This window comes from Saccostrea echinata, unplaced genomic scaffold (assembly GCF_033153115.1).
Source record: "Saccostrea echinata isolate AGI-Se365-2 ecotype Australia unplaced genomic scaffold, CSIRO_AGI_Sech_v1 ptg000023l, whole genome shotgun sequence".
Taxonomy (NCBI): Eukaryota; Metazoa; Mollusca; class Bivalvia; order Ostreida; family Ostreidae; genus Saccostrea; species Saccostrea echinata.
In genome coordinates, this window is record NW_026889772.1 from 12879960 (window position 1) to 12952048 (window position 72089).

Sequence of the window (72089 nt, forward strand, 5' to 3'; positions counted from 1 at the left end):
GGGCCCGTTTCACAAAACTAACTTAGGACTAAGTTGTATCTTAGGAAAGAACTTTTTCCTAAGTTCATTACTTATCCGTTTCACTAACCTTGTCTTATCTTAGGATATTCCTAAGTTATGTCGTAACTTCAGGACAAGCAAATTAATGACTTAGGAAGAAACTAAGTATGACGGCTGTAGATACATGTACAATGATTCTTACAGAGAGATACTGTGTGTGTTCAGGGAGAGAAAAAATCCGAAGGACTACAAGTATATGAATGATTGTGATCCCTTCAGGTTATAACTGCTTTACTTTGTATGTAATAGCTAAGAAAGGGATTTTAAGAATTGTCAGAGATGTGTCTTTATCACTGTTCAAAATTAATCCAAGGTAAATAAAAAAAATGTCCATTGGTGAAGTTGGAACTACAAATACATTGTACTTAAAGAATGTTTGATTTCTCACGAATTCGTGGATTTCCCAATGTTACTACAAAATAGACGGTACATATGTTGGATTAATTACCCATCATTTAAAGAGCACGATTTTGTAAACAAAAAAAAAACAACAAAAATCCACGCTATATACACTATTGTCTGTGTTTAAAAACTTTGCATATAATTTGAACCATTATTATATATTTTTAAATCTAATAATATTACTATTATTTGAATCGATATTTAGTATTTGAAAGATTATATTTGATAAGGGAACAAATTTGTTCTCTTCAGCTCCTGATGTAGCTGTTTCTCCAAAAATTGCTTGTATCTTATCTCCCATTGGAGGAAGGAGGCGTTGAAGTGCAAGGCTTTGACCATTTTTTCTCTGTTTCCGCTTAATGACTCCACTTCTTTTCAACTCTTCCCCTGAACAAATGTATGTTGTGTTACAGAATATTTGGTCCCCCTCTCCATTTTGGGGCTGATTTGTCACGGTATAATTATGCATAAAGATTTTAATATATATACTTCCTTTTTTCAACATTTTTTCTGTTAGTGTTGTCATTTCCACAGTCGCCAATTTGGAATTTCTTATCTGTCGAAAAATTCTTATTTAAAATTACACAGTAACACGGACAACTAACGTGGAGCACTCATTCGCGAAGAAATAAAAACAAAATAAGGCCTCTGTTAGACTGCTTGCCCCTCGAAGCAATTATTGTTTTAAAATTATTCCATTTCCTAATTGAAACGATACTAGTAGAAAAATATATAGAAGGCGGAAAAAATAAACAATTACAAACCTCTGATAACTTATACAAAGCAAAATAAAAGGCAAACATATAATAGCACAAATATTAGTTTAAAAAAATATGCGTCATGTGGCGGGGGGGGATATATGTGTGTGAGGATGTGTGAGTGCTTAGTTTAAGTAGGAAACTTGTTAAGGTTATACCATACTTCTGTCCAAGTCCTTTGAAAGTGGAGGGTAACCCCTAACCTCCAGACCCTCCCCTTTTCAAGCTGTTTTTTTACTTGAAAAAAAAAACCGACTCAAACTAAAGATTTTTACTCATGCTGACATCCTCCTAACAGTAAGAATTGTAGATAGAGTGGAGAAGTTATTTCATTAGTCCGTAATACAACTTAAGAAATGTCTTAGGATAAAGTTAAGATAAGATTGTTTCGTGAAACAGATGTGACAAATCTTAGGAACTTCCTAAGTTATAACTTAGGCATATCTTAAGTTATGTCTTACGACATATCTTGGGAAACCTTTGTGAAACAGGCCCCAGAACCGTAGCAGTTTTTTTTAACTAAAGACAATTGCACCCGGATCTATCAGGGTTACCGCCGATTTGTTGTGAAAAGTAACTTTACTTATCCAGCCCTAGGTTTATGGTCCGCCATGCTACATTTTACAAAAACTTCTTGCTTTGGCCTCCCGTTGATACTAGCTATTGTTCTACCCTGTATTTCTCTTCAGCATCTCACCTCCGGTTGGATTTTTTTTTCCGGTGACTTTCAGCGCCTGTCTTTTAACATTGTTTACTATCCCTATCTGCTCTCTTTCTTTTTCCCTGTTCTTTTTCCAAAAGAGAGTCCATTCTTTGCTGACCATTCAATATTCAAAATGGCTTGACATGGAGTGCATTGCAAGCATTTAATCCCTGGATAGATTTTTTGATCTTTCTCTGTGTTTCAGATACATATTTAGGATTTTTCTTAACTTTATCCTTGCTAAGAGCTCCTTTTGAGTACAATTCTAGCTTCGAATATTCAGACTTCTTCACTTCTATTAGTGCAGTGACAGACCTAGAAAAAGACGCTTATTTTTCGAGTTTAATGCACCGACATACCCTACGGCTGAAAGTTATCTAATGTACGCTCGAACGAAAGCATTCAATTTCCGGAGAAAATATGCAAGTTTTGACAAAATTTCAAATGTTCTCCTTAAGACGCCAAATGAAGCCTGGATTTCAATCAAAAAGCATTTGAATATAATTATTCTGTTTTATTTTTCAATTAGATAAGACGTAAAGGTCAAGCATGTTACTTTCATTTCAATTCATGTTTCTATTTGAACAGTATCTTGCATGATTAGAGATTGCTATTCTACATCGTAAGCAATGCAAATGCGATGCTAAGTTGTGTGAAATACAAAGAGAAGAAAGATATAAAGTGTTATTGACACATTCACAAAAAATGTAGGAAATATTTGAGTATATCATTGGAAGGACTATATATCATAAAGATCATGCATCACTTACTTTACTTCCTCTTGAAAAGTGGTGGGAGAGTGGTGTACACATGTACATTAAAGAGATTAGGGTATCTGGTCATCAGTTTATCCGGCACACTCGGGATGGACATCCCTTATCCGCAATTCCTCTTGCAAATTTATGCTATTTAATATAGAATCTTTAATACAAACTGCTTTGTAATAGGCACCTGTTATTTTACGTTTCATCGGAATCGGGGGTTCCGAGTCTCCATCTTTTATTCTGAATCCTCCTATACAACTGAATAATATTTTGTTAAAACCCCAATCTCCATCTTTTATTCTGAATCCTCCTATACAACTGAATAATATTTTGTTAAAACCCCAGTATCCATCTTTTATTCTGAATCCGCCTATACAGCTAAATGATATTTTATTAGATTTTCACATATTTTTAAACCGTTGTGTTGTGCACTTTTAATTTTACGTCTTGATTAGAAAGATATTTGGGATTTCTTATATCAAAACATGGACTTTGCCATTATTCTTGTCAAAGGGGTATCCATTTTGTTAACGCATTTCCTTCTTAAACCCTGAATGATTGCCGATGGTATTTTTAAAGAATCACCTTCGACCGGACGAAAACTCCTATTGGAGCGGGAGTATCATTTTGTGAACTCAATCAAGTTTCTATTCTGCTTTTCAGATGAAACATATCCTTGTAAAGTGATGTAGTAGTGAACAAGACAGAGAAATTACAGCTCTAACAAATACATGTCGTCAATAATATAAAAATGCTTTCTTTGTCCCCTTTCATAGAATTGCTACTATATCACCGATACAAGTCCAATATCTTTCTGCTCTTAAATCCTCACAACCGAGTATATAACAGGCAGAATTTATGAGTTAACAATTATTCGAAATCTCATCAGATTATCATAACCTTTCGAGACATAGACAAGAATCAGTATGTTTTTTTCCTGCAAATTGTATGAGGGAAACGAAAAATATCAAAACTTTTAGCACTCGGTTGGCTCTTGTCTTGTGACAACAGGTGTGGCCCCTAAAAGAACCCTATATATCCAAAGGCCATATGCGCCGAGCATACATCTGTATATTTCGAAGCATAAGAACCCTTGATAAAACTGCTTTCATATTCATAAAGTTGTTTAACGAAATCTATAATTATAAACAAAACAAAAAAAGGTTAAACTATAATGCTTTAACGTGTATGACGTCATATAGATGATTGATATGCTTCAGGAGCAGAAAATGTTTTTTTAAGAGTTCAATATATTCAAAATTATTAATATTTAATGTTTAAATAAAAATATTACTTCAAAGCAACAAAACTAAAAATTGAGTCATATTTCGTATTTTGGGGTTGGGGTGAAAGGGGGGGGGTATAGTCCTTTTTTGATTTCCTAATTACTGTTTATTCATGCACCTGTCTTAATATTGCCTGTTTGTACTTTATGAACAAAAAACCTGTACATCAGGACTGAATTAAATCTACTCCAAGACAATTAATTTTACGGACAGACAGACGGACATTACATAGTTCAAAATTTCCTTCTTTTTCTACGAAATCGATATTTTCACTGTAAAAATAAATTTTTCATACAAATTTATTGCAAAATCCGAGAAAATTTATGAATTCTTTAAGCTTTTTTAATATGTTCATTTTTATGGTTAGATTTCAATCATTGATCTTTAACCTCCTATTGTTTTAAATTTTGACCATAGAATTTTCTACGACCGGACGAAAATAATTGCTGAATAATTTACCTTTCCAAAAAAGTACAAATTAGCTGTAGGGTAGGGTGGTGCATTAATTTCAAAATTTTGATGGTATTGTCACTCCACTATATATATCACATGCAGAGTTTCCACTTCACCCGAGTACCCACCCCTTGTAACAATGCGCTGATGGAAAAACTCCATTATTGCAATATTTAAACGTGAAGCATGGGTATGAAAAAAATGTAGATCGTGGTTCCTGCTGGACACGGAAAATTCGATACATTGATTGATTGTTGTTTTACGTCCCATTCGAAAATTTTTCACGCATATAGAGATTCACCATATACATGTACCTGTGAAGAGTTCAAATTCAGACCTATACTCGGCACTCAGGGCTATTGAGCAGTGAGGGTTATTTATGATGTAAACGCCTTCCGTGACACGAGACCTCAGGTTTTAATGTCTCATCCGAAAAACCCGTGACTTTCACTTCTAATATCGGGGGCGCCTGGCAAAGGAACAGTCACTACCTATGTTTACGTCTTAGATTTGACGCTGCGCGGCGAACGACCCAGCTTCCCCATCACGAAGCGAACACTCTACCACTAGGCCAACGTGACCGGTTTCGATGCATCGAAGGAAATATTTCAGAAAACTCGGAACTTCTAATTGATCGATCTTCCTACATAGCTGAATATGTAACTGTTTATAACCTTCATTTATCAGATGTACTCACTGAATTTATTGTCCTTTTCATTGTTTTCTTCGACCAGGGGAGAGGGATAAAAATGATTCTTATGCAAAGTTACTGCTGATTCTGATGATTGTATGGATTTTGTAAAGATGTTGACAAAGAAGAAGGAAGAATTGCTCAGATCCATCGAAGTAAGCTAGCAAAAATAAGGCATATATCCCTTGAATCAGCAAGGCAAACGTTAAAATACGAGACTTAAGGTGTAATATCCCTCTGATAAGAGAGATACCGGTAACTTTCCAAGGAAATTATTCCATGCATTCCTATGAATTGTCTTACCAGAGTTTGATAATGAGGACCAAATTATAGTGAACTCATTCAAATCTGAATCATGTTACAAATATTGATTTCTATTTTCTATGGCCAATATTTTATTAATTACTTATAATAGTTTACCTAAAACATTTATACTCAGTTCCTTTAAACTGTAAAAATTGAGATATTTTTATCTCTTGGCATATAATTCTTTTAATTGTTACATAAACTGCAGAATTTTTATAACCAAATAATTAATATTTTTTCACTAGAAAATGAAGAACGATAACTCCTGTAGATTTTTTAATTTACAAGCACAGACAACAATGTGATATTCTGATTTAAAGAGCAACTCCTCATTATGTTTTCTAATGTGAATTAGATAGGTAAGATAGTAAATATTATTTTCATATATACCTCATATTCTTAATTTTATGGTGAGATAAAATAAATATTGATCTTTCTATTCATCATATCAAATTTTCTTCATATCATGATTAGACATAATATTCATTTCTGAAAAAGTAGGCAATGCTTCATACTTCAAACTATTTTCCATTTGAATCTAATGCCATTGTTGTTGATGAAAATCAATGTTGGGAATGTAAAAAAAAATGGTGAAATTTGGAGCAGAGGGATATTTCACCTTAAGCTGTCTTACAAATGTATATATAACATAAAGTACTCCGTTTCTGATGACGGGATCTTCAGTGCATGCTGCATTGCTCTCCCTGACCAGCATACAGACACCAATCCCGAATCATAAAAGTTGGATTTAGGTTCTGGAAAAACGCAAAGGGAAAGAAAAGGATTCTATTTAATAGTCATATTTCTTCTAAGAGGCACAAATTTTCTTCAAAAAAAAAAAGCCTGAGATGTTTTTGTTGAAGATCGACGGAAAAAAAATCTATTTCGAAAAAAAAATGTTACTTTCCTTGGAAATTGGGACAAGGGTTATGGGAATAAGGACGGCTTGTTTGATATTTGTACACAGAAGAGAGCAATTTCTTGGGTTTGTGAAGCTTGAGATTACGAATGCAGAAACAATCAGCAGTGCTTTACTGAACAGACTGGCTCAAAAGTGAGGATTTGACCTTGGAAGTATGCAAGGCCAGACAGGCCCGTAGCAACGGTTTTAAAAGTGGGGGCCAACTTCCCAAAAAATCTGTTAAGCAAAAAAAAAAAAATAAATAAATAAAATAAAATAAAATAAAATAAAATAAAATAAAATAAAATAAAATAAAATAAAATAAAATAAAATAAAATAAAATAAAATAAATAAATAAATAAATAAATAATAAATAAAAAAAAGAACAACAACAAAAAAAACCTTATTAACTGTCCAAATCCTGGAATTTGCCAGTGCTCGACCTTAGAGCAACAAAAAGTGGGGGGGGGGGGGGGGGGACCAGCATCTGAAGGAAAATTTACTACAGCAAAATATACTGACGGAAATTAATAAGGGAACGCATAATTATTGTTACTAAGATATGGAAGCTGATACAGAGTGTTCCACGACGGTGTGAGGAAATGAGGGAGGACACACCAGATGCTAAAATTTCACTTGGGATGCACATATTTAATGAAATATACTTGATCAAAATCCACTGACAATAAAGCAAATTTCACCATTAATACATGCGTTCCCTTATTTATTTCCATCAGTATACTATACTCAGAAAAAGTGCCCCCCCCCCCCCGCGTTCTATGGGCCAGTTTATGTAAGGCAGGGTTCTCCTTATAATAAGGATAAAGTTGTCCATCAGTGTACGAAAGTCCTCTTTTCAACGAGTCAATTTCCTGTGCTGCAGCATTTCTACATTTCACGAACCACCTTTTTATCTCGAGATCCAAATAATCAGGAAATGATGTCGTGCGTACATTTGTTGAAGTTTTTTTTAAAAATTGCCGTTACACTTTTTTTTTTGTTTTGTTATGTTTTGGTTTTTTTGCTATTACACGACTGTAGACTTTCAAATAAAGTTTACGATTATTACTAATTTTGGCGGATCCAGAGGGGAGGGGGGTTGGGTTGGAAACCACTGGATTTTTTTCCAGATGAGGAATAAAAGAAAAAAGAACGGGTTAAATATGTTTTCTAGAATAGCTTTTTCTTAAGTCTAGTATATATAAATGAATATAAACATGTTTCAAAACAGCTCTCTGCTCATATTCCGCTTGCTATATATAGAGTCTCACATATAATTTCCTTTCCTCCATGAATTTTACCTTCACTATCCATCCCTTTCAGTGTTTTTATTTATAAGTGGATGGTAGAAAATATTCTACTTATTTCAATATATGATAAATAACATGCTAGGTTAAATTTGTTATTAGATTCCGGCGATCTTTGGCTATATACCATCTTTCGGATCAGCTTTTGAAGGAACTGACTTAAATAAGTCAGGGAGAATGCATATAGCCACAGTAAATTATTTCTTTGTTTTACGTCCCCTGTAGGTGGGAAAATGCAGTTAAAAACAAACACTAGTTTTTTTTTTTCCAAATTCTCATTATTTTTTTCTAAATCTTGCAAATCCATTCAATTTTAAGCTACAGCACTTTTTGGAATATGTTTGTTTTTTATTCGGACTGGAGGATACATTTACAAAGAATTAAGGGAGCCTTTTCAAAGAAGTAAGGGACGTAAAACAAAGATATTATTTAACACGGCCTAAGATGATTTTTCTGTCCCTGTGTTTGAGAGTGTACGTGTGTGTAGGAGGAGCAATACTCTGGAACCCCCCCCCTTTCAAAATTGCTGGATCCGCCCCTGAAATATAATTTAAAGACATCATCTCAAACTTAGGGTAATATCAGAGAAGTAAGTATGAGATGCAGGCGTTATGGACGTAATTCATTTGCAAAATTTATTTATTTATAAGTATAGATAGAATAGATAGATATACGAACAAAGTGAAAATATCTTTATAGATTCCCTTTTCCTCTATGAAAAAAAAGAAAGAAAGAAAAGAGAAAAGAAAAGAGATTCGACTAACACTGTATTAAAATAATGCAAATGCACCACGCAGCAGTTATTATATAAGAGACATATAACTCATGTTTCAGTACCGAAACTAAAAGAATGGAAATCCCCGACTCGTGTACAACCCTATGCTTTCTTATTCGGTAATTCGCTCTGGCTTTTGAATTAAAGATATGAAACTAACAGTAAGTAAACATCATCTAAGGTCTGATCACACGTTCCTCGAATATCCGTTTTATATCTTTTCATATTATATGAAAAATTATTAATAATATCACTATCTTGTGATTTCTAAACTGTTTTCAAAGTGTCTTAAAAAGGAAATACACAAAAATTGTGATATTGGCAATTCAAGTGATTTCCAACAGGATTAGATAGGAAACTCCAGTACTTTGCATAAATGCCTGGTAAGGTATGTCAATTTCTTTGTATGGAAACTTGTTCAAGTAGCAATACTTCAGACAAATTCTTAGGGAAAACAGTAATATTGGAGAACATGTCGACTGACCTCAATTCGAATAAGTGCACATCTAATATATATGAATGAATGAATTTAATCTTTTAAGTATCTTTTGGGTCTAAGAGATTTAAATTCTCTGACCTAAAATGAAATGTCTTCAGAATTTTTTGGTATAATCGATACGATGTTTGAGTAGGCAGATAGCAAAGATTTTCACCGGGGCATGAAAAAAAAAATAATAAAAAAGAACTTGTGACGGGGAGGGAGCAGAAAACTTTGACAGGCTCTGCAACAAAAAAGGGGCCGCCCTTTGAATGAAAATTCCCACATTAATTGACAGCAAAAGATCAAAAAGTGTGTGTGTAAGGGGGGAGGGGTGCTGTTTACTATGGACATGTTTATAAAGTACGTTTTTATGCGCGATGAATTACAAGCACCAAGGTTTTTGTGTATAACTCTCCGTGGTCTGTAAACATTTTCCCCCGGAGATCTATACAGTTTTATACATGTAGAGTAGTTGTGAACACGTTCATCTGAAGCTGTTGAATTCAATTGATTTTTTTTTTATTTCAAAGTACTATACATAAAAAAGTATCTTCTTTTTTTTTTTTATAACTAACTGCTGTTTTCAGCGATTTTCAATTTTAATTTTAATCCATGTGATACCGTTTGCTCATTTTGCACAACGAAGTCTTTCTGACTCAAAAATCTTTTTACTCTTTTATCTTTCGTTTGGCTGAAATATCCTCAAAATAGTTTTCAAACATATCGATTCTTACAAGAACAAGAAAGACATATAGAGAGGCCATATGCGTTTTCACAAACCATGAAACTGAAGGGAGCTCAAACCCAGGAAATATAAATACATCTAGAAGGGTTCAATGACGAGCAAATAATGACAGCAACCAAAAAAATTCTCATGAGAAATTTTGTATACTTTGATTATTGATACTATTTAAAATGTGTGGCAGGAGGAGGGGGGGGGGTGCCGCCTTTGACTCTGCTAGTGGAAGCTAATTATAAGGTTAACTCAATTTTACATCTAAATATATTTAAAATTCATGAGCTTCTTTGCCCTCTGCATCCCCACCAGGGCTTCGCCCTAGACCCACTTTTGGTCTCAAAGAGGTCCCAGACCCCCCTCCCCCAAGACAGAAATTCCTAGGTCCGTCCTTAGTTGTGTAAAAACTCCTGGCACTTACAAATTCATGAAATCCAGTGGCGGATCCAGGAATTTCATAACGGGGAGGGGGGGGCGCAGTAGAAGGCAGGGGGTCTGGGGGCTGGATTGAAGCCCCCCCCCCCCCAGTTGGTCTAGGGCAAAGCCCTGGTGGGGGTATGGGGGAAGCCCTCGGAAGCTGACGAATTCTTACAAATAAGAAATGTTTTTTCCTTGATTTTAGGATAATGGACATATAAGTTCTACATACAAAAAATTCAAACGGGGGGGGGGGGGGCTGCGCCCGGCGCGCCGGCCCTGGATCCGCCTTTGAAATCTTAATATTTTCAGACTCACTTAATGGTAACCTAACAACAAAACTTTATGATAAACGTGATGACTGCAAACTTTATTTCTATTGTCAACTTCCCTTATAAACGTATGTAGCAATATAGCATTATCACCTGCATATTGAGTTTATGTCTGTCTCCCAGGTGATTCCTTCCAGCATGCTCTACCTAGGCAGGGATAGACATTAACTTTCAGATTTACTTGCCCTTCGGGCAAGTGATCTCAAACTTTGACTTGTCCGAACGCAAAACTTGGTTGCCCAAAATAAGGAAAGAACTTCAGAAGAAATTTTTTTATTACTGTAAATATTATGACGAAAAAATGTGACCAAATACACTACCGTCAATTTCGTAAGGTGAGGTACCTGAAAAAATTTCGATGCTGCGTTTGTACATAAATGTATACCACTGTCCTTGTAAATTTAACCTGTTAGCACATACTGCCATATAGCAATAACCCTCCGTTTTAATAAAATTCATATTTGTAAAAATTATTTTCGGTAGGATTCTTTTGTGAATCGTGATTTTCTGAGATAACTGTGAAACAACGCTGAAGAAAGATAGTTGCTACGTAACACACATCGATCTTTACCTTGATCAGGATACATCGTGTTAAACTGTACTTATATTCTGTAAGTGAATAAATAATCTAATTTCCAAATAAGAAGTTAACAAAAATGTTAGACGAACAGCATATTTACCAGGGGAAAAGAACGGAATAACGAATCCGATTTTCAAATGAAAGGTATAATCCAGAAATGCTGACAAGGAATTCCGAATACAAAAACAATGTCAGTCAGGTACCTGGCGGAAATCAAGTCTTCAATTTATTGTCTTTTATATAAATTAATGTAAACTAAATAAATATGTACATTTCTATGAGGAAAAAATCACTTGCCCGATCGGACAAGTACGTCGCAAGATTCACTTGCCCGAACTGAGAATTTACTTGTCCCGGGCAATCGGACAACCGTTAATGTCGATCCCTGCTAGGAACAATTTGTAAAACAGGGCAAGCTATTGACAAATAGAAAGACATAATAAGAAACAGAAGAATATCAATAGGTCTTTCCACCTTTCTGTGGAAAGACCTGATAACTAGTAAACTAATTGATGAAACAAGAATATCAAAAGTCTCGATTAAAGTCAACATTTTTGCAAATTCTATGGTCGATACAATGACCTTGTCAGCAAATACAAATCTATCGCAAGTTGAATTTTGACTGACGATTTTTTATACAATTTTCTCACTGGATTCTTTAGGATTTTTCTGTTTTTCCTGATCATGACAAGGAGCACACAGCGCACAGGGAATGGTTACTTTTCCATGGCACCTGATCCCACCTCTGCTGTTTTTAGAGGCGCAATGTTGGGCTAATATATCGTAATATATATTTGTGTATTCGTAGGGCTAACTATCAATTCCCCAGACTCTCGTTCTCGAGACTTTGCACGTTTCTGGGGAAAGCGAGACTACATCAATTATATACTAGTTCAACATAATCAATCCCTGTATTTTTTACTATTTCCATGATTACAACACATTAAATTTAATCAATCTTGGTAAATCAACTTGTTCCTGGTAGAAATTCAATGTTTAATACTTTTCAGTTTACTTTCAATAAATTATCTTTTTTCACAATCGACAGAGGGAAAATGAAGATAGATCAGTGTTTTTTTCAAGTACATGTATATTCCACATCACTATAATCAAGCCCAAACTCCTCTAAAAATCCATCATATCACATTTGAATGATCACCCACTCCTTTTTCAATTCCTGCATGTCCGTGTGATTGCTGTCTCTCACACATGTAAATAATTAAGTCCCTTTACGGGACTCTTTTAAATGGTCTTATGGCATATAGGATTTTTTCCTCTCCATCAGTTCCTCTATTATGTTAAAAATACCATATCGCTATTTAAATCTCTTCAAAAATGAATTCCTTAATGATAACTTAAACAGACTTCTAGTACATGTAAAAATACATGCGGATTGGTTGAAATAATTTTTTTAATAACTTGTTAGATCTACACCTTTTCATTATAAGTAAGTTTATACATAGCATAAGATTCTATAAATCACGCATATACATTAAAAGCCTTAAACATTCCATTTTCTCTTTCTGGGTCAACGATGGCCCAATGAAATGCTCCGAACTTACATGCACATCGTTCTTCAGTTCTAGCATGACTGTTGCATGGGCCAACATTGGACAAAACAAAAACAAACAAAATAAATAAAAATGAATAACAAACAAACAAACAAACAAACAAGCAAACAAAGAAATACAAGTGCTAACACTGGACCAACGTTGGTTCAATGTACTGTTCGTTAACAGTGGTTAAGGGTCCACCACAAACAACGGTTGGTGTAACCTCCCCCCCCCCCCCCCCCCCCGTTCTGAGATTTTTTTTTGACACGGTAACTTAGCAAATATACATGAATTCCTAGCCTGTCATACCAATACTTCGTTATTTGACATCATTTTCCTTTTTTGTTAGCTTTAGAGATTGCCCCTATACGGTATATAAAAATTCCATCCACAGACACCGGTTTCTCAGAAAAGGGGGGGGGGGTACAGCAACCGTTCGTCAGGTGCTTTTGTTCTATCAGGGTGCTTGTATTTGTTCATTTGCATTCATAATGACCTGTTATTTAATTTAATAATAAAAAGAGTTTAATACCCAATTCTTCTTTTCTGAAATTCTTTGTTCAAAGAATAAACACGGCGGCTCTATGTTTAGTGTTTGCAATTAGTCACACCCGCTTCTTTCAAAATGAAAGTAACCAAGGTATTTTTTTTTTATATTTTAGTCACATTCCTATCGAATCCAGTTGTTTTTTTTAAGTGTTTTTATTTGTAGCATGTTTTCATGTATTTTATGTTAATTACCTGCATTTAATAGTTTGTTGAGTTTTGATGCTTGTTTTATTTTATTTACCATACATAATCGGCATAATTGGGTAAATTGCTGCACCATAGGGCATAGTTATTTCGTTCACAGACAATTTCACTCCGAATCAAACGGACAAAAAACGTGAATTTATCCAGAAGAAATCAGATAATATTTTCTGAACTTAATCTAAATTATCAGTAGCCTATTACTATTTATTTTTAGTGTTATTTGTGAATGTGTAAAGCTGAAATACAGTTTAGATACAAACAGAATTCTCTTGGAATAGTGCGTACAGAAATTTAGATCACTTTTACATGTGCCTTTTGGCTTCATTTTTATTGTACTTTCATAGAATTGAATGATAGATGAGTTTACTATAACATTGCGTATCATATATCCTCTTACACATGTTAAAATATTCTGTGTAAGTTCATGATGCTATAAAAGATCCGGGGCTGAATGTGTTAGTGTGCGAAACACTCCACCAGCATGGGTGCTCATTTCCAAGAAATGGATCGAGGCAGCTGATTCTTGGAAATTGAAAGGATTGTCGTTTTACAATTACAATCGTGGAAGTTTAATTGAAATAAGGTCAACATATTTCAACTTCATCCTAGGCATCTTCTGACCAGACGTCAACTGTTCTGCAATTGTTGTAAGTGGTAGTTCGTATGAAAGATAAAAATTGTAGAATCTAGGTCTACACGAATAAACAAACATAACAAACCTTGTATACATTGATGACATATTGATCCAGGGGGTTTTAGTTTTTCCGAGTAATTTTACAGGATGTGCGTTTGCAAAGTGGGTGGGAACTTGTTAAAATAACATATCATGTGCTCATCTGAGCAATGAGCCATAGGCAGATATTATAATATAGGAATCCCCCTATTATCTTGACATGGTTTAGATAGTTTAGTATTAAGGGACGACACCTTTAGTCTTTCTTCATTACAGTGATATGACGATAAAGCGTGCAGTTGACACTGTGGTCTGTGACGATCAAGGTCTATGAGGGTTTGAAGCCTCAATCAATCACTAGTATAGAAACACCTCCATAGGAAACTCTATTTTATGGAACGGAAGATCTAACAAGGCATTGTTTAGAAACTGGTTCAAGTGTTATATTGAAGCATCCCAGGAAACAAATGTTTCCTGTATTTTGATATTGCATAAACGTGGTATCGAGGAATTTCCAAGCAGTTGCAGTGTTTACTGCTGTTGCATTGTTTTCATATGATAAGGACATAATTTGTAGTGATTTAGTTTTGGTGTTATTGTTTGAACTATGGAGGGTAGTTTTACTACTCTTCAATCTCCTCCTTGCTCTACTAGCATGTACAGTAATGGACAGCCAGTGTGTGAAATGTTATATAGCCAGGTCAAGGTAGAACCGGACACTCACTATCCATCTAATGGCTACAGTAGGCAGGCCATGAGACCAGACCATTTCTCAGACAGTTGCAGACAGAATCGCTATAATGGGCATAATCTTCGTATGGATTGCATGAGGCAGGACAGTTCATCTAACTTTTACTCAGATACCCAGAGCTCATGCTCCAAAATGTCCCCCCACTGTGGTGGCAGCCCCCCTGGCTATTCCTCTTATCCTGTTTATAATAACAATTCTATGCAAAGTCCTCTGTCATGTGCACTTGGAATGCAAAGACCAAGAAAGGTAGGGTGACAGCATTTTCTTTGGTGAATATAATGATTTCATATTTAGTTAATATACTTTGTAATTTACGTACACTACAGTAGACTTAATGTAAGTTTGCACTTTGAAAAAAAAAATAATGTAAATTATTTTTGTTTTTTGTTCCAACTTTTAAAAAAAAATTTTCCTATAAAATGTTGTGGTGGGTGTCAATTCATCGTTTAAGTATTTTTTTTTATAGTTAAGTGTGAGGAGATAACTGGTAGAGCATCTCTGATCAAGCAGGTGTTATCTGTATCTCTTGGGAATTGGGCAAAGGAATCAGCCTCTTAATTGCTTGTGTTGGATTAAATAGTTCTAGCATGTCTATATTTTAGACTTCATGACATGTTTTGGTTTTATCATTATAATATCATTTGTTTGACTGGGAAGAAAACTTTGTCGATAATACTGGAAATAAACTTAATACTAAATTAGGCTGTAAGGACATCTGTGTACAAGTGACGTTGATTTATTAATAACATTTGGAAATGTCACGACTGAAGGTGACACAGCTATTGAGGAGTTTCCTGTCTTGTTCTCTTTCTTCAAAGTACGCTGTTATTGTTGTAAACTTTCTTGTTTACAATTTTCTGAAAACTGATCCTTCAAACATAAATTTAAGATTTCTACAGATCTGCTTTCAAAGTATGTTTAAAACAATTAAGTTACCAGTAAATTATTTTTTTTTTTGGAGTATGAAACTTTGAAGTTAAGTAACAAAAATCAAAGTTCAAGTACATTGTAATAAGAATTATTAGTCTGTGATGTTGGTAAATATCTTGAAAATGAATGAGTTGTTTTGCTTGTTTGTTTGTCAGTAATTAAGTACTAGGTGAAAAGGATATTCTGTTTCTGGTGCCTCTTAACCCCCAAAGTAAACCCAGAGGTGACCTTATTATCAAGGTCAAAGAAGATAGGTCAAGGCCAGAACAATATAGGGCTGTGTTCAAGATCCTAGCAGATAGCCTTTGCCATAGCTGATAGGCTAGATATCTAGGTCGTATTGAACATCTGTATGAATTAACACTTGTTATGGCTAGGCTAGCTTTTCATTCAAGATCATAGCAGCTATGTAGACTCTATGATCTTAAGCAGCCCAGCTATGTAGATGCTATGCCTATTAAGCAGTATTGTGAATAAATTTGACCAGAAATTTAACATTTAAAACCTAGTATGATAGGAAGTGATACAAACTTGAAGAAATATTATTCAGATAACATCTAAAAAGGATACATGCAGTACTCATGAACCACATGCTTTTGAATACAAAATGATTTTTTGAAAATTGATGATCTAATGGTGGTTGAGTAGAATCTCCTTGTAAATTATTCAGCTACAGTTCTTTTATAGCCCTATAATTGTTAACTTATTGATGTTTGGTCCTTAAATGTAAATGAAGATAAAATCTATAGTCATTTTTACTTCACTAACTTTTGTTCGATATTTTTTCAATAAAATCTGGTGAATTGAACATTTTAAATTGGTGTGACAAAAAAATGATACCGTCAGATGTTACCTGTGATGCATTGTTTGCTCATATTGTCATCTAAACAGTGATCAGGAAAGATTCTCTTGCATAAGAAATGTTAAGTTATTGTTTCACAAGTTCAAATGAATACATGTATTTAAAAGCAAATTTACTTCAGTCATCAGATTGTAAATTTGTGTTATGTTAATTAGAAGTGTTAATTTTTTTCATTCACTCGTATACACTGTAACAAGAGGGAAGAGTAATGGGGATATTGACATATTTGTCTGATTAAGTCTGTGACTGTATAAATTACAGAAATTTATGTACTATTTAATACGTGGCCTCATTGTGTTAATGCTGTGCTGGATGACAGCTTTTTTTTTTGGTTGGAGACATTTTTTGGAAAGAAATATATGTTCTATGATATTAATTTAGAATGAGTGTTACCTGAAGCAGACATAAAGGTATAAAGGTCATACTAGCAGCTGCTAATTTTTGGCATGAGCTATTCATAATAAGAGAAGGTTTTTAACATAAATTAATTTTTAAAGCGACTTGAGCGTAGATTACTAGTGTCTGAATGTGAATTTGACAAAGCTGAAAATCTTAAAGCTCTATATGGCATTTTTAAGCTTAAAAAAAATACGAAATTGAGTATAGATATACATGATATATGTTATATATGTTAAAATTAAAATTTTCACCAATTTTGAAATTTTCTCTTTGTTCTTCCATCATGTCCATATTTGCCTATCTCTTCCTTGCTCTTCTGTCTAAATCTGTTAAATTGCTTGTGTTCGCTGATCTACTTGTTCTCATTGTTGTATTATTGAATAATGTAAATTATACTGGTAGTGTCACACGATCAAATTAAGGTGAAGTTATTCAAATCTTTATTATTTTTGTGGAGTCAGTAAATAAATTGGTTAATGTGTTAAATTTTTTATGTCTTTTGAATGCGATTGATATAATTGTGAAATTTACAGAAAAGTCCTATCTTTATATAAAGTAATAAAACAAATAAAAAGATCTTATTACTTTTAGTTATCTGAACTTATCAAAAATATGCCATGTAGCTTTAAAATTTATTTAAAATTTTTTCAAATGCAAAGGAAACACATCACATCATATACACTTTATAATTCTGCAATTATATCCTGATAGTTAATTGATCTTTCGGGTCAAAGATGTTTAAGGAGGGCCTGGGAGTAATATGGTTGACAGGCAGATTCATTCGGCAGTGGACAGGTAGCTCACTGGGAGAGCACTTGTTTAGAGTTCAGTTGGCTTGGAATCAGATTTGAATCTTAGTCTGGTCAATTGCATTTCCTCCCTGTTATCTAAGAAAGGCTCTCAGGTCATATTTGTTCAAGGAACTAGCTGTGATATTTTCATATCTGTATTAATACATGTTGACATTGTAGTGATTTTACAAATTTTTGTGATGAAAAAAATTTGTAACATTACATGTTTTATTTTAATTTTGTCATGGGAATATATACATGTATGTCTATAAATGAAGTTATCTGAGTGATCAAACGGACATGGAGAATATTCACCATGTTTACTGTCATCTTCGGTAGCCAAGGGTAACATTATTTGCTCCTCCTCTCTCTTCAAAATTTTTTGTTCACATTCTTTTGCTACACGAGGTTAGACAAGTTTTAATTGGTGGTGCCAACTCTGGCTGGAACCTTTGAAATGCATAATTCTGCATTCAACAAAAGTTGACTCAATCTGCCAAGGGTGAAAAGAGAAGAAGAGCGGATTGCTACTCTTGGCTAGCAAAGATGGTTCACTGTGTGATGTTTAATTATCTGTTAATCTTCCAAGACCAGACCTGTTTAAGTAGGTTGGACATTATACTGGTAATAGCGTGAATGATGGATGTACAATCTGATCACGATATCAAGGGAAAATTAAATTCCCTACTCTTATCCACTCTTCAGTACCCTTTACCTGGCAGGTGATTTCAAAGCAATTAGGCTAATATTTTACGCAGTACAAAATATATCTAACCAAATAACTTTAAAAGGTGATATTTAAATTCTGTGCCACTTTCATTATATTAAAATAACCATCTAGTTTTGGGAGTTTTGGCAATATACATACATTGGCACTCTCTACCAGTGGCTCTTACATTCACCTCTGTCATTGGCTAATATCACTATGACTAGTGCAATATAATAAATTTATTATAAGTCATTATAATTTTAAAAATTGTTAACACACCTGAGCTGAAAGCTCAAGTGAGCTTTTCTGATCACCCATTGTCCGTTCTCCGTCCGTCTGTTAAATGTTCACATTTTCAACTTCTTCTCAAGAACCACTGGACCAACTTTAACCAAAGTTGGAACAAAGCATCCTTGGGTGAAGGGGAGTTTAAATTATTAAAACGAAGGGCCAAGCCTCCTTACAAGGGGAGATAATCAAGAAAAGAAAAAAATAAGGTGGGATCATTAAAAAATCTTCTTCTCAACAATGCTCAAAAAGCACGGGGCCAGAAAAGCTGAAACTTATGTGAAAGCTTCCTGGGGTGAAGTAGATTCTAAATTGTTCATATCAAAGTTTTATGTTTAGGAAAAATTCTTTAAAAATCTTCCTCTCAAGAACCACAGGGCCAGAAAAATGAAACTTATATGGAAGCTTCCTGAGGTAGTGTAGTGCACTAGATTCTAAATTGTTCAAATTATAGCCCCCTGGGGAAGAGTGGGTGGCACATTAGGGAATCAAATTTTTACATTGAAATATATAGGAAAAATCTTTAAAAATTTTCTTCTCAAGAACCATGAGGCCAGAAAAGCTGAAACTTATATGGAAGCTTCCTGAAGTAGTGTAGATTCTAAATTGTCCAAATCATGACCCCAAGGGGTAGGATGGGGCCACAATAAGTATTACAAGGGGGGGGAAATCTTGTGTAGAACAACAGGGCCAAAGTTACTCAGGTGAGTATTGTGGCCCATGGTCCTCTTGTTTTAATACTTGTCTTGTAAGGTAGCTAGAATATACTCAGCGTGTGTAGAGCTATTGCTTTAACTTGGAAGAATCCTTTGAATATCATTTTTTTAATCTTTCAAAAAATCTTGACATGAGACCACCATTTGCAGAGGTGTATGAGAGGGAAACAAAATTTCTGTGTAGGAGATAGATACATTGGAAGACACGGTAATTTGCAGAATAGGTTAATCAAAACTGTACCCAAAATAGTTGTGCAACTTCACATACATATAGTATGTATGAGCTGGTAAACACTTTCAGGTACATGCATACACAGATTTAGAGGGGGGGTCGGGGAGGGGGGTTCCGGAACCCCTGGAATTTGCAGGGTTATTAAAGGTACAGGTAACTCTTGATACCTCGAAGTCCGCGGGACCGAGGAAAAACTTCGAGAGATCAAGAGTTCGAGAGATCAAGAGTCCGGAATTTTCCCAGTTTGTTGACAAGTTTTAAAATTAGTCTTACCGGATGTAATGATTTTCACGCAGTGCTAACCTTTTACACGTGGTTTTTATAAAACAACGATATTTTTTCGTAATTTAGATGAATTTTTCATTAAACTGAGTAAAGCAACAATGTATATCGTCATTTCATGTATATTTATTTAATCTTTGTAATATGGACATCATACTACCACTGGCGGATTTAAGGGGGGGCGTGGGGGGCGCACGCCCCCCCCTAAAATTTTCAAAGTATGATATGACTAATATCAATAATGCCATACTTTGGTATATACATGTAACAAACCAATACCACTATTTTTGTGCCTGGTTTTACTCTTAAAATACACAAAAACCCAGGAGCTTCCGGGGGCTTCGCCCCCTGGGCCCCCTCTATTCAAAGTATGATATGACTAGTATTAATAATGCCAAACTTTGGTACATATAAACTAACCAATACCCCTATTATTGTTAACTTTGACACTGACTCGAAATGAAAATTAAATTAGTGTTTCGTCTTTTAATCAATTACTACTTTTCACTGACACTGCGTCTCTAAATTATCGTAAGACAGTCGATGATAATCATTTTAATAGCATATAGGCAAAATATGATTAATTATAAATCAGTTATCACCTTGCAGCATAAGTGTCACCTGAATAAACATCCCGTTTCTCGAGACCCGCGTCTTCTGCCTGGAGCCATTTAAATCTCCAGGTAAAGGTGCTAATTATATAACCTTGTATACACATAGCCACTTCGAGGTATCGAGGGTAAATTCTAATAGAATATGCATAGTGGGACTGCATTTTGACTTCGAGGGATCAAGGGTTTCGAGAGATTAAGAGTTCGAGAAATCAAGAGTAAATTTGCTTAGTTATATAGGGGAAAAATTCGGGACCGGAGACTCACTTCGAGCGATCAAGAACTTCGAGAGCTTGAAGTTCAAGCCATCAAGAGTTACCTGTACATACTGAAGCAAATGAAAAAGGACTTTTTTTTTGCTTGTCAAGAAATTTTTGGGTTGGAATTTTTTTTTGACTGGGGTGGAACCCCCCCCCCCCCCCCGGAAAAAATTCCTGGATCCGCACCTGACATGTATGGGGATTTCATATAATTATGTATATGTTATTATACCTATTGCTGAAAATCAGTGATTTAAATATAATTTCAATATATTCTTGTAATCACTGCTCCTTACTTATAACCTGTAGACTTCCTCTTTAATGTATGCCACTTTTTTCAGAAAATGAAAAATAATTACATGGCCTTGTCTGTTGCATGCAGTTAAGATGCAATCATAACATACCATAAACATGTCTGTGTCATTCTGTGGCATGTAGAGGATATTTTTAAAATTTGCAAATATAAACACGTAATCAATCTAAGTCAGCATGAAACATGTTAATATTTGTGCATTTTATTATTTCTTCCCACACACAAAGGCTCTGCAAGACTTTTATTCGAGATTGATATTAGTGAATTGATTTGTCTTCTTAAAATATTTTATGGCCTTTAAAGTACCCCCACCCCACCCCCTCTTCAGTTTTACAATGGGGATTCTTTGTTCAAAATTTAGTATGGGTCCTTGGCAAGGTAATATAAAAGGGATAACATTTTGATTATTATTGTACAGGAAAACCGTTGTGAAATGCTTGATCTCCTAAAGAAAAGTAAGCATAGTAATTGTTTACAGTTCTGTGATCAATGTGCAGACTGCTATAATTATATTCACAAGTGGGACATGCTGAAAAATATTATATATTTATCAAGTGGAAAAACCAGTAAATCTGCATAATTGTTTTAAATTTTTCTGGTATTTTAAAAACAATTTACCTGAATTCTTAACAAATTCAAGAAAGGTTTTCTACAATTTCTTTTGTTTCTCATTGTTTATTAAGGACAGATGATACAAACAAAAAAATTAATGTCTGGATTTATATATATTTTAATTGTGATCTATTTTGGTTGTAAATATCAAATTTCTAGAATATTGAGAAATTGTAAACTTTCTATGATGTTCAGAATTCTATCTTTCTGTGATCAACCAAAATCGTAAATCAATATGTAAAATTTTTTATGTCCCAGGGGATATTTCAAGTATCTGTAATATATAGCAGCACACAACATCATTTTTTTTTATTTATAAGTAAAATATGCCAACCATTTAAATAGCCTTAAAAAGTTCAGGTTTCTTTATAGTATGGAGGTAATTTTGATATGTAGCATCAGTATTCAGTAAGTCTATTTTGAAGCATCAATCACTTTCTTAAAAACAAGGCAGTCAACCATTTAATATAAAAAATGTAATTCACTGATTCAGAAAAATAAAGCATAAGTTGCAATCCAATTTATTTTTATGTCCATTTAAACATCTTTTAATTAACCCATTTAAGCAATAACTGAAGAAAAGTAAGAGTTTGTAGGTTAATATCAATAGAAATATTATATCTGTTTAGTTTAATTTATGTAGTGTAAGTAGCTAGGGGGATGCAAGTCAACATAGGACAATAACAGTCATCACAGCACTGGGTGCAGGTCACATGATCTTTACAAGTGCAAATTAGTTTTCTGAATTTTGCTGTATGGTATCATGTTGATTTATGCAGTTAAAACTTTGTAATTCAGGGATATTGCCATATTGGTATACATTGCTGATTGCAGATCATAATTAAGGAAGATCTCTGTTGTCTTTTGTTCTACATGTAAATTTACATTTATGTAGATAATACAATTACAATTTTTTGGACAATAGCACAATGCAATATTATACAATCATTGCTGTTTTTGAGGTTACTATGAATATTGTACTCCTAAGGTGGCTAAATCATCGGGCTTGGTGAATATTGTACTCCTCAAGTGGCTAAATCAACGTATTGACCCAAAAAACAGCAGTTATTGATTTATTATATGATTAAATGATACAAACTCATTAAGCAGTTCATGCCATCTACTTGTTTACATTTGCAGAAATCCTAGCCAAATGCAATGAGAATATGGAATTTTTAAATTCTACTTGGAGTTAGTTGAAATGATGTCAGGCTCTTTTATAGGATCGATTTTGAAAAGGGCTGGGGGAGGGGGGTGGCATTATCATGGAAAACTGACAGCTGAAAAAAGACTAACTCTAAATCGAATTCTCTTAACTTTAAATTTTGTTTGTCCTTGTGTATATATATATATATTTTTATTTTAGTCATTTATTTTGTGATCCTCTCATATTCCAATGACAGAAATAAAACTGAACGAGGGGATAATAAAATATAACATACAGTATTTTGCTTTTCCAAGTGTAAATATTGAGTTGAGACTTGTTGTCTTTGTTAATATTTCCTTTTTTTTAAAATTAAATTGTTCTTTTTTAATCTTTTTAAATTTACTAAATTGAAGTTAAGAAAAAGCAAGAGACGTAATAGATGACAAAAGTTTAATTTTACAAAGACTGTGAGATGTGTTGGATGAAAATTCAATGTGGAATTTGGCCTTTGTATAAATGTAGTGTCAACACCTCCATTGGCAGATATTTTTTTTCTGGTTGAAAATATACAATGTTTATAGTAAAAGTGAATTCACATTAATGTTCATACGTATTAAATATATTTCATATTGTCCCAACAACAGCAATGGTATGGGCTTGGATTTCTTACATAAAACAGCTGAATACTGAAAATATTAATTAATTGACCCACAGTCTTATAGTCTGATATAGATAGGTACTTTCAAACAAATTTTTTAAAGAAATCGGAAGTCATCTCATTTATTTCTTTTTAGTTTTACTTTTTACCTGGGGTATTACTGGTGAAGTTCTTGGTTTTTTAAACCAAACCTGACTTTATTTTACTGGCACAATGGAAAGAAAAAATTTTTAATTCATTGGTCCTCATGAATATTTGTTGGGTTTCAGGCCGATGGACAGGCGTTAAGGTCGAACACTGTGCATAATCCTAGAGGGAACAGGATACATGAGATGACTACTCTGTCACAGGAATAGAAAGTCACGCAGTATCAAAGAATAAACTATTGTGTTAGTTTTTACTACTTGAGGATATTGTAGCTTTTCCTAGAAAAAAAATGGACTCTTGAACTTTCTCTATTTCGTGTTTAAACATTTATAGTTTTTAACTAGCGGGTGGTTACATAGGAAATTGTTTTGAGTGCTACTTCCTGCAGCATATTATTGATAAACAGAGATCTTATTCAATTTTTTTCTTCTCCTCATAAACTATAGACATGCAAGCTGAGGCAACAGATGTCATTATACAGAGAAATACTGAAATGTCTTTTTTAAGTTTTGATGTAATTTAGGAGCAGTATTATTTAAAGTATTTAGCATAAAAGAATCATGCTACTAAGTACTTGATAAATTTGCCAGTTTTCATGGTATACTCTATTGAAAGCAAATGAAAGTTTAAAGTGAAATATGGAGATTAAAGGAATTCAATTATGAATTTCTCTAACTGGATGTCTTACACTTAATTTAGTTGTCCCCTGCTTTTGCTATAGTAAGGGACTTTAAATCTCATTGGCTTGGCATTCTATCTGTCTGTGTGTCTGTCAGTCTGTCTGTCACAAAAAACTTTTGGTCATAACTTTTGAATGAGAAAAGATAGGGCTTTCATATTTAAGATATGTATTACCTATGACAGAACCTTTTCAAATATACTATGATTTTTTTCACTTTGAAGTTTGACCAACTTTATAAAATATGTAACATTGGTGATAACTTTTGAATGAGAGAAGATAGGGCATTCATCTTTCACATTTGCATTACCTGTTACAAGACCTTTCTGAATGTACCAGGTACTATGGTTTTTGACCCCGAGACTTAACCTCAAAGTGCTAGAGACAAGTCAGTTACAATATGCCATAAATAACTGCATCCGAACGAATAAGACATCAAAAGTGAGGAACCAAAATTCTTTGAATTTACCGGTACTTGTTATACATTGAAACTGCTAAAAATATAACTATTAAAACTGTTAATATTCTGGTAATTTTGTTGCAGATACCATGTAGTTATGCTGTTCAAGTGGCACATCCCAACCAAATAAAACCTAAGTGCTTTTCCTCCTTTTAAAATTCCCTCAGTTTGATCCAATAAGAGCTTTAAGTCCCCCAAATCAAATGTGTCAATAGGTCTGTCGGATGAGAGTCCTGTTTATCATGTTTGCAATCAGATTTCAAATCTATACTTTTTTTCTGTGATGTGTAAGATGCTCATCAGTGATGTTTCCTGTTACAGTTTAACACATCATTTCTTAATTTCTCAACTTCCTCTTTTTTTTTTTTTTGTGTTTTGTTTTTAGCTCTTCTGGTCAGAGACCAAAAGAGCTGTGATAGTAAGGTGTAAGTCATCTGTCTGTCTGTCTTAGTCTGTCTGTATACAATTTTTCAAAATGCTATTCCTCCTACAGTTTTGGTCTGAATTCAATATAACTTGGGACACAAGTAGACTATACTAAGATACATAATTCTATTTATTGGGTTTTGATTTCCTTGAACAGTGTTGCCATGGTTACTAAAAATAGAAATTTAAGTGAAATACCTTCAAAAGCCTACTCCTCCTACAGTTTTGGCCTGATTTCAAAATAACTTAGCACACAAATAGGCTATACTAAGATAATAATTCTTTTATCAGTTTTGGGTTTCCATGAGTGGTGTTGACAATGGTTATTAAAAATAGAAAATTAAAGAAATACTTTCAAACACCTACTCCTCCTACAGTTTTGGTCTGATTTCAATATAACTTAGCACACAAGTAGGCTATACTAAGATACTTAATTCTTTTTATTGGTTTTTGATTTCCATGAACAATGTTGCCATGGTTACTAAAAATAGAAATTTATGTGAAATACTTTCAAAAGGCTACTCCTATATTTTTGGTTTGATTTCAATATAGCTTAGCACACAATTAGGCTATACTAAGATACTTAATTCTTTTTACTGGTTTTTGATTTCCATGAACGGTGTTGCCTTAATTACTAAAAATAGAAATTTATGTGAAATAATTTCAGAAGGTTAATCCTCCTAAAGGTTTGGTCTGATTTCATTATAACTTGGCCCACAAGTAGACTACACAAAGATACATTATTTTTTTTTAATCAGTTTTTGATTTCGATGAATGGTGTTGCCATGGTTACTAAAAATAGAAATTTTAGTGAAAAACTTTCAAAAGCCTACTCCTCCTACATTTTTGGTCTGATTTCAATAAAACTTGACACAAGAGGACTACACTAAGATACAAAATGCTATATATTAGATTTTGATTTCAATGAACAGTGTTGCCATGGTTACTAAATAGAAATTTTTGTGAAAACATTGAAAACGCTACTCCTCCTACAGTTCTGGTCTGATTTCTATATACTTAGCACACAAGTAGATTAAAGAGGCTGGGGGGTTGTGGCCATTTTTAGACTATATTGATCTCCTATAGAAGAAGAGCTCCATATGAAGATATAGAAAATGATCAAATTTTCAAACTAAAATTTTTGAAATTTTTCTTTGCCAAATGATAGCTGACAGCTTAAGATATCATATCTAAAAAATTAAGTTAAATCTGGTGGTTAATTTGTGGTTAATTTGTTGACCCCCCAGCCTCCTTAATTGTCTTTATCGTTTTTTGATTTTGATGAAAGATGTTGCCATAGTTTCTAAAAATAGAAATTTCTGTAAAATTCCTCTAACAGTTTTAGTCTGATTGCAATAATCTTTCCACAAAAAGACTACACCAAGGATCATTATTCTATATATTGCTCTTGCAAAGTTTCAAGTCAAAGTGCGATTTTTTTCTTCCTTTGTTATAAGTACAAACCAGTGGAGCTACAGTCTTGTCAGAGATCTATGGTTTGAAAAAAAGACATGTCTTTGATAAATGTAATATTTCTTACTGAATGAACCTGAAGGAGAGAAATTTGTTTTGTATTTTTAAATTGTTATGAGTTTTTGCCTGAATGCCTCCACAATAGGGACATCAGTGTTTTGTACTAGATGACAAGAATGCTCTGTTTGGAGAACATGTGACAATAGTTGAACTCTGTTCAGATCAGGAAGCACCTTTTTGTTGCACTTTGTTTTTGTTTTTGTTTTTTTTTTAATGTTACAAGTATTTGCAAACAATTTTCCTAGAGTTAGGATATTAATAAAAAATAAATACGTAATTTAACTCAGACTGAAGAATTTTTGAGATGTAATTCAGAAATATTACTTCACTGACATGATGTTTTTTTTTATAGTGTAATTGCTTACACATTTTGTCAAAAATAGTCCTGCTACATACTATATTGAGATTTATGCATCTATTAATTGAGATCACATGATGTCAACAGCATGACTCATACTTAAAAGGGAGGTCACAACAAGTGGGAACAGAACAAAGGAATGTTTTAAAATGTTAATACAGTCAAACTTTGTTATCTGAAACTCAGTGGGGCCAAGGAAAACATTGAGATATCTGAGGATATGAGATAGCGAGGTAAAAAATACCTTAAGAAAAATTCCAACTCACTTTGAAATAACCATGGAATTCAAGACATTGAGAAAATGAAGTTCAACCATAAGGAATAAGTATCTAACTTGTTTTGGTGTCTATGAAGAAATAACTTATCTTGGAGGATGTGATATTTCTTGCATGAGAGGCTCCAAGCTAAAGGCTTATGTAATTTATCATAGGCTCCAGAATAGATGAAACTTAAGTGAGTGCTTTCTGACTTAATGTAGATTCAAGGTTGTTCAAATCATGGCCCCCTGGGGTAAGGTGGGGCCACAAAAGGAGATCCAAGTTTACAAGGGAATATATAGGAAAAAAATTGTTAAAGTCTTTTCAGTAGCAGCAGGGCCATGATCAGTCATATTAATGTAAAACAGTGCTCAGGTAGTGCATTTTCATATTTTTAGCTCACCTGAGCCGAAGGCTCAAGTGAGCTTTTCTGATCAAAATTTGTCCGTTGTCTGTCGTCGGCGGCGGCGTCAGCGTCGTTGTTGTCGTAAACTTTTCACATTTTCATCTTCTTCTCCAGAACTACTGGGCCAATTTCAATCAAACTTGGCACAAAGTATCCTTGGGTGAAGGGGTTTCAAGTTTGTTCAAATGAAGGGCCACGCCCTCCTCCAAGGGGAGATAATTACGAAATAGCAAAAAATTAATGGCATTATTGAAAAATCTTCTTCTCAAGAACCAGTGGGCCAGGAAAGATGAAACTCATGTGGAATTATTGTCAGGTAGTGTAGATTCAAGTTTGTTCAAATCATGACCCCCGGGGATAGGGTGGGGCCACAATGGACGATCAAAGTTTTACATAGGAATATATAGGAAAAATCTTCAAAAATCTTCTTCTCAAGAACAGCAAAGCTATGATTGGTCATATTTATTTGGAAGCATCCACAGGTGGTGTAGATTCAAGTTTGTTCAAATCATGACCCCCGGGGGTAGGGTGGGGCCACATTGGACGATCAAAGTTTTACATAGGTCTGGAATATATAGGAAAAATCTTCAAAAATCTTCTTCTCAAGAACAGCAAAGCTATGATCGGTCATATTTATATGGAAGCATCCTCAGGTGGTGTAGATTCAAGTTTGTTCAAATCATGACCCCCGGGGGTAGGGTGGGGCCACAATGGACGATCAATGTTTAACATAGGTGTACATAGGAAAAATCTTCAAAAATCTTCTTCTCAAGAACAGCAAAGCTATGATTGGTCATATTTATATGGAAGCATCCTCAGGTGGTGTAGATTCAAATTTGTTCAAATCATGACCCCCGGGGGTAGGGCGGGGCCACAATGAATGATCAAAGTTTTACATAGGAATATATAGGAAAAATCTTTAAAAATCTCAAGAACAGCAGAGCCACGGTTTGTCATATTTATACGGAAGCATCCTCATATAGTGTAGATTCAAGTTTGTTAAAATCATGACCCCCCCCCTCCCTACTCCCTTTTTAGGGGTAGGTTGGGACCACTTATGCATTTAAGCTTTTCAATACTAAACTCAGGTGAGCGATGTGGCCCTTGGGCCTCTTGTTTTTCAAATTGTAACCCCTGGGAGTAGGGTGGTTCACAGTAGGGGATCAAAATTTTACATTGGAATATGTAGGGGGAAATATTTCAAAGTCTTCTTTTCAAGGACAGCTATGTCATGATTACTGAAAAATATATCCAAGCAGCCCCAGGTAGTGCAGATTTAAGTTTGTGCAAATCATGGCCCCTTAGGGTAGGGTGAGGTATGTATTCTATAAGAGTTTGTCAAATGAATCATGGGTAAATATTTAAAACTTTGTTGTCTTAGTTTAGTAAACTTAGGAACTTAATTTCCTAATCACAGTAAAGTATTTTTCCCATATTCAGTTTACTCAATTCCAATTCTCATTGTGACTCTCATTCTTTATTTTCAGAGTCAAGGAATGTCAATTTGGGCAAAGACCCAGTTGTTGCCCCAAGAACTCCTCAAACATGTATCAAGTTTGTATGAGAGTTCACAGATCCCAATTGAGGTTCGGCATTACTTTGCTGACTGGATAGAGGAACAGCCATGGTAATACAAACCTTTCCAGGACAGTCAAATCTGCTTATCATGCCCATTATTGTAAAAGATACAATCAAATCTGCTTATCATGTCCATTATTGTAAAAGATACAGTTAAATCTGCTTATCATGTCTAACATTCTGTTTTACAGATAGAGCTTTTTATCTAGTATACAGTCAACTCTTCTTTTCATGCCTATAATTGTAAAAGATACAGTCAAATCTGCTTATCATGTCTAACATTCTGTTCTACAGTTAAAGCTTTTTATCTAGTATACAGTCAAATCTGCTTATCATGTCTATTATTGTAAAGGATACAGTCAAACCTGCTTATCATGCCCCAACATTCTGTTCTACAGTTATAGCTTTTTATCTAGTATACAGTCAAATCTGCTTATCATGTCCCAACATTCTGTTCTACAGTTATAGCTTTTTATCTAGTATACAGTCAAATCTGCTTATCATGTCCATTATTGTTAAAGATACAGTCAAATCTGCTTATCATGCCCCAACATTCTGTTCTACAGTTAAAGCTTTTTATCTAGTATACAGTCAAATCTGCTTATCATGTCCCAACATTCTGTTCTACAGTTATAGCTTTTTATCTAGTATAAAGTCAAATCTGCTTATCATGTCTAACATTTTGTTCTACAGTCAAAGCTTTTTATCTAGTATACAGTCAAATCTACTTATCATGTCTAACATTCTGTTCTACAGTTAAAGCTTTTTATCTAGTATACAGTCAAATCTGCTTATCATGTCCATTATTGTAAAAGATACAGTCAAATCTGCTCATCATGTCCAACATTCTGTTTTACAGTCAAGTCTGCTTATCATGTCCCAACATTCTGTTATACAGTCCACAGGGTCCTTATTTTGACTTAACTGTGAAGACTGTCATCTCTGAGAATTTAAGTATTGATATCAATTGACAATAAATATTGTTTTATGATATGTCAGAAGATAGGAGTTTTAATTCATAAGTAAGCATAAATCAAATGAAAATCAGCCAAAGTGACTCCCATTTTTGATTTATCAACAATTCGTTAATTTGATCAACATTTTTCCAATTAAATGATATTTATGATCAGTGAAGGTTGATTTGTTTATTGTATTATTATGCATTAGCAATCATACTTTTACAACAGCTGTCATATACAAACTGCTTTGAAGAGAAAAGTCGTCATTAGATTTTATTTATTTACTGTGTGATTAAGAAAGATGAAATGGAAAAATTTGAAACAGTCATTCCCTAAGGTCATTTCCTCCTTTATGATTTGATAACATCTCATTTCAATCAGTTTTATTACTTATTTTTAGGGGACAGATTGATGAGAGCAATCCTACACAGCGAGACCAGCTGTTTGCAGAGCAGCTTCTGAACAAACTCATAGAAGAAATAGAAAACAAATCTGCAGAACTTCCACAGCAGAATGAGTACTTCTTACTCAAGCTCAAGTTTCAGGAAGTGGCAAATCAGTTTAGGGTAGGTTAGATATAAGGCAGAGCATAACATGCTTTTTGGCCCACCTAAGCCAAATGCCCAAGTGATCTTTTGTGATCAAAATTTGTCAATTGTCTGTCGTGGTAAACTTATTACATTTTCATCTTCTTCTCCAGAATCACTGGGCCAATTTCAACCAAACTAAAAACAAAGTATCCTTGGGAAAAGGGGTTTCTAATTTGTTCATATGAATGGTCATGTCCTCTTTCATTGGGAGATAATCAAGAAAAAAATGCTGTAGGATAAATCATTTAAAATCTTTTAAAGATCCAATGGGTCAGAAAAGATGAAACTTGCATGAAAGCTTTCTGAAATGGTGTAGATTCAAGCTCAAATCATAGTCTCCCTGGGTAGGGTGGAGCCACAATATGGGATCAAAGTTTTGCTCATACTTCCGGTAGTCCAGATTAATATACATGTATAACCAGTGTAAGCATAATTGCAACTGTTTATTCCCATATAAACAAACAAATAAAAATATTTCCTTGTTTATATTTAAGGAATAATGGTCTAGTTTTTTTTTTTTTGTTCTGTAAGTTGATCAAAGAGTTTGTTCAAAAGATAATTTGCATAAATGCTGAAGGGTTTATGCATTAAATTATCATGTGAGAAAACTGTTCAATAATTAATTAGAAATTGAACTCTGCAAGCTCCACCCAGTGTGTTACTTGCCACACACACAATGAGAATGTAGTGCTGTGTGATGAGCAAATGGCTTTATATTATGTATAGTTTTATCTCAAACAAAGACATTTGAAAATGTGAATATGAAATGATAAATTTAGTTTTGGATATGATTTAAGTGCTTTATGCTTTATGAAATGATAGTTAGTTTTACTAAGGTGTTGAAATTTTAATGTGAGGGCATGTTGCTTTGCACCTCAATATCATGAGAACCATTTGCTTGACAGACATCAAACTTGGTTCATTGACTCCCCTTAAAGATTAGATGACCCTTATTGAATTTGAGGTTACAAAGTCAAAAGGTCAAGGGTCAAACTGGACATAGGAATATATTGACCACTATTTATCTTGAGAACTTTGACAGACATAAAGCTTGGTACACTGTTTTCCATTGAGGAGTAGAGACCCCAGTAGATTTTAAGGTAAGGGGTCAAACTGGACTTAGGAATATATTGTCTGCTCAATATCTTGAGAACCCTTTGCTAGACAGAGATTAAGTTGGTGCTCTTATTTCGTTTAAGGAATAGATGACCCCTATAGATTTTCAGGTCACAAGATCAAAGGTCAAGGGTCAATCTGGACATAGGAAGATAGAAGGTACTGACTGCTCAGTATCTTGAGAACCTTTTGCTTGACACACATGGGCCTCGGTAAACTGGTTTCTCTTAAGGAGTAGATGACCCCTATTAATTTTGAGGTCAAAAGATCAAATGTTAAGGATCAAACTGGATGTAGGAAAATATTGGCCACTCAATATCTTGAGATCCCTGTCCTTGACAAACCTCAAACTTGGTTCACTGGTTTCCCTAAGGGAGTAGTTGACCACTGTAGATTTTGGAGGTCAAAAGGTCAAATACCAAGGTGCAAACTACTCTAAACAAAAGAAGATTTTGTCTGCTTTATATTTTGAAAGCACTTTGCATGGCAGACATCAAATTTGGTATGTTGTTCCCCCTAAAGAGTAGATGATCCCTAATGATTTTGAGGTCACAAGATCAAAAGTCAAGGTTTAAATTTGACATAGGAAAATAATGACTGCTTGACATCTTGAGAACTCTGTATGACAGGCATCAAACTTGGTAAACTGGTTACCCCAAGGGAGTAGATGCCCCCTACTGATTTTGCAGTCACAAGGTCAAAGAACAACAGTCACACGACAAAGACATAGACACTAGACATAAAAAAATATTGTCAGCTCAGTATTTTTAGTACCATTTGCTTTACAGACATTAATTTGTACACTGGTACCTTCTAAGAAGTAAATTAGTGGCACTCCTTATGATATGAAGGTGTGATAGAGATCAATCTTAGTATTATGTTTGTCCTTGCATGACTAGATGATTGTTTCCACTATCGTTACAGATATTCTAAATTCAAAATTGTTCCCTTTTTTAAAATTGCACTTTGGAGCATATATGTTTCTCAAACATTTCTTTTTAACTATTAGCAAAGTGATGTGTTCTTTATCAAGTTTTAGCTATTTGTCTCATTTTTTGCTATTCAGTTTGGCTTGTGATATATTCCTGTTTCAAGGTTTGACTGTTTCTATTTTGAGCTAGCCTATGAAGTCTATGACCTGTCCTTTTTCCTGATATTGTTATTTCTGTCTTGTTTATGTTACAGTCGCAGTACTCCCAGAGTCCGCTGGAACTCGTACGTACGATCAAGAGGAACCTGGCAACAGAGGAAGCTTTGGTCCGTCAACATGAAAACGTAAGATCTGGGATACATCTGTAATACAGGATAATTTGATATATCTTAAATAGAGGATCAAATAAAAGATCTCAAATACAGGACCATGTAAGATCTATACAGGAACATAAGATCTCTAATACAGGATCAAGACCTCTAGTACATGATCCCATAAGATCTCTATTTATACAGAGTCATGTAAGATCTCTCAAAACAGGAAAACTTAAGATTTCTTATACAAGATAACTTCAGATCACTTATGCAGGATTATGAAATCTCCCCAATACCGGATACCATAAGATCTCCAATACTTGTTAACTTAAGATCTCTATTACTTGATAACTTAAGATCTCTAATACAGGATAATGTAGATCTCTTATGAATATTTGTATGAATTTTAAAGAATTCATTCATGCCATATGATATAGTGTATAAGAATATAAGTATACTCAATAAGTTGGGGGAAAATAAACTGAAAATATATGTATGATTTCACAGAGTATAGAAATGGTTGAGAACTTGCACTGTGTGAGATTTGGGATATAAGACAGTATAACTTATCATTAGAATTAATGTAAAATCTGAAGTGTTCGTGTGAGGAGTTTTATACAATGAAATAAAGAAAGCTTGACACGTGCTAGTTGCCATCTAGACATGCTTAGTATTAAATCTCTGAAATATCAGTCAAATTGGAGATATATAAAATTTACATTTTTTTATATTTCAGCCTGATGCATCGGTGAGTTATCCTTGAATTTTTAAAAAAGATCCATTATTTCCACTGTAAAATTTTTATTGCATTTATAAACCTTGAAGGCAAGAATTCTTCATAACAAAAATAAGACTAAGTTATACAGAGTGGATCATTGAAATCATTCTGGGACCAATTTATTGCAGATGCTTTAGATATCAAACTATATTAACTTGGTAATAATATCAATTCATTAATAAATAATGATTCCTAAATTAGAATAAGAATTTTATGTAAATTGTGTAAGTTATTGACTAACACATCAATGAAGGAACACAAAGCATTATGCAGTTTCTATTCCTCCTAGGTGCCATACACTGCCAGATCATTTTACATGCAACTGCATGACATAAATTTTAAATTCATTATATAATTAAGCTTTGTTCTATATTTTAAGGGATGATTCAGTGGCAGAGAATGTCAATTTTTACTTTAATATCAGAGGAATAGAAATGCTGTGTTGTGCTTAATTGTTTTAACTTACCATGAGTTGCACATATACCAGTTACTTAATAAATGGAAAGTTAACTGGTTAACTTAGCATGAAGGTCCATATTACCATCAAGTTAAATGAAGGGTGACTCAGACTAACTTTAATGACTATATGCACTGGGACTTGGACCTATGTGTTTAAGTGAGCTTTGGGTTTTTGAATCGGCCCTGAACAAGTTAAAAATGTCCGTGAAGAATTTGATCTGTGAAATTATTTCAAATTATTTACTCCGAGTATGTACAGTTTAGACTGATTTAAAAAAGAAATTACAAGTCAAGAAGGCTACATCAAAATACATAATTCTATATCATTTTAAACATCAGATATGGTAGATGTGAAACTAGCAGATAAAAATCTTTGGGATAGTAATTGTTTTAAGGATATGAGTTCATTCATTGTTAACAAAAGTTTATTCATGTGTACCAATAAAAATTCCATGAAGCTTTAGAGTGATTAAAATACATGTAATGGATTTTGTCAGAGGATGCTTATCAAATTTTTTCTAGCTATAATTGATCAATTTTAATATTTACAAAGGTATATATTTCAAAGAAGTGCATTGTTTCTGATTATCTCTTCCGCTAGCCTACAACAGTTCCAATGCCTGGTTTTGACAAAGATAAACTCATCATGTCCAAGATTGAAAGTGTTGGAGTGCAAGTATCTGTAAGTATATGTATCAAAAGGTCACAAATATTTCTGAGAAAGAACTTAATGGGTTATTGACATCATTTGATCAGGTGTACTCTAGCTGATATCTTATCAGGTGTATTGATTTGTTAGATATCTGCAGAAAAGTGGAAATTTTTTCACAGTTTATGGATATGTAGGGTAAATGTGATTTATATGAAGAAAAAAATTTAAAAAATCAGCCTTTGCAGTAAAATAACAATTACGAGAGAATATTGTGACATTACCTGGTAGACGAAAGTGACACTGGGACTACGAGATCACAGATAAAAGCTGTGTTTTAAATCAGATTTACGCTTGCTAAACAACGACAAGGTGGATATAACATGACTCTTTGATTAAACATTACACAGTGTGCATCTCTTAAATGTACTTCACAGAGAGAAGTTGTGACCTGAAAATAAAGAATTTTACTTTGGCCACATCAATTTAGATTGAGGAAATTGAATATAAATCCTTTTTATCTTTTTGTGAAGATGTTCAGCATTATCCCCAAATATTTTTTGTTCACTGACTTAAATATCATTTTGGAACAAATATAATTTTTTACATTAAATGTAATAGAGTAAATGTAATTTTCATGCCCAGGTGTATTAGGGGAGAATAATATTTTGAGATTGGAAATATTGAACCAGCTTGGCTGCTACTGTAAATGTATTACATTTGCCTGTGTATTCTTGATACCACTCTCCAGCTTAATGCTTATGGGGAGGGGGTTCAAGATGCTATGGCTGAAACTAATCATTCAAATTTATTGTTTAAAGGGGGAGGGGATTGTAAAGATATTTTGGGTATAAAACGATTGGCACACAACTCACCTCCGTCCCCTTAGATTCATGCTAAGAGGAGATGCTTAAAGATATTATAAATACAAAGTTTGATTTTTTGAACTTTGCTACATTGGGACTCATTTTGTTTGGATTTTGTAGGAGTCGGAGAGGATGGTCAAAGAGCTAACAGATAAACAGGAAGTGTTTACAATTAACTACCAAAAACAGCTTCAGATCAACAGTGAGTGCATAGACTGGCATATAAACTTAGTATGAATTGAATTCTTTTTCAAAATATAATTATGTTACGTCATCAAATTTAAGGTCGATTAAATCAGACATGTTCAGAGAAATACCTAGCTACCCTGTCACCAGAGGAAATTCAGCGAGTGACAGAGATGAGAAAAAATCTGGAAAAGCAGAAAAAGGACTTTGAATCTGTGTTAGCTAAGGGAGCTCAAACGCTCATCAATGCCAGAGTGGTACGTACACGCTTAAGAAGTCAAAATATTCAGTGAATTCTTAAATGAGATTTTTAATATCACAAGAGTCACTGAGATGCTCTTGTGTACCGTGTAATTCATATTTATTTTTCTCAATACAACTTGCAATTTTGTGAAGTTTTAAAAAGTTTATGATTCTACAACTAAGGAATCCATTCTAACAATTTAAAAGTGATAAACGTAGCAGAATAAGCAAAAAGGGGACCAAATTAATGAATTTATTGTCAGTGTCACCCCCATCAAGGAGCAGCTAAGGAGTAAGACCAAAACTGAAAAAAATGATATTGTACGCTCTTACTGATTGCCTGATTATTGGAAAGAACATGTACTGAATTTTAAGTTTTAACATGAGAAACAAAGCATGCGACATAAATGTAGCTACTGTAGACAGGAAGTCTATCTAGATACTCAGTAGACCATGAAATCCTCTTGTTTTGTAACATATTTTATTTTATATGCATGAAGTGTTAGTATTTTATGTAAGTAAGCAATCCTTCACTTTTACTATTAAGTTTTATCTTACAATAATTTACATAATGTTGTTGATATTGACAGGATAGTGATACCTTTTCAATGATAGGAAGCAGTATCTTGATACATATATTTGCTAATCAGAAATCTTGCCTTTTTTACATACATGTACATATAGTAGAAAGCTACATGTAAAATAAGATTTTTGCAGAATTTTTTGTTTACACAGGAAACCCTTGAACAGTACAATACACTTTCAAAGTACTTCATTTAAAAATGTCAATTCTACAAATTTTGATACATTCCTTGTTGATCATATTAAGTGCAGGACCAAAATTATTGCCCAAAAATAGAAAAGAAATTGCTTCTTAAATCATTAATGTGCCAGTATATACCTGTATTTATAGGAGATTGCTGAGAAGTTGAGTAAGAATTTTGAGGCTCTTGAGGAGGTAAGACATCAGGTGGTCGACCAGGAGCTGATAGAATGGAAGCGTCAACAGCAGCTGGCAGGAAACGGAGCCCCATTTGATCCTCAGTTACTGGATAACTTACAGAAATGGTAACATAACTCTCTCTGATTTCCTCAGTGAACTGGCTTTAACTATTGTGGTGTAGTGAGGGGGACTCTATTTTGATGTATTTATTGATAATTACCACTGTTAATGAGTCAGCACTACAAGAACAGAGATAGATTAATTTAAATTTGAATTTTAAACATCAGGAACTTTATATTCATGTTATTACTTGAGACCATCTGTTCACAAAAATTTCATACGTATGTTTGTATTTATATGAAAGAATACATACACAGTAACCAATATTTATTTAAATTTTGTCTAAAAAGAAAATACTGATAAACTTTCCCTCAAAAATACCATATAATGGGTTATTTTTTTTGATAATCCAATTTTCACTTTCTTTGTGAGTATTTTTATATAGGAAAAAATAGATTCACTTAAAATTGTCATGAGTTATGTTCCATATAGTACATATATAGTACAACCATTGGTTGTTGCCACTTTTAAAGTGAACATACCACTTCTAGGGGTCATGCTGGATTTTATTATAGCTGTTTATAATTATACATTGTGTTACAATGGAGTTTCCACTATTGAGATAGAAATTTTGGTGAATTACAACTGCATGTTTTTATTATGATTGTTATGTGGAGTCACTACTGTTTGAGTGATGTATCCACATTTTGGATAAAGATCTTGGTGGCTTATAGCTGTTATTTTGACTATTATGGGTGGAGTCAGCAGTGTTAGGGTGGAGAATCCACTAACTGTAAAGAGATATTAATGGATTTTAACGTTGTTATTATGATCATTAGGATGCTGTTAGCTGTTAGGTTGGAGTTTCTGCTATGTATATTTGGATACAGATCTTGGTGGATTATAACTTGATTATTATGTTTGGTAGGGTTGAGTCCACGGTGGATCTGGTGTGGAGGAGCAGACAACAGGTGATTAAACTGGAAGGACTGTGTAGCAGCATTCCACTCCAGCTGCCAAACGGGAAAGACGAAGACGTGTCAGTTCTAAACAACAAAATTACCAGCATTCTGTCTTCCATTGTGACAAGGTATGTCAATATTTAACATCAAGCCTTTGTGGATATAATGATCTCTGCTAAGCCAAAACTTACACATCTCTCATATCAATGATGAATAGTTTTTCTCTTTGAATTTCGTTTGCTGCTATAAATACCAATCTCAGTGGCGCATATGCCAAATTATTTTTTATCAAACATTTCAGCACATTTATTGTTGAACACCAGCCTCCACAGGTTTTAAAGAGAGATTCTAGATTCAGTGCTCGGGTTCGTCTTCTGGTGGGAGGCAAACTAACCATTCACCTGACCCCTCCAACTGTGACTGCCTCCATTATCAGGTGAGCTAAATATGTCAGGCAAACTAACCATTCACCTGACCCCTCCAAGTGTAACTGCCTCAATATGTCAGGACTGACCCTTCCAACTCTGACCGCCTCCATTATCAGGTGAGCTAAATATGTCAGGCAAACTGACCATCCATCTGACCCCTCCAACTGTGACTGCCCCCATTATCAGTTGAGCTAAATATGTCAGGACCTACCCCTCCAACTGTGACCGCCCCACAGTACATCAGGCAAACTGACCATCCATCTGACCCCTCCAACTGTGACTGCCCCCATTATCAGTTGAGCTAAATATGTTAGGAGACTTCTGATCAGATCCTGGATATATACTTATTTAACTGAGATTTGTATTTTAACATTTTCGGCACTATAATTCAACTTCATGGCCAGAATATAAATTTACAAAAAGTTCTAATACTTCTTCACACTCTAGTTAGTCAATTACTTAGAAATGTGATTGATTTAGAATATGCTAAAATTTATCCATACATTTAAAGTGTATAATTATGCTGCATTGCAAAAAAAAAGAAGATATTTCAAGCAATTTATTATAAGAATAATTGAGATTTTGTTTGACTGTAAAAAAAAAAATGAAATAAAACAAAAAATATTTTACGCATTATTGTAGTGTACTTTTTCTTTTTAGCTCTGTAGTATGTTGTTGATGTATTTTATCCTCTTACTGGTTTAATATCAAACTATTACATTGGTGGATCTAACAGAAGGGTGTTATAGAAATGTCTGGGGTAACAGACAGGGTCACCACGATTCATATATACATCCTGTTCTTATTACAGTGAAGCCCAGGCAAAGCTTTTGTTGAGGGGCCCCAATAGACGTCCAGAGAACAACTGTGGGAAGATCCTCAACAACTCAGGCACAATGGAATTCCAACCTCAGAAAGGAGAACTCAGTATCGAGTTCAGGAATATGGTTAGGACTTCTACATTGTTTTGTCTTCGAGACATTTGTTGCATTTAAATTTTAAAAATCTCTTCAGAAAATGTCTTCAGAATTCAGTTTGATATAACAGAATTAGAAATTTTCATTTTTCTCCATTTTCTTACAAATGTCCAAACCTCTCCTTGTGAAGCTGAAGTTTGGATTCCGATATGATATTTCTTGAGGGAAAGTGCTAAAATATTTATTATGAGTAAACTTTTCACTCCTTAGTTCATCTGATGTAGAATTTTAGTGTAGTACAGTTGTACTGATTGGTCTGTTGATACAGTTGTACTGATTGGTCTGTTGATACAGTTGAACTGATGGTCTGATTGGTCTGTTGATACAGTTGTACTGATTGGTCTGTTGATACAGTTGTACTGATTGGTCTGTTGATACAGTTGTACTGATGGTCTGATTGGTCTGTTGATACAGTTGTACTGATTGGTCTGTTGGTACAGTTGTACTGATGGTCTGATTGGTCTGTTGATACAGTTGTACTGATGGTCTATTGGTACAGTTGTACTGATGGTCTGATTACTCTGTTGATAAGGTTGTTTGATGGTCTATTGGTATACAGTTATACTGATAGGTCTGTTGATACAGGTGTACTGATGGTCTATTGGTACAGTTGTACTGATTGGTCTGTTGATACAGTTGTACTGATTGGTCTATTGGTACAGTTATACTGATTGGTCTGTTGATACAGTTGTACTGATTGGTCTGTTGATACAGTTGTACTGATTGGTCTGTTGGTACAGTTGTACTGATGGTCTGATTGGTCTGTTGATACAGTTGTATTGATTGGTCTGTTGGTACAGTTGTACTGATGGTCTGATTGGTCTGTTGATATAGTTGTACTGATGGTCTATTGGTACAGTTGCACTGATGGTCTGATTACTCTGTTGATAAGGTTGTTTTGATGGTCTATTGGTATACAGTTATACTGATAGGTCTGTTGATACAGGTGTACTGATGGTCTATTGGTACAGTTGTACTGATTGGTCTGTTGATACAGTTGTACTGATTGGTCTATTGGTACAGTTATACTGATTGGTCTGTTGATACAGTTGTACTGATTGGTCTGTTGATACAGTTATACTGATTGGTGTGTTGATACAGTTGTACTGATGGTCTGATTGGTCTGTTGATACAGTTGTACTGATTGGTCTATTTTGCTGTTTACAGATTCTGAAGTCAATTAAAAGAGCAGAGAAGAGAGGGACAGAGGTGAGGGAACTTCATTTTCTCCTCAACAGCTGATTCGGTTTACAACAAAAGTAGTTTGCTAAGTTTTCTCCAGTAATATATTGAAATGGTCAAAACAAATCCATCCAGTAAAATTCGTGAATTTTTACTTTTAAAATCCAGACAATGAAGTACTGTATGAAATTACTAACTGTAAATCACTTTTTATTGGTGAGAACTTAATTTTCAGGAAATTACTTGAGACTGTCTGCTCAGAAAAATTTCATTCTCACTCATATTTGTATTGTTAATGGTGATATACAATAACAAAATTCATAATTTTTTTCTCACCTGTAAATACAAATTAACTAACTTGCAAAAATAAGGTGCCCTGAAAATTTGGTGATCTACAGTGTTAATTATGCCCCCCTTTATTCCCTCACACATGAAATGGGGGACCAAAGAAGAAATGCAGATTAATTTTCATGAAATAGTATTTAAAAGAGTATGGTTGTATTTATTCCCACATATTCAAAAAAAGCCCCCCCCCCCACCCCACCCCCCAAAAAAAAATCTCTAGATGCTTATGTCCTGGAAATTTGTATCACATCTTAAATATATTGATCACATGAAGTAGGATTTTTGATTTATTTAGAATACAAATTAAAAAGTATTTTAAATTTAATATTTACTGGACAATATATATACTATGCAATCATCGTAATATGTGCACCTAGGAAATAAAGGTTCCTTCTTAAAAGCTTGGTTTTTGACACTTAGTACAATTTTTTCCCCCATATTTCATAAGATGAAAAATAATTGAGACAAGTCATACAATTTATTGATTTAATTTCTAGGCTGTGACAGAGGAGAAATTCTGTATTTTGTTCCAAAGTTCCTTCCATTTAGGAATGACAGTAAACGAGCTACAGTTTGAGGTTTGGGTGAGTGTTCAGCATTTATACATGTACATACTGTATATTTAGAAGTTCAGTGAGGTTAAAAGTTGCAAAATTAACACAAGGTCAAATAAAGATGTGGGAAGCATGCATTATGGACCATTGTTATATGTGGGTAGTGAAGGAGTAGGACAGAATTAAATTCATGAGTCTCTTGTTTTAGAGAAAGCCTCAGATAGAAATTTGTTTTTACCATTTATTTTAATCATTATGTCATTGTTTTATGTGAATTAACTTATGAAAATAATTTTAAGCATATATTTCTCACAAACCCAGAGGTTATTTGGCAGACAAAGTTTGTTTTTTTTTCAGTTCTTTTATAATATTGCCCCTTTTTTGTAGACCATCTCCCTGCCTGTAGTTGTGACTGTCCATGGCAACCAAGAATGTAATGCTGTAGCAACGGTTTTATGGGATAACCAGTTTAGTGAACCAGTATGTATTGCTTTAAAGTACAGTAGTGATAATACTTTACTCGTGTTGATGATAAGTATTTATCAGTAATACTAAATATTAAAAGATCTGATTATTCATAAGTTTATTATAGGTGTAGTATAGTTTATTTTCATAAAATGTGATTTCTTTGTTTGAAGTTCACATCCTGATGAACTTCACCCAAGAAGGAGTAATGTTAAAGGTAGAAGGCACTACTTTGAACTCAAATGGGGAAATAATGCCCCGAGTTTTTGAATGTTAGAATGTAAATATATATGATTCTTTTCAGTTTTCAATGTTTGTTAGGATATGACACGATATTTTTTCAAACATGCATTTTTCATAAAGTGAAAAGTATCAGCTAGGCCATATTTTTATGAACTTTTAAAATTGAAATACTTTTAGGTAAAGCAGGATATGAAATAAAATGAAAAAAAAGAAGAGAATAATTACTGGTAAAAATTATATGTCGGTCATTTATCATGCAACAAAACATTTAGTTCTTAATTATTTGATAGGGAAGGATGCCATTCACTGTACCTGACCAGGTGCCCTGGCCAGATCTAGTCAAGTTACTGGACATCAAGTTCAAATCCATGGCAGAGAGAGGACTCACTTTGGAAAACAAGCAGTATCTAGCTACCAAGCTGTTTGGTGAGTGTTTACAGGAGTGAACTGTATAAAATATTAAATAGAGATGAGTATTACAATGTAATGGAGATATATATATATATATATATATATTGTAAATTAATTAAATCAATGTTATCATTAATAAAGGGGGATCAATTGATGACAACTTTTCCCAGAAGATGGTGACCTGGAGTGCATTCAACAGAGTAAGTTCTTCAAAAATGTACTTTGGTCAGCAAGTTTCATGAACATGTAACACTGAATTTGAGAATGTAAAAGTTGTTTTTAAATTAACATGTTTTATTCCCTCATTTTCTGTCAGAATTAAATTTGTTTTCTGAAGTTAAAAGGTAGCATATTTTTTCTCAAGAATTGAAATGTCTTAAACAGTATTTCTTTCTTTTTGGAACTTCAAAACTAGTTTTACTCTTGTAAAATAATTAGTATGAAGTTTAGAATGAAAATAATCTCTGAGTACATGTAGTGTAATGGAATCTCTAAATTTTTTCCCTGGATTAAATGGGGGGGGGGGGGGTCATATGAGAGTGTGTGGGTTCTCTCCTGATACTAAAGCCTCCTCTCAAATTATCGACTTCATCCAACTGGGCTGTAAAGAAGGGTTACTATCAGTAAAATAAGAATCAACATGAAGGGTGTTTTGTAGGACCCGCTGCAGTCCAGAAATTACACATTCTGGGAGTGGTTCTATCAGGCCATGAAGCTCACTAAGGAACACATGCGTGGTCCATGGAAGGAAGGGTGAGGAATTTCTCACTTTTAAACAGCTTTTCATCTATGGGCTGATTTAGACCTTCATAATTATTTTGTATACATTGTATTTATAAGATTATTGAACTTGCTCAAATTTTCTTAAACCAAAAAAAAAAAGAAACTTTAATATTTGTCTGTCTTTGATCAAATGAAGGATTTCTCCATTTTAATAAGTTTGGGGAAAATTGTATAAATTTACAAAAACAAATGCCTTATACTTTTCTGTAGATATATTAATGGATTCATCAGCAAACTGGATTCCCAGCGACTTCTGGAGAAATGTAACGTGGGAACTTTTCTCCTGCGATTCAGTGACAACTTCATTGGTGGAATCACTATTGCTTGGCTAGCTGAGGATAAAACTGGTGAGACCTATAAATAGGAGAATTAAAGGTCCCACTTGTTTGAACCATTCATCATCTTTCTCATAAAAAGTTTTTTTTTTTTGATAATTAAGTTAAACTCTTTGAATGTTATTTCATGGGGTGACCTAGCTCCGAGTACATTATAATTTTACTTTACACAGAATAATTTTTGAAAGATTATCTTGTAAACCTTTTATTTTATGTAACACAGGTAAAAAACAAATCTGGAACTTGCAGCCATTCAGTGGCAAGGACTTCCAAATCCGCGGACTAGCTGAGAGAATTAACGACCTGCCTCAGCTATTGACTCTGTATCCAGATATACCAAAACAGATCGCATTTAGCAAATTCATGACACAAACAAGTAAGTGTACAGGTGATTTTACTCCTGGGATACCTGAATTGTTTGAATTTTATACTTACTACTGTTGATGATAATGGTTTATTTTTAATCACTAGAGACTTCACAAACTTATCTTTTAGTGAATTGTATAAGATAACTTCTTGTATGAAGGCGAATAAAACTGGAGTTTATATCCCACTTCTTCAGTTAAGAGTCTGTGACTAGTTACCCAGTGCCCCTTTACATTTGGGAGGGGGCTGAGGGACAGTATTAATGAAGTGTTTTTTCAGAGGAGTAAATTTTCTACAAGAAGTAATCCAAGCTGGATAGACCACCGAGCTTTCCATATACATTTCCTACAAAATCCAGTTAATCCATAAGACCAATAAGCAACTTAATGTGTTCTTGGTGAAAAAAATTGATATATGCTAAATGGCTATCCTGACTATAGTAATACAACCAGCTATGGCTTTTTTAGCACACCATCCTGGTATTGGGACTGATGGCTACATACCACATAACCTGAGAATGGTACCAGATACAACAGACCTGAATGAGTAAGTGGAATTTATTGTTGGGTCCTTTGAGGTGTCATTAGTTATGAAAACAGATTAGGAAAATGTGGTGATGTTATACATTGATAGGATACCCCATCTAGTGTAAGGGTAATGTATGGTGATGTTATACATTGATAGGACACCTATCTAATGTTACGATACTGTGGAATCATTTTAAGTCATGGGGGGTCAATGTTTGTGGGCAAGCAAAATTTTAATTGTTCATGGGGACGTAATTTTGTGGGTTACTTGTTTTAACAGTAAATCAATAATTCAGTATGTTTACAAAATAAATGTTCATGGGGATGTGTATTTATGGGTAAGGGTGACCCACGAAATCCATGAACATTGATTATTTTACAGTAATTTGGTAATGTTATATACTGGTAGGTCACCTGTCTGGTGTTAGAGTAATTTGGTGATGTTATACACTGATTGAGCACCTGTCTAGTGTTAAGGTAATTTGGTAATGTTATACTTGGTAGGGCACCTGTCTAGTGTTAAGGTAATATGGTGATGTTATACATTGGTAGGGCACCTGTCTAGTGTTAGGGTAATGTGGTGATGTTATACATTGATAGGGCACCTGTATAGTGTGAAGGTAATGTGGTGATGTTATACATTGATAGGGCACCTGTCTAGTGTGAAGGTAATGTGGTGATGTTATACATTGATAGGAGACCTATCTAGAGTTAGGGTAATGTGGTGATGTTATACATCAACAGGGCACCTGTCTAGTGTTAGGGTAATGTGGTGATGTTATACATTGATAGGGCACCTGTCTAGTGTTAAGGTAATGTAGTGATGTTATACATTGATAGGGCACCTGTCTAGTGTGAAGGTAATGTGGTGATGTTATACATTGATAGGGCACCTGTCTAGTGTTAGGGAAATGTGTTGATGTTATACATTGATAGGGCACCTGTTTAGTGTTAGGATAATGTGGTGATGTTATACATTGATAGGACACCTGTCTAGTGTTAGGGTAATGTGGTGATATTATACATTGATAGGGCACCTGTCTAGTGTTAGGTAATGTGGTGATATTATACATTGATAGGGCACCTGTCTAGTGTTAGGTAATGTGGTGATGTTATACATTGATAGGGCACCTGTCTAGTGTTAAGGTAATGTGGTAATGTTATACATTGGTAGGGCACCTATCTAGTGTTAAGGTAATGTGGTGATGTTATACATTGATAGGGCACCTGTCTAGTGTTAGGGTAATGTAGTGATGTTATACATTGATAGAGCACCTGTCTAGTGTTAGGGTAATATAGTTATATATACAATGATAAGCAAATTTGAGTATTAGATATGGCCATTTTCTGTTGCAGTATGAATGGATTTACCATGTCCCCTGAGAACCCCCTGACTCCCCAGCCACTTGAGGTCAATGAGACAGACTCCATAGCAACATGCCTGTCCCCACAGAGCAATGTCTGCACTACCACTGCTGATGGGTAGGATTTTCTTAAAATTTCATCGTTAACCAGTACATTTCAAAGACCAATCCAACTACAGAATATATAACTATTAACAGTATTTCTATACATTACCATTACTACTATATACTCTAATCTATATCTGTAGAGATGTACATGTGTGATACTGATTGAAGTCAATAATTATTGTGAACATTGTTTTCAGGACAACCCTGATGGATTTGGACCAGTATGAATTACAGGAGCTACCAGGCTCAGGAATGGATTATAATGCAGATAATGTGTTTGAGTTGAATGATCAGGACTTTAATGACATCAACTTCACCAGGCTCCTGGAGTCAGCAGGTGCCATGTTTTCAACTCAGAACAACATAAATGGCAATATGAACACAATGAATGGTTCCCCTAACTGACTACACAGTTAAGTCACAGGAGTAAGTGACTTCTTCAACTAAATATACAGTTAAGACATATTGTACAGAGTGAATAGGTCCCCTAACTGAATACCAGGGTTAAAAGTGTACCATAGGAATGCCCCTCCCAAGTTGAATAACACAGTGCTGTGAAAGTGTTAAGTGCACATGGGTTCCCAGATTTATTATCATTTATGACAATGTACAGTTTGTGTTGAAGCAAAAAAATCTATACTGCTTTTGATTAAACATGTTTCTTCATCATAAGAGGTTTTTTTTATAATATAAAAATATCATCATTATTTCAAAGTCTTGATTATAATAGTAAATTAAAATGTATAGCTATGTGAATGATTGTGTAAATTGTATCAGTAATCTAGATATGTACTTCATGTTATTTTTATATATCCAACTAAATGTTGATTGTAGGGGTTCACTGTTGATGAATTTGGCTTTGTTAGAGACCGGTAATAAATGGATTTAAACAAATAATGTGTACACGTAAGATTTTTTTGACAACAGCACTCCTGTAAAATGTTTATAATTAAAGCAATTCAAAAGTATGTTCTCTGCATCAGTACATTATTTTACCTTATAAACTAGGGTTTCATATGCACAATACTTTGAGCATCAATCAAAAATCATTTGATTAAAAATTATTTGGAAATGTTGATTTAAAATATGTTAATAATTTCTGAGGTGTTTTGTGCTTGAAACTTTATCAAAATGTGCTTTGCTTTGATTGGAAATGCCTATCTATGTATTAAACTTGTGTGCAAGATTTTAAATCTACTTCTACAAATATGCTTGTTCTAAACTTTTTGACTCTTGTGTATGATTACATCTGTTTTTATATATGTGCTATTTTGTACAGTTTTTTATGCAGTGATACATGGAACTTTGGACCATTTTGAGCTTTGTGTGATATAGTAAAGATGATAAATCCCTGTAACTTCACTGCTTTGCTGTATTTTACCTGTCAGTGAGATTGCATCAGTTCTATATATAGATTTTACTATTGCATGTACTGTGTTATCAGTCTGATTGTTTGTAATACATATTTTCAAGTGTGTAGGTTTCACCTGGATCTTTGTTTCATACAATGCACAGGTAGTATATAATTCTAACCTGTTTATATTTTGATAGTATCCTTACACTTTTCTTTGAAACAGTACTGCTTGTCAGATAGGCTCTTTTTATTAGCCAGTTCTGATATTTATTGCTATCAGCTTATTAAATTTGTATTTGGATTATCTATTTTTTTTTTTTTCGCTTGGTTTGTTTATTAATGTGATGTTTACAAGCTAATGATACAACAGAAAATTAGCCTTATTGGTTTCTTGCCAGGATACCGTGGCCTCTGTAAATTTTTGTTCTGCAGTGAGGACATTCATATGGAATAACATTGTGCATATGTAAAGTGTTTTGAAGTCACTTTTTATATTATATCATGAGAATTGACTCTTTAATTATTTAATTTGGTTTTCAACCATTAGTTCATTTTTTCTTCATTAAACATGTCTTTTTTTACCCTATTTTGAGCTTGCCCTATAACAACATTCATTTTTTTATAACATAAAACATTTTTTACAACATTAAATTTTAAGCACAGTAGAAGTACCTTCTATGATGAGTTTAAAAATTATTAATTATAGGCAAATGTTTAAGGAAAGTAGTATTTATTATTTAAGGATTGGTCTAAGAGTTTTGTGAGGATTTTGTAAAGTAATAGTAATCCTGGCATTACCTAAAAGAGATTGTGAACAGTGTATTGACCAAGTTTCAAGTAGAAGTATGGAATAGTGTGTCCATGATTGAACAACAGTACTCCTTATAGTAAACAAGGGGGGGGGGGGGGGGGTTAAATGTGTAGGTCACAAGATTAGAAAAGATAGGTCATATCATATGGAGAAAGATTTATTTTTGCTGATGTTTAGGATGATTTGTTTAATACAAATATTTGTGCCATATTTTTTGTACATAGTCTATTAAGAATTGCTGTAATCATTGTCATTGGGAATTTTGTTATGTTTTTGTGATCTGAAAAAGAATGCTTCAAAAAATTGCACAAAATTATATGACAGTATACTTTAAGTAAAATTTGTTAAGAAAGAGTGATTAATATTTAAATTGTTTTCCCAAATAAAATAAAGGTATATTTGATCATAGTTAATAATTTTCATGATCATAATTTAGATCATGAAGTATTGTATTGATTTTTTCATCAGCTCACCTGAGCCAAGGGCTAAAGTGGGTTTTTCTGATTGACAATGTCCAATGCCAGTAGCTGTGTTTTCATGTCTGACTAGAAACCTTTTTCACCTATTTATTTTTTACCTTTATTAACTATAAATAAGTGCTAATTTCAACAAAGTTTGCCACAGAGCATCTTTGGGTAAAGGAGGTGAGTGAATAACTCCCTTATCAAGGGCAGATAATGAAGATATGGTGAAGTTTGGGTGGGGTCATCTATACTCCTTTAATGCCCAGAACTCATGGCTCAGGAAAGTACAGATGTGGATAAAAGCTTCTTTATTTAGGGTAGATTCAAGTTTATTCAAATCATAGCAGCAGGGGACAGGATAGCCATTCAGATAAGGGCTCAAATTTTTTTACAGAACGTACAGATTTTTTATTTTTAAAGGGCGCAGTGATTAGAGCGTCTGCTCTAGAGTGGGACGTGGAGACCGGTCCTTCGGATGAGACCGTATAAACCGAGGTCCCGTGTCGCAGTAGGTGCTGACACGAAAAAGATCCCTCACTGCTCAATTGCCGTAAGTGCCGAGTATAGGTCTAAATTTGCAGCTCTCCACCGGCAAGTTGTGGCGTCTCCATATGAGTGAAAAATTCTCGAGAGGGACGTTAAACAACATACAAACAAACATATTTTTTTAAGTACTTCTTGTTTAGAAAAGAGTTTACACATTGTATTTGATTGATCAAAAAGAAGACGTGGCTTGGTTAGGTATTGTGGCCTATGGACCTTTGGTAAAATCCAATGAAACTGGTTTAGCTTGTACATATAAATTCATGTTACACATAAATTCATGTTACACAACATTAATAGTTGATAATAAAAATTGCACCTGGAAAATTCTCGACATTGACTGTGATATAAATTTCATTTCTATGTGGTTCACCCCCAATGTTGAATCTTAACGTCTGTCCGTCGGCCCTAGTCCGAAATATCTGACGTTTTCCAGGCTTTTTTCACGATTTTAATATTTTACGTGCCAGGAAAACGTCAGAACCGGCGCCATTACGAAAACTGGAAATTTCACCGTCTCCAACCGGAGCTAATTTTCGATACTTGAGAACTGAATTAAATGCCGAACTTACAATTTATCAGTAGCACAATGCTTCTAGTACTCACCAAAATCGATGAAAAGAAAATATCACTCCACATTTCGATACAGGCCTTGCAAGATTTTAAAATGCACGAAATGAAAAGAAAACTCGACCGTCTGATAAAATGCTTTCACCAGACTGTATATTACATAAACAAACCCATATAAACGATGTTGGTGAGTACTAAAGGCATTGTTTTATTAAGTTGTTAATTCAGCGTTTAAATCGGTTCGCAAGTGTCGAAAATCAACCCGAGAATGCCGCCTCCAATTGGAGGCGGCGAATTTCCAGTTTTCGTAATGGCGCCGGTTCTGACGTTTTCCTGGCAAGTAAAATATCAAAATTGTGAAAAAAGCCTGGAAAACGTCAGATATTTCGGACTACGTCGGCCCGAGACCGACTAATTCATCGCAATTTGGATTTTAGATTTAAGGGCAGATCACTAGCTGCGTAAAAATACCAGGGAATCAGAACTCTAGTGTGCAGTGTGTAGAGGGTCATTAACCAATTGAAAGAACACTAGATTTTGTATAATAATTTTATCCTCAATTGATTATTCAACATGAAAGGTACGTTTCAAAACAAAATGAAAATCGTCTTCCATATATATTTTCATCACAAAATTTTTCCTGAGCACATAATTGTGTCTGCCTGAAGATGATCGCCAACTGCAATCAAGTTTTTTTGCAATCAAAACACAATGACTTGGCTAAGAAGACGAAAAAATATATCAGTATGTCGATTCATTTTCTCCTTTGAAATATACGCAGTTTCGGACCAGGGTAAACGTACATGTATGTGAATTATTAATCAAAGATATGTTGAATTTGTAAAATGATCACATCCCAAAATCCAGACTTATATTTACGATTTCAAATTTTAGAGTAAATAATTAATATTAAAACGATGTGCACATACGATTTCGAATTTTAGAGTAAATAATTAATATTAAAACGATGTGCACAGACTTTATCTACCAACAAATATAATGATGCCGTATTTAAATAAAGAAACTATGTACTACTTTTTAAAAGAAATTATATTTACACTCATAAAATTCGTTTAATTTTATCTTTTTCTACTGCGATATTGTAAATTCTGTATTAACTAACTTGAAATAAATTTTAGATAAATCCATATGACGTTTTCATTTTCCCGCAAAAAAATAAACTACGACTATTTTTCTATAGGCGCTCCCCATCTTAGTACGTAAATGACGAATGATTCCTTTGTAGGTCGAAATTAGTTGGAGGGCGCATATGGGTTTTTTTGTTTTTGTTTTACTACGATTTCTAAAAACCCTTGAATGGCGCTGTATTTAAACATGTAGTTATATCTGTCAAGTAAAATTATGACTACTTTGCGAGTTTTACAATCGAACTGTTTGTATTACCGGTATTTAGCAATAATTATTAAAAATGTTCCCAGTAATATTGAACACATGGACTTTACTGTAGTAACGTTTTTTACCCCATAGTACAATAGCGTTTACATGATAAGAATTTATAACAGAAAGAAATCTTCTCTTTAGAGAAGAAAGCCCTCAACTAAAGCCTTACTAAGTACTCTATCAAAGAGAATACAGAAACACTGTTATTTTGCAGTCACACTTTGCAAATCTGATTTGTGGAACTATTATTATAACATATTTTATTCTCCCATGCAGTTGATTCGATACGCAAGAGCATGCTCTACGTATGAATAATTTCTAAAACGAGGCAAGCTATTGACATACGAGTGGATGAAACAAGGATATCAACAGTCTCGATTAAAATCATCATTTCGTTTTCTGCAAGTTTTATGGTCGATACAATGACCTTGCCAGCAAATAAAACCTATCATTAAGATGCTCACTCCTCCATGGCACCTGATCCCACCTCTGATGTTTTGGAGGTCCGTGTTTGCTCTGCTCCCGATTTGTATTGATTAAATGGACTTTGAGCTTGAATGTTCGTTATCTCCATATTTCATTTATATAGCTTTTACAGATTAGAGTGTTTGTAATATAAAGAAAACATTCAAAACCATTCTGTAACCATGAATTTATTTAAACAATAAAATGCTTTCTTTGGTTGTTAGTACGGGAATTAATGTCGCAGTTGTTGCAGAAAAAATACATAACCCGCGTAAGCGGGTTATGTGATTTTTTTTTCTGCAATAGCTGTGACGTTAATTCCCGTACTAACAAACAAAGAAAGACATTTTATTGTTTATTTTTATATCTTATAAAAAAAAAAAAACACTCAAAGTAAACTACATGTAAATATGTTAAATATTGTCTTGTATTATAGATGTGTATGCTATTGTATGCATGATTGATCGATGGAACAGCCGTTTCTTAAGAAATCTATGCAGGTGGCTTGCTTAGTGTTGTTTACCGACTGATTAAAAGACAGAATACGACATATAAGAAGAGCAATTCTTCCATTTAGTATATTGGTGGGTTTTTTTTTTAAGTTTCACGTATATATTTAAATTTTAAGATATTTATAATTCCCGCCTTATGAAAGACGAGCTTCTATACATGACGTTCGTCTTTATTTGACACGGTTATGGATTTGGAGTGATCTTGGTTCTTGCTTGTCAAGGTAAGCTCAATTGAAAATATACAAAACTGTCAGGCTGTTGTCAACAAACGGACTTATACAATGGAGTGGAGAAAACCCAAATTTTACCGTTGTAAAACATTTGTGAGCATGGAACTAGTAGATAATGATGTACATATTATATTAAGTGTGTAAAATGCTTGCAAAAATGCATCATGTCTTTCCGAGAGCGATTTCAAAGACTGGCCTTTTCTAAACGTACATGTAGTATTTTTTGTAGTAGCCAAAAATAACTTAAATTTTGTGAATTTGCTATTTACTTTCTTCACAACAATTCCAAAATATTTCTACTTTCGTTTTAACTATACTGATTTTTATAACAGTTCAAGCTGTTACCTGTTGCCTTTGGCTGTAGTCCTTGTGTGTGTTACTTTTTTACTTGGACTGAATTTCTTGTTAAAGACTGGAAAAATGTAGTAATACCCCCTACCCCCTCCCCACCCCCACCTCCAGTTTTTATCAAACTCAAGTCTTATGAATAGTTAAACTTATACCAAGATCATGTTAATTGATGGTTATTAATGTGATTGCCACCACATCTCTTTACTGCTAAGGGATATTTTTTCGGTTCAGAACTTCGCCACTACCTTTTCCTAAGCTGAGCTGCTATATTTCTGAGGAAAAAAAGTTTTTCTACATTGCTTTATAATTATGCTAGCTCTTTTCCAAACCAACTTCAAAACATGCTATTGTTATACTTGTACAATATGAATATTTTCTGGAATCAAACTGCGTAATTAAATCCAAAAAATTGCCAAGAATTTTCAAACCTATCCCACACTACACGACAGCCAACTGCTTACTGCCCCCTGCCAACTGCTTACTGCCCTGCCAACTGCTCACTGCCACTGCTTATAGATGGCATTATAACTATTGTCTTATTTTTAATACACATGATGCTTGACAATATTACTACAGTGAAAAAATAAGAGGCGGATCCAGTAGTGTTTATACTTGGAGGGAGAATGAATGTTGAAAACAAAAGCAAAGTAAAGGTGGTAAACCTTATCCCTAACCAATAAAAAATATACCAGAAACGCTAAGGAAAAATCACAAATTCTTTTGCCATGAGTAAAATGATTTCTAAAACCTCTGAGCATTTTATTTTGTAATACTCATACTCTGTTCACATTACAAGGTATTTTACTCTCTTTACTCTCTGTATAAATGATTGTTCCTAGGCAAGGAAGCAACTTCTGTGTGGGGTGGAGCCCAACAGGAATCCCTTGACAAGTAATAAAAAAGGTCACAGACGTCATTATTAAGGGAGCACAACTGCAAAGTATACGTTGGCAATTTATTGGACCCCCCCCCCCCAATGTTTCTATGGGCATTACATTACCCATTAAGGTAGTCCGATCCTCAGGTTCCGCAAATCAGCTTTTCAGTAATTGAAAATTCTCACAAAAAATGTCTTGGATGTGACAGAATAACGTGCATTTATACCCATGGTATTTCTTCGAAGTTCATCACTAAAGTTAATCATATTATATAGGGAAAATTATCAGATCTCGAGTATATTTTCAGTAAATGCGAATTAAAGCACCAGCTATGGATTTTCTACTTGAAAACTGATCAACATATATATTTTTGGATTCAAAATTATAGGTATCCAGGCGTTTGTAGAAAATTGCATGTTTTGCACACTTATACAGTATTTTAGTTCTTCTATTTACTTCCATTGTTATAAAATACATAGTGTAAAAAGTTTTTGTTAGCATTGCAAGACATCCCAGATCACTTCTAATTTCATATCATGTTAATATGCACCGGGATCCAATGCTACATTGAAGGAAATTTGATTTCTCTAAAAATAAATTTATTTTTTTTTCTTTTCTGGGGTACAAATGTCAACTTTTTATAACATCATTTCTAAGACTTCAAAGAACCTTAAACCATAATGAGATGCATAAAATGAAAATTGTTGCAAGAAAGTATTTCAATTTCAAGCTTCATTTTGAGACTTTTTTAATTGTCACCGGGTCTTTTGTAGGAAAAATCCAACACTGGATTCGGCACAACTATATTTATTACTGTGCTTATAACAAAAAACCTACAAAGTATAAATTAAACACACTCTCCCAACACAATACACACACAAAACGAATACTTTACATTTAACATCAGACATTAACAACACATAAATTATATGATTGTTCGCTGTCGGGATTAATTAATAAAAGTAAATTATAAAATACATTTATATAATAATTATAATAAAGGTAAACAGAAAGCTTACCAGGAATCCAGTTAAATTAATTCCAAGTAATACTTGAAAGACTACTTCTATGTTTCAAATATATGTAAGACTTCTACCGTAAAGGCAAAAAGCGTGGGGGTAAAGAATTGGCGGGTACTGTGCTTAAATACTCGGTGCAGAAATTTAAACATGCATATTAATAAGATAAAACAGTCGGTTATTGGTCAGCTGTAAGGTCACATTAGGTCACCTAACCGGAAACACGTGGAAATACAAAAATAAACAATGTCACATGATCTCCCAAAACATTCACACTAAACACACAACACAAACAAACGCAGCGAACGCATTCGATTGGCAATGCGCGCCAATTTTATGTACAAATTAAAACACAACATCTGTGACATAATTAAATAATAGATTTAAGAGTTATCATTCCTACCTGAGGATCGGATATCCTTAAATTGATGTAATTAAGACACACACGTAAAATTCACTAATACATGTACATGTACTTTTAATAGGCGTAAAAAGATATAACTAGATAGATATTTGACTGTAGGGAAAAGTTATTATAATTTTTCAAAAGTATTTTTAGTAGAAATGCATATACCAACAAATTTTACCCAAAATCCTATTTAAATAAAAGATTGTTCTTTAGTGGTATGTAATAACTTAACCCCACACTTAAAAGTTGTCTTCCCTACAGATATAGATAACCTTCCCATTAATCTCTGCCCTGTCAAAAAAAAGCCTCTGAATTATTTGCCTGCAAGGAAACGCGGGAATTAATTGTTTTGTGTTTAAGAGGAAATACTTCTTCCTCCGATTTACGCCTTTCCCGCCTTCACCGTTTAAAAATTCCTCAATCCTCCAATTTTTGTTATTATTGTAACATTCTTGCTATCAAAAGGCATGTTAGTGCTACTGCTAAAAACAAAAGATAAGGGCCATTATTCGTCTCCGGGGGCATTTATGTTTGTTTTTTTCCAAATTTATTTATTTTTTTAGGGGGGTTAGTTTGTTTTTTTTTGGGGGGGGAGGGGGGCTAAACAAATTCCTTTATGCATTCAAGATGGTAGAGAAAGAGGCGATATAAAGATCAAGGTCAAAGTTATTGATTGCCTTTGTGGACTTGTGGAAATGTGGACAGCAAAAATATTGTTCTTTTCGACCTGACTTTAACTCGCATAGCCCTTGACTTAAGGGTCAAAAATGAAACTTTTTAAAAGATTTATTAAGTCGACAATGCTTTTTTTTTTAGTTTAAAAGATGGCTGTGGCCACACCAGAGACCAAGCTGGTGGTAGCAGCCATAGATTTTGGCACTACTTTTTCTGGTTACGCTTTTGCCATGAGGGATGACTTGGACAAGGACCCACCGAAAACATTCGCACCTCACTGGAATGCTCCAGATGGCGGCCTCATTTCATTTAAGACCCCGACCACTGTCCTGCTGGACAATGATGGAAACTTTGTTGAGTTTGGTTTTGACGCAGAGACTAGATATGCAGAACTGGCGGAAGAAGAGGAACACCAAGAATATTTCTACTTCCGCAGATTCAAAATGCTGCTCTATGACAAAGTCAGAAAAAACGTAAGTCTGTTGTCGATAAATGTACTCTCCAAAAACTCAAAACAACTTCAGACCATTAACAGTATTCTGTCCTTGTGTTTATTATTATATTTTTCAATTTTGTTAATCTCTTACAACGAAGTATACCCACCTTCTCTGATTGTCCGCCTTATGTCCTGTCCGTATAAGTATTGTAGACACAATATTAGAGGATCATTTCATTCTGTTTTAAAAATGCCAGGTGACCCTGTGAAAAAAACGACTTCTAAGGGTCAGAAAAAGTCCGTAGTCTCGTGTTTTTTATAGTAATGCCAGAAAATGCAATTTTAAAAAAGGGCTTGGAGATTGGTTAATGTTCAAAGTACGTTAGACAATGAAATGAGCAATAAACTTATGACTCTGGTGGTCTGACGACACGCTCCTCAATTATATAATTTTTTTCCCAAGAATTTGTTTGAAGTATTGCTACCTTAACAAGTTCCTGACAAAAATTGATTTACATTACCAGGCCCGATTCCAGAGGATGGCATTTCCTGTATAATCCTATTTGAAATATTTGAATTGCTGCTGTTACAATTTTTGATATATATGTTTTTGATAGGCCCGTAGCAACGGTTTTAAAAGGGGGACTTCCAAAACAAAATCTGGCAAGCAAAAAAAAAAAAAAAAAAAAAAAATAGAAATATGCCCATCGGACTTGAATGCCCCGCAGATGGTATATAAGTAATGCAACAATGTGAACAAGAAAAAGTCAATCACCATAGGAGCCTACTACCGCCCACCCAACATCACTTGCGAAAATAATGCACGCCTGGCTGTAGCAGAGATGAGCAAGGTTCGCTCGGATAATCCTAAGTGTGACTTTTGGATAGCGGGAGATTTTAACCTTCCAGACATTAACTGGCCTACCCAATCAATCATCTCCCATCAATACCCAAGCAAGATGTCGACAGAGTATTTGAACATCCCTGGTGATTGTGGAGTGGAGCAGCTTGTATGCACACCAACACGGGGAGACAAAATCCTAGACTTGTTCTTTACGAGCAACCCATCACTTGTGCAACGATGCAAAGTCATCCCAGGGGTAGGCGACCACGACGCAGTCTTAATTGACTCCTTAATCCAGCCGCTAAGAAGTAAACCGGCCCGTCGAGAAATATACTCATGGGATAAGGCAGATATGACATCTTTGCGAAGAGACATCAACAACTTTGTACAAGACTTTATCACCAGACCTTTCACTTCTGTTGACACTCTCTGGGAACTCTTTAGAGACTCCACACTTAGCATCATGAACCGACATGTTCCTCATAGGCTCACACGATCCAGGACATCAAACCCTTGGATCAATACAGCTAGCAGACGTTTATCACGCAGGAAACTACTTGCATTCCACAAAGCCAAGGCAACAAAGAAGCAGTGTGACCAGCAAAGGTACCTGTCTCTTAAATCAGAATGCCAGCGCACTATTCGTCTTGCCTATCAACAATACATGAATGACATTATCACCCCCAGTGCCTCAGAAAATCCCAAGAAATTCTGGTCATTTATTAAGAGCAAAAAACAAGAAGCCTCTGGTGTAGCACCATTACGGAATACGGACGGGCTCATAACCAGCGACCCACAAGCCAAGGCGAATATATTAAACGAACAGTTTAAATCCGTATTTACAACGGAGGACACTAGCCGAGCTCCAGACAAGGGTCCCAGCCCATTCCTAACAATGGACAGCATAATCATCAATCCACGTGGTGTGTACAAGCTATTAAGTAACTTACAACCACACAAGGCTACAGGACCAGATGCCATTTCAGCACGTTTTCTGAAGGAATTGGCAGAGGAGATTACACCTGCATTGACCTTTCTATTCCAAACGTCTTTGAATTGTGGATGTGTACCAGATGACTGGAAGATGGCCCATGTAGTCCCCATCTTTAAGAAAGGCGACAAGAGTGCAGCGGCAAATTATCGTCCTGTATCACTTACAGCAATTTGCTCCAAGATCCTGGAACACATTCTCCATTCTAACATCATGGACCACTTTGAAAGGAACTCTATCCTTACACCAGCACAGCACGGATTTCGTAGTAAGCGATCATGTGAGACTCAACTTATTGCCACAGTACAAGATCTTGCTAGTAGCCTATCGAATGGAAACCAGATTGACGTCATCTTACTGGATTTCGCCAAAGCATTCGATAAGGTACCACACCAACGTCTCCTCCACAAACTGAATTATTATGGGATTCGTGGCTGCACTCTACAATGGATAGAAAGTTTCTTATCAGACAGAAAACAGCGAGTATGGTTGAAGGGATGTCCTCCAACATAGCAGACGTGAACTCCGGAGTACCTCAAGGCACAGTAATGGGTCCCCTATTATTTCTTGCCTACATCAATGACCTCCCGGAGGTGGTAACATCAAATGTTAAATTATTTGCAGACGACTGCCTCATTTACAGGACAATTCAATCAATCAATGACACAGTCCAACTCCAACAGGACTTATGTGCACTTGAGAAATGGGAAAAGGACTGGCAGATGACCTTTCACCCTCAGAAGTGTACCATTATCCACATATCTAAGAAACGCCATCCAATTAAAGAATCATACCAACTGCATAACCATACCCTGGAAGATGTCCCAAGTGGTAAATACCTTGGTATCACAATTAGCAAAGATCTTTCATGGCGCGAGCATATTAACTCAACTTCTGCCAAGGCCACGAGAACAATTGGATTTTTAAGAAGGAACCTCAGAAGTTGCCCACAGGCTATCAGAAGCAAGGCATACACTACGCTAGTACGTCCAGTATTGGAGTACGCGTCAGTGGTTTGGGATCCTTTCCAACATCATTTAATCCAACATCTAGAAGATGCTCAGCGCCGGGCAGCAAGGTTCGCCACAGGTGATTACTCATCAAGGGACCCAGGAAGTGTGACCACCATGCTATACCAGCTCGGCTGGGAACCACTTGAACATCGGAGGGCCCGGAACCGAGTGATCATGTTCTACAAGATCTACCATCACATTGTGGAAGTTCCGGTACATCATGTGCTACATGTCACCAATAGCAGAACCCGTGGTTCTATGGCAAACAAAATCCGCCAAATCAGCACCAGGGTTGATGTCTACAAATACTCATTCATACCAGCAACTATCATAGCATGGAACAATATACCAGCCACAATTAGGAATTCACCATCAGTGGACACCTTCAGACATGCAATACAGTCCATCAGCGTGTCTGATATTCTACACCACTAAATTGTCCACTTTTAACTTTTTATCCCTTTTAATACGGTGTACATAGATTTTTAGCTGTTCACTACGGAATTACTGGAGTTTTAACACTCAAATTGAGTTTACTCCATCAAGGGAAGAAGAAGAAGTGTATGAAGTTTGATGAGAATATCTAGAATAGTTTCTTTAAAATTGAAATTGAAATCTTAAAAAATTGGGTATAAATGATAAATTCTTGCCAAATTATGTATAAGTGCATAAGCTTACATAAAAATATCTTAACGGTTTCTTTAAAACCAAGAAAAATGCAAATTTAAGAAAAGTGAGGTCAGTGTCACAGGAAAGGTCAAGGTCAAGTTTTTTATGCAGTTGAATAGCTCTCACGAATACGTATCAGCATGTTAAGTTTGATAAAAATATCTTGAATGGTTTATTTAAAACTGAGCTAAACACTAATTTAAGAAAGGTGAGGTCAAGGTCAAAAAATGTTGAAGCAGTTGAAAAGCTAACATCAGTATGAATCAGCATATGATGTTTCCTAAAAATATCTTGAATAGTTTCTTTGAATCTGAGCTTTGAACTGAGCTAAACGCAAAGCGTGACGGAAAAACGGAAGAGCGGAAGACGGACATGACAAACTCTATATTCCCTGGCCATATTCATTGCGGGGCATAAAAAAAACCTTAATTAACTGATTGAAAAAGTTGGGGGGAGGGTTCAACTTCCCAAAATAATCTGACAAGCAAAAAAAAAAAAAAAACAAAACAAAACAAAACGAAACAAAAACAAAAAAACTCCACTTTATAGCAACAAAAAGCGTGTTGTGTGTGTGTAGGGAGGGGGGGGGGTGGGGGGTTCAGATCGTTTTGTCGACTTTTCTTACAGTTGTTATACTAGATGCGGTCCTTGGCTAAACAGAGGGTGGAACCAAAATTATTTTTTTCCTGGCTTTTTTTCCAGAAATTGACCATAGATACAAAGGTACCAGACATACGAGGCAGGGAGTTGCCGGCTGTGAAGGTATTTTCTCATGCAATAAGATTTTTAAAAGACCACCTGATAGACTCATTGAAAAACAGAGGGTCGATAGTAAAGAAAGAGGACATAGCGTGGGTTCTCACTGTGCCTGCAATCTGGGATGATCCTGCAAAGTTTTTCATGCGAAAGGCAGCACAAGAGGTACATTTTTAAAATTACTACATAGTATAATCTACAAGTACTCAACCGTAAATAACTTAATTCGCAGGAAATTTATCTGAATTACACGAGATCTACTCGCGAAATTATTCTCTCGCGTATATTTGTAATATCAAAGATTATACATTTTAGTATACAACAATAACCACATTCTTGAACTGTTTTTCTCGCTTATAATAACCGAATGAGTACCGCCAGAAAATAGGGGGTCGCGAAAATTTGGTGATCTACAGAACTTTTTAAAATCTGTCAAGGCAACCGTCTTAATTTATGTGACATTTGTCCCAAACAGGCAGGTATTCCTGGTCATCAGCTGATGATAGCGTTAGAACCAGAGGCAGCCTCGATTTACTGCAAACATCTTCCGGTGGAGAAATTTGAGGGCACGAACCATATCAGTGTATTTCAACCCGGCAGCAAATACCTGGTTTTGGATGCCGGAGGTTATAACTTTGTATTATTTCGTCACAATCTTGGTATTCGAAATGCATTTTTAAAAATACTGCATGACAGTATTAATGCGTACTATTTTCTTCTTAATGCAGGTGGAACAGTGGATATAACCGTTCATGAAGTAAAAAGCAATGGAAACTTAAAAGAGCTTGATCGAGCAAGTGGTGGTGATTGGGGAGGAACAAGTGTGGATCTGGCCTTCAAGAACGCCCTAATGGAGATTGTAACGGAGGGAATGATGGAGGGGTACTGTCACAAGTATACCGCAGACTACATAGCAATGTTCAGGGATTTTGAGATCAAGAAACGCAAACGCACAAGTGGAAACGACTCAAACCCCAAAATAACTTTAAAAATTCCAGCTACGTTTATAGAAGAATGCTCTGAAACTCTGGGTTCCGACTTAACCACCCTCACCAACAGAACCAGGTATAAAGACCACCTCCACTGGGGATCAGACAAGGTCAGAATTGACCTGCCTACGTTTGATAGCTTCTTTCAGCCCGCATGTGAAGGAATCAAAAAACATTTAAAAGAATTGTTCCAATCACCCAAAGTAAGGGGAATCAAGAAAATTTTGATGGTAGGAGGATTTTCCGAGTCGTACATTTTACAGGAATCTGTCCGCAAGGCTTTCCCCGATTGTCAAGTTATCGTTCCCCAGGAAGCTGGGTTAGCCGTCCTTCGTGGTGCAGTCCTATTTGGGGACAAACCCAAGGCAATAGAGTCTCGTATTGCAAAGTTCACCTACGGGATTGACATGAGCACGAAATTTGATGCAGCAAAACACATGACCTCTAAGAAAATAATTGTAGAAGGAGAGGAATATTGTGAGGACATATTTGATCGCCACGTAAAAAGAGGTGACGAGTTGATTGTCGATGAGGCACAAGCTGAACGATCTTATGTTCCGTTGACCTCCCGTCAGAAAAGTATATCGTTTGGTATTTATACGTCTAAAGAGGACGATCCTTTCTATACCGATGAATGCGAAAATATCGGGAAATTCGTAGTGAACGTACCACTAGGCATAGATGATCGCTCCGTTGAAGCGAGAATGATATTTGGTGGAACTGAACTGACCGTGGAGGCCAAAGTAGTTAAAACAGGGGACATTATCCCTGCGGAATTTGAATTACCAGAAGAGGAAAAGATTTAAGAATTTTTCAGATTTTCTTTCTGATACAATATTACTGGTATTCAATAAAGACTAGATTAGACGTTAATAGTGAAGAACCAAACGAATCCACAATAGTTTTTAGATTTCAGGTAGAACGTTCTTAGTATTTTTTTTATGTATTCTGTTTCATACTGCATATATATATATCACCTAAAATATATCGTTATCAGTTTTCCTTTCTATATCTTCTTTCTTTTTCCCTCCCTTATCATAAAGGCTATTGAATTATCTACAATGGACCATCAAATAATAAAGGATTTGACAAATTTTCTACTAAAGAATTATGGCGTAAAGAATTTAGTGTTTCTTAGTTGTGGGATATGATCGTATATATCTCAGACCAATCTAAAAGAATTTCCTTGGCAGAAAAAAGGTCATCTGACGTTAAAACTGTGATGGCTGTAATTCAGTTTTGTTTTCTATTATACAAACTTGAAAAATTATTGGGACCCCCCCCCCCGGTACCTACGGGTCTGTACCTTATTGTCCTTGACCTTCAGCAGGGTCCTCAAAACTCTTTTGTAGCTGCAAGAATATGGACTGATCAAAATTGTTAACTTAACGACCATAGGTCTTTGCCATATAAGTTGGGTTATTCATGAGTAAGAATCTATATCTCAATTACAAGATGCTAGTTGGTTAATTAAGGAGTTAAGCGTCTATATCTCAATTCAATTCTTTATTCACTTAAACCCAGGTCACTGATACAAAAGGTACATGTTTACAAGTATAGACAATATAAATACAAATAACAGGCAAGAGTACATAAAGAAACAAGAAAAAAATAAAATACAATCTCAATTGTAAGATGTTTGTCTTAAAAATTCTTCCTTTTTCAAACTCGTACAACTTTTTAATGCATACAATTTTTAAACTACCATGACGCTTTGTCAATATCTATTGAGAGCTATAAAACAAGGGAAATACTAAATTGTTACATTTGTGAATGAAAGAAATCGAACAGTAGCCTAGCTGAAGATCTGTAGCTCGCTGGTCCGAAAAAATTGGGATGGACGACCAGAGAGCTACAGAAAAAATTAGGACTGGGTATTGGCTGGAGATTTCGTACTGTGATATTGTTAACTATGTTGCAATATGTATTGCAATATTTTCGACTAAAATTTAGATGAAAATTTCCTTTTATATTAACTTCCTTTTACTGTAGAATGTACATAACTATGATAAATAACCAATAAAAGATATCTTGTTGATTGAATTTCACTTATACAACTAAATACCCATAAAACAGCTTTTGTCTTTCTGTTTGGCGTCATTGCAAACCTTTCTGACTTTTCTTTATATTTTATGATAGAATTCCTGAGTCCAAGCATTTTGCCGGTATATATCGGTATTTCAAAAACGTATTGCAATTACAATATTTTTTGTCAACATACCGCAATATACCGGAATATCAATATTATTGTTTTATGCCTTGTTCACAGATTTGTATTGTTTGTAGATTTTTTTTTTTTAGATCGATCACTGTTCGTTATCGTCACCGTTCCCACGTACATTTTATTAAACTAAGTTTGATAAATAATTGAGGGAAAATACACAAACCTCTATAACAAGATATAAATTAATGCTTAAAGAGAAATTTAAAACGGTAAAAGTGTGGCGTCAGGTGGATTCGAATCAAACTATGATTCTAAGAATTAACATCGGTTAGGAGAACTCAGCTTTATACTAACTATGAGAAAGGGCTATCTAAATATGAACCAAGTTTTCAAAAAATAGTCTGCTCATTTATTTTTTTTTTCTAGTTTATTTTTTTTCGACTTTCGACCCCAGGATGCCCCTGAAATACTATCATAAATTTTTCCTTTGATCACAAGCTATATTGAAATATAATTTTATTTAGGGTCATGCTTGTCCTAAAGGACGTCTGGGCCAAAATTCATGCAAAATCGTTTCTTAAACTGCTGTCAATTAAAGACTTAAAGCCAACATTGTACTTTTTAAACTGCAAGTGAACAAATTAGTGGGGTTTTATATGTATGAGCTTTTTCCTTGGTTGTGGGGGTTACACTGTCAGAATGCTCGATACTTATCCCTGCAACAAAGTTACAAGGAGCATAGTAATTGGTCTGTGTGTGCGTGCATTGGTAATTTAGATCCTGACAGCGTTGTGTCCGAAGTAAGTAGAGTGCCAGTTGACCATTTAGTCTAAAAGTTACTAACGAGTTCTTAGGTGATAATCTAAAGGGTAGGGTCAAAGTTATCACGAGTCAACAGTATTGTGGATGCATGCATTATCTGAAATACATGAAATGTGGGTTCATTATTTTCGGCCGCAAAGAAGTTTTAAAATAAAGTATTGATGTAAATGGTAAATATAGAGGGAAATGATCCCAAGTGTTCAATGATACTAAATAGCACATTCTGTCACCATGAACAGGAATTTTTTTCAAAAAAGTTACAGCAATAAAACTTTAGGTACGTCAGCTACTTTTTATCGGTTAACAGTTGCACTAATATTGCTTTACCTTGGGTTTTATTCGTCTTCAGGGAGGTTGAACTCGGCTGTGGTAAGTTCCCCTGTTAGTGAAACCCTCGCTTCCACTTTTATTTCTGTTCCTCCAAAAATCATCCGAGTTTTCACAGAACGGTCAGTTCCTGTCGGAGGGACATCAACTGAAAAAGAGCCAATACACTCACATCCAGGGTCGTCGATGTATCTAGGCTTTAAGGACCTAGATGTGTAAACCTCGAACAATAGTTTTCTCTGGTTGGTGTAGATTGGGCTGTACGACCGCTCTGCCTGAGCTTCGTCAAAAACAAGAGTATCTCCTTGCTTGGCATGTACGCTAAAAAGATCGATGCAGTAGTCTTTCCCTTCCATGTGTTTCTTTTTAGAAAGTTTATGAATACTGGGATTAAATTCCCTGCTGCAGTCAACACCATAGGTGTATTTGGCAATACGTGCATTGATAATACTGGGGTTGTTACCAAAAAGAACCGCTCCTCTGAGAACGGAAAGACCGGCTTCTTGTAGTACGATATCCTGACATTCTGGGAAAGCATTCATCAACGCATCTTGTAAAATAATGGACTCAGAAAACCCTCCGACCATTAGGATTTTATTAGTACCTCTTACTCCTGGAGACTGTAGCAATTCTCTCACATGCTTCACGATTCCTTCGCACGCAGGCTGGAAGAAACTGTGAAAAGTCTGTATGTCTATCCGGACTTTGTCAGCTCCCCAGAGAAGATGGTTTTTGTATTTAGTTCTGTTTGTCAGAGTAGTTAAATCTGTACCCAAAAGATCTTTACATTCTTCAGCAAAGGTTGTGGGAATTTTCAGAGTTATCCTTTCGTTTGGGTCATCACCACTAGTGTGCTTCCGTTTTTTGATTTCAAAGTCCCGAAACAATGCGATATAATCCCCGGTATATTTTAGACAGTATCCTTCTAGAACTGCCTCCCCTGCTATTTCTACCAGAACGTCTTTGAAGGCTTGCTCCACGCTAATTCCACCCCAGTCCCCACCACTCGCTCGATCCAATTCCTTTAGATTTCCATCGCGTTTATCTTCATGTACGGTGATGTCAACTGTACCTCCTTATTGAAAATTGAAGAGGAAAAAACTTTATTCTTCTAACATCGTTATGCAATACTTTATTGAAAGACAAAATGCAATAAGGATGCAAAATGTAAGACACTGCCATTATTACACTCTGAGGAGTTATAATATTTTGCATCGAGATGAACGCATAATGTAATAATCCTGCTGTGCGTGGGTCAAATATTAAGAAATGATTGTTGGAATTACGTGGCAGTAGGCAAGGATTTTACGAAATGCAGTTACAGTTTGTGTTATAACATCGAAAGAAAATATACTAACTCAAAATGTTATACATACAATTTTTTATCGTGAAGTCGAAATGCACATTTTTAGGTCACCTGAGTCACTCAGTTGACCTATTGCTATCTGTTTTCGTCTGTCGTTCGTCGTCAATCGGTCGTAAACTTTTGAACAATTTCAGCTTCTTCTCTGGAACCACTGAACCAATTTCAACCAATTTTGGCATATAGCATCTAAGGGTGAAGGGAGTAAAAATTGTGAAATTCGTGACCCCTGCCCCTCTGGGGCCTGAGGGATGGGGCTAAAACCATCAAAATTCATGCAATCTTTAAAAATCGTCTTCTTTACTCCTGGACATCAAGCAGTTAAACTATTGGCATTTTTGTCATAAGCATTGGACCCTCTACCAAAATTGTGAAATTCATGGCCCCAGGGTCAGGGGTTCTGGCGCTAGGGCGGGGCTCCAATGATTATATAGTGAAAATGCATTTATTCTTTAAAATCTTCTCCTATGCTCCTAGGTATTTAGCCGATGAACTAAGTACATAGCTATAATGAGGAAGAGTGCCTCTTCCAAAATTGTGAATTTCATGGCCCCTGGGTCAGGGGTTCCATGCGGGGGGGGGGGGGGCTTTTTTATTATATACTGAAAATAAATTATGCTTTGAAAATCCTCTTTTCTGCCGTTTGGCCCCTGGGTTAGGGGTTCTTGCGCTTGGGTGGGGCTTTATTAATTGGCAAAAATGCATTAATGCTTTGAAAATCTTCTCCTCTGCTCCTGAGTACTAAGCAAACAAACTAAATGCAATAATATCAATGTAAATGTATTAAATATAATTATAAGTAAATGTGCCTTTTCTTTGCTTCTGGTATCTAGGAGGAAAACAGAATACACAATTGTGATAATTGAGAGTTACTCCCCTTTGTTAGAATCTGTTAATCAAGAAATCATTGTACAGGTGTATATAATTTAATAAACAGGTTATTTGATTGAGAATACAAGAAAGAATTTTATATATATATAGAAGCAAAATAAAAATGAATGCTTGGTTTAGATGAGCAAAGCATGCTCAACGTCAGATTCTTGTCTAGAAAGCAGTATAAAAGATTGACATAAAGATTATATATATATTTAGCAAAAGTTGAAATTGTACAGAGTTTTTTTTACACTGTGGTGATCTAAGTTATTATCAATGGTAGAAGAATCATGGTTGACAATAGAATGGATATAGTTGATTTATACTTCATCAAAGTAAACAAAGAATCACAGAGAGCCATGGTGAATTATTGCAACTAGTGGCAAGTAGCCACATCGTATACCCAGATCTGTGTGTACTGAATTGTAGAACTAGGCAAGTAACAAAAACATATGTGTTTACTTGGAATACCTTACACAAAAGGCAAGTGTCCGTTGTATTTGTATATTTTGCATTCATTATCATCCCTGTAAGACTTGGGAAAACCAAGTACATGATCCCAAGGAGATCACTCGGGTCCAGCACGTTAAAGCAAGGGTATTTTTAACAGATTTTTGAAATTCTTGTGCAACATTGCTTCGTCTATCAGTTAATTTTGTTTTATACTTCTGTGGATCATTTACAGTATTGTATTATACTCAGGTGACCGTTAAGGCCCTTGGGCCTCTTGTTTTCTTAAAATGGGAAATATGATAGTGTTTAATCCATAATTACAGATGAAGTTCTTAATACTTGACCCCTCTTTTGGTGGATTACTAGTATTACATTTTCTGCTGTTACCTACATGTATAAGCTTGATCTCAATACAAAATTTGATACTGTAACTTGTTATAATTTTTTTGGACATATCAATTATTAGAATTTGGGAGATTTAATTGCTTTAAATCAAAGACTATTTTGTAGGCAAAAGAAATAAAATTTAAGAAAATACATAAATGGGCAAAATATTTTACCACCAGCATCCAGGACGAGATATCTACTGCCTGCTTGGAAGACACTTATTTCATTGGCGCCCTCAAGTTTTTCCACTGGAAGATGCTTACAGTAAATCGAGGCTGCTTCTGGTTCCAAAGCAATCATCAACTGATGCCCAGGTATTCCTGCCTATATTATAATGTATTCATTAAACCATTTGCAAGAATACAGATCCTCCAATGTTTATAATAAAAAAATGTTTATAGGATTCAATATAGTATTTACGTCCCCCAGTACTAGTAACACCTTGCACTCTATTGCATTTATGTCCATGGAACCCAAACCTCACAATGCTAAAATACCTTAAAAGTAAGCGGCGAAATAATTTTGATAAAGTTTTGATTCAACAACGTTAAAGTAAGTGTTTAAGGACCCCCTCCTCCTTTAGAAGGATAAAAAAAATCACACAAGAAGTACACATACAAATTGTTAGAAGGTTCCTTGTATATACATCACTGTTCTACGTGAAACAAAATGCCCCCCGTCCACTATAACCCCCCCCCCCCCCAAATAAAATTAAAAAAAAAAAAATTGGGTGCATTACATTTTCAAATAGTCATTATCGCTACATACTTATTACCGCTCTAAAATAGTATACATACTGCTATGCATATGCATAAGACCGGTTCCTCTGCTTATATTACCACGGGGGTTGGGGGTGGGGTTAGAGCAGGATGTTTTCCACCTTCTTATTTAAAATCCTCAGCCATTTTATTTCTAAAAGACATATTTTTTGCAGTTTTTTTTCTTTCTATACATCTCTACATTTAAGAATTTTGAAAGTATTAGTGTATTTCGATTACAGGCAGATTGAATAGAACTCACTTAATTGTACTTCGACTACGAATTATATTGAATATAACTTATATTCTGTGCCATCACACGCAGATTTGTGTATGTGCATGTAGCAGTAATAATTTGTAATTGCCAATCGTCTTATTGAGAAGATGTAGCGGTAATGAGCACCCGAAATATAGATGAAAAGTAGCAGTAATGATTTGGAATTTTTTGCAATGTAGCGGTAATGTTGCACTCCCCCCAAAAATTATTCAATGCTGAATAGAATAATACGCACATCCTGTGCAGCCTCTCGCATGAAGAATTTAGCAGGATCATCCCAAATTGCCGGAACTGTCAATACCCACGTTATTTCTTCTTTCTTGAAAATAGATCCTTTAGTTTGCAGCGAAGTGAGTAAATGATCTTTAAGATACTTTATAGCTTGGGAGAAAACCTTTACAGCAGGTATCTCCTTGTTCATTATGTCTGCTACCTTTGCATCCATGGTAAGTCTCTTTAAATATAGAAAAAGATCAAATTATAAGGTAAACAACGGCTATGAAAATTTCTATCTCAAAATGGCACATCTGTGACTGTACATATTGTGGTCCTGTACATATTGTCGCTGGCGACCTCACTGCACATACTGAATAACAGAATTTCAAGCTATTGCTCTACACCGCGTTTCAAAAGTTATGCCTACGTGACAAGCTGTGTAATTTTCACACCAATTCAGAAAATCCTTAAGGTTCATTAATACTCTGATAAGAGAAATAACTCTAACTGGTATAAATGACTATTATTCCTTTATATAAAATTGTCAAGTGTACTGGCCATTTCTGTCAAATTTTGCTCTGCAAGGTATGCTGGAATTTTATGCATTTTAATCATAGATTAGAGTTCTTTTGGATAAACATAAGCTTTAAGGAATGATTTGATATGAGTGAGCAGAGGGGTGAGTAACCTTAAGCTACCCTTACTGTGGGACGACAATATGTGTAGTGAGGGTAGGCACATATTATCGCCGGTAACAATATGTAAATGAATGTTTTTTTCAGCCTGAGAGAATATGTGCCTACAATCACTGCACACATTGTTGCCCCACAGTTAGGGTTGCTCAAGGATTTTTTAAAATGGTTTTCTGAATGTATAAATCACAATTTAGTCTTATTATGTAGGCATGATTCATGAAGCGAGATACAAGACAATAGTCTGAATTTCTCTGTGTACATATGTATATTGATATGCGTGAGTTTACACAAAAATGGTATTCAAATTGAAAAGTATGTCTTCAGTTTTCATGAGATTGTATGTTCGAAAAAAGAAAAATCAATGACTTAAACGCACATTGTCATTTTTAACTTAAACGAAGCAACTGCAATATAGCATGTTTTCATGTACCGTATAGAGTAAAACCATAAACTGAGAACAGTTCAATTTGGTATAACTTTTGAAATAAAGTCCAAAATAAAACAAAATTTCATGTTGTGTTTGTATTAAAATATTTTACAGACTTGCAAGTTTTTAATCATGTTGGTTAAATAGAAATTAAGATATTCAAAATCTAAATTTTGATTTAAGTACATTCTCAGTTTATGGTCTTTGGGCCAGATCACGTAACTTTGTAAACTCGGCTAACTCTAATGTTACCTTCAATTTTACAAAGTGGTTCAGACAATGAACTAAATTATTTAATGATAAAATTGAATTTCTTTAATGACTGTTATAAATTCTGTTGTGTTGTTATGATTTTTTATTTATCCCTGTTACAAAGTTGGATACTTGAATTAAAATTAAACATTGTTACAGTATTGGTTTTAACTTTTTTTTCAAATTTCTTGTTTGTATCGGTATAATAAAACAGTTAAAGTATATCATTGAGGGAGTCAGCAAGATTCCAGTTCCCCTCGAGCAAGCCTATTTCCCTCGGTGCAAGCGCCTCGGGAAATAGACTTGCTCTTGGGGAACTGGAATCATGCTGGCTCCCTCAATGATATACTTTAACTGTATACTGACACAACATCTTAAAACTTTTACTGTAGCAAGGGATTAATATGTACACAAATCCTTCCTAACTTTATCATATATCATCATCTTGAATCGGCGAAAATAGAAATGGTCCAAATGCTGCCCTTCCTCCGCTAGTTCAGCGTATTCTGTTTCGGCATCGAATCCAAACTCAATCAAATTTTCATCCTTGTCTAACAAAACTGTGGTTGGAGTTTTGGATGAAATCAAAGCTCCGTCAGACACAGTCCAGTTTGGGCCTACGTTTTCGGTGACTCTTTCCTAAATCATCTCTGGTAGCTAAAGCGTAGCCTGAAAAGGTCGTGCCAAAATCTATGGCTGCTATTAAAAGTTTGTCTTCTGGAGCAGACATTGCCATCTTCTCAACTTGACGAGGAGGTGAACCTTTTATAAACAGTAAAACTCTATCTATAATATATATAGATTTATACACACACACACACCCACCCTCACACACACCACAGATATATATATAGAGAGAGAGAAAAAGAGAGAGAGAAAAAAACCACGAAAAAATTCACTTTTATTAGGATACCCACTTCCTCCCCATCGTCTCAAGCCACGGTCCGGAGTCCGCATATAGCTCTCTCCAGAATGGGATGGGAGAGGATCGTACAATTTGGCCGTGGTTTGCGACGATGCTTCCGCCTCAACCTGGGGTTGAACTCTCGGCCTACGGAATCTGTCTCCTAGCAGTACAGGAACAGTGTGCTAGACCGCTCGGCCATCTAGGTGCTTTTGATGCCGCGCTGCGCTGTGCTATACTACAAGGTTATTGAGTATGGAAGTGATATACAGTTATTAGGACATTAGTTTTTATTAGAGGATCGTTACCGA

The 72089-nt window shown here is 34.8% G+C and overlaps 2 protein-coding genes and 1 pseudogene across 2 annotated transcripts; 2 read left to right on the forward strand and 1 right to left on the reverse strand.

Annotated features, from left to right (window-relative positions):
- Nucleotides 1–14127: 14127 nt before the first annotated feature.
- On the forward strand, nt 14128–46885 carry LOC133191302 (signal transducer and activator of transcription 5A-like). The gene is made up of 24 exons (XM_061327053.1): nt 14128–14928; nt 29246–29385; nt 30696–30861; nt 33187–33296; nt 33983–33994; nt 34404–34425; nt 35085–35165; nt 36119–36200; nt 36284–36441; nt 37341–37495; nt 38359–38520; nt 38694–38828; nt 39632–39767; nt 40965–41006; nt 41822–41908; nt 42266–42358; nt 42877–43012; nt 43139–43197; nt 43656–43750; nt 43991–44127; nt 44339–44491; nt 44949–45027; nt 46365–46490; nt 46678–46885. Exons 1-24 carry the CDS (start codon nt 14539–14541, stop codon nt 46883–46885), a joined length of 2964 nt encoding a protein of 987 aa, XP_061183037.1. The 5' UTR covers nt 14128–14538.
- Nucleotides 46886–56299: 9414 nt separating this feature from the next.
- LOC133191497 (heat shock 70 kDa protein 12B-like) lies at nt 56300–62748 on the forward strand. The gene is made up of 4 exons (XM_061327246.1): nt 56300–56635; nt 60818–61036; nt 61347–61497; nt 61600–62748. Exons 1-4 carry the CDS (start codon nt 56312–56314, stop codon nt 62664–62666), a joined length of 1761 nt encoding a protein of 586 aa, XP_061183230.1. The 5' UTR covers nt 56300–56311; the 3' UTR covers nt 62667–62748.
- A 2433-nt stretch (nt 62749–65181) lies between these two features.
- Nucleotides 65182–71610, reverse strand: LOC133191498 (heat shock 70 kDa protein 12B-like; annotated as a pseudogene).
- Between the last annotated feature and the right edge of the window lie 479 nt (nt 71611–72089).

What these genes read in the sequence shown, in the direction of transcription:
- LOC133191302 (XM_061327053.1), top strand. Translation starts at nt 14,539, where the DNA reads ATGGAGGGTAGTTTTACTACTCTTCAATCTCCTCCTTGCTCTACTAGC. An exon ending in AAAACAGCTTCAGATCAACA is followed by an intron (nt 36,201 to 36,283) that starts GTGAGTGCATAG and finishes ATCAAATTTAAG; the next exon opens with GTCGATTAAATCAGACATGT. An exon ending in GCTAGCTGAGGATAAAACTG is followed by an intron (nt 44,128 to 44,338) that starts GTGAGACCTATA and finishes TATGTAACACAG; the next exon opens with GTAAAAAACAAATCTGGAAC.
- LOC133191497 (XM_061327246.1), top strand. Translation starts at nt 56,312, where the DNA reads ATGGCTGTGGCCACACCAGAGACCAAGCTGGTGGTAGCAGCCATAGAT. An exon ending in TGCGAAAGGCAGCACAAGAG is followed by an intron (nt 61,037 to 61,346) that starts GTACATTTTTAA and finishes TGTCCCAAACAG; the next exon opens with GCAGGTATTCCTGGTCATCA. An exon ending in CCTGGTTTTGGATGCCGGAG is followed by an intron (nt 61,498 to 61,599) that starts GTTATAACTTTG and finishes TTCTTAATGCAG; the next exon opens with GTGGAACAGTGGATATAACC.